Below are 72,089 nucleotides of genomic sequence, written 5' to 3'. Positions count from 1 at the left end.
AGTTCACATGTTCAAATGGTTTTTGGCTCACAGCCCATTACCATCTGACCTCCCCAGCATGTTGGTGGGCCAGACAGATATGAGCTGACTTCATCTGTGGAGACCTGGCAAACCTCGTGGAATAGATCTCCACTGCTCATAATGCATATTAATATTAAGATATTAATGCATATTAATATCAAGATTCCTCAACACCAGGGTGAAAGTCAGCAGCTCACAACAGTGAATGAGGCCAACAGAGAATGGCCACATCTGATTTTATTCATGTAAATTGGGCCTGTGTGTGACCATCAGAGTGGACACTAGCACTGTGGTGGGGGTGGAGGGCTAAATATACAGTCTAGAGAAAGGAGAGGCATGGCAGGGTACTTAAGTGGCTCCTATAAGCTGTTAAGTGGGAGAAGCTGCCTCAGTGTCTACTGTGGTTAAGAGCCTCTTATATATGGGAGAAGTGCGTCAGCAGAGCATTTCCATGCACTTCAGCTCAGGGTTGAAATAACAGAAGCAGTCAGCAACGCTGCAGCCGTCACCCGAGCAGCTACCAAGGGATGAGGGTAGAAGCTCCATGAGGCTAGCTTGAACCCAGCCTTGTTCCCAGCAAGCCTGGATGGGCAGTCCCAAGGTACAAGGTGACCGCAGGCAGCAGCGAGGAGCTGACCTAGTAATTGTGCATAGGATAAACAGCAACAACAGTGTTGCGTTAGCTGTTCCTCCCAGCCAACGGTCAGCCATGCCAAGGTCTAGTTGCAATGTCCACATTTACATCTCGGCAGGAGTTCATTCTTTGAAAACAAAACCACACCCAATTCCCCCTTCTTTGATTTTCAGGAGGAAATTTCTCAGTAAGACAGACATGAATTTTCTGAGCCGGGAGCTGGGGGAAAAACAACCAAACAAAAATTCCTCTTTTCGGTTAGCCACAGGGATTGTGCAATCGTCCCAGGGTGTTGTCAGCTGGCCCATTCCAAGGAGCTCTCTCCCAGCTCCACCTGGTGGCAAAAAGGACGTTCAGGCTGTTGCTGCGGGCACCAGACTGGGCTCCAAGGGGACAGGGATTCAGTTTCTGCTCCTGCCATTTTGCATGAGTGCCCCCAGTTCTGCATGACATTGGCTTGCCTCCTCTGGTGAGGTGGGAACAGCCCTTCACTGCAAGTAAACCTTGTCTCCTGCTCGCTCGTGTGGTGAATGTGGTGTAGTGGGGAAGTCCCAGCTGGGCAGAAGGCACTTAGCAAGAAAGCAAAGGGAGCCTTGGGCTGGCAGCCAGGCAGAGCTGACAGCTGTTTGCAGTATTTGCCTTGGGGCTGAGTCACTTCTGACTGTCGAAGATCACAAAAGACAGTCAAGAGTCTTCTCTGAGAGTGGTAAGAGCAGAGATACTTTCTAGCTTGGCATTTAGGAGGTCCAAGGCTGAACTCAATTGCCCAGACATAGGCATCTCATGTCCTTTGAGATAACCTGAAGTGTCTCACCTCTCCTGCTTTCCTTCTCACATGAAGGAATAGAAGTTGCACTGCTAACTCATGCTGGTGAAGATACCTTCAGCTCCATCAGTAAATTTGACATGACTGTAATGATAAGGAGTTATGAAAAGATAAGATACAGCTATAGACATCCCCAGATAGCACTATATTAGTCCAGGACCCTTCAAAGCCTTGACCCTTTGAATGAGTGAGATAACAAGTCTTGATCAAGATAGCTCCAGGATTTGGTCACCTCCTGGTCCAAAATACAGCTCAGGCCAGGCCTTACCACAAAGTTCTCCAGCTACAACGGTAGCTGGAACAGCAACATCATTGTCTGGTTTGGGTTTTGCTGTGTTACCTTCTGAGAGAAGGAAAGAAAAAGAAAGCAAAAAAGAGAAAGAAAGAAACCAAGAAGAAAGGAAGAAGAAAGCAGAGAAAATCCGAGTAGTTCCAGACCAAATGCAGAGTGTGCCTCCCCTAAAAGCAGGAATCAATTACAGCTTTTTTTCAAATGCTAGAAATTTGATATTTTAAAATGTGTAACAGAATATATTTCCTGAGAAAACAAAGAGAAAAGAGAATCATGAAAAAGTCTCAAAAATCATGAAAAAGTCTCAAAAATCATGAACCAGCAAAAAGTCCTGGGACTGGCTCATAGCTAATTAAGCTGCTACAGACCCAAGTATGTAATACTTTGACTTCTAACATAAAGCTGATTACATATACTGTTATTTATGGTTGCTGAAAATACTCTCGGGAAGGCTGTGTGTATCCTTTGGGGATCTTCCCCTAGCTTACAAGTAACAGGCCTGGCTTATACATGCCAGGAGCTGAGGTCACTGGTATGAGAAGCAGCAGGGTGTGAGAAGTGAAGCCTGTGTAGGAAGTTATAGGAGCTATAGAGGGCTAGTGCTGGGTTCGGAAACACTGATGAAGCTGTATAGAGACAATACAGCATAAGGAAGGGGGGAAAAAAAGGGGAGGCAAAGCCATGCTGCCAATGCTTCCAAAAAAGCTGCATCCCACTGGAATCCTACTTGATCCGTAAACCGCCCGAGTATATATTAAGCTAAAGCCATATGGAGACCAGCAAAGCAGATGTCCTAATCTAACCTCCGCCCATCGGGATCTACAGGGCAGTTCGCTCGGTGTCCTCCACCCACTCGGGCAGATCCCTTTGGGAAGGGAGAGGTGCCGATGTGAGCAGCAGCAAGGCGCTGAGGATGCAACACGAATTCTGCGTTTGGCTCCCTCCTGGGGCAGGAGACAGCATAGAGGGCATTTCCAACCCAAAAAAGGAAGGACGAGAGCCACATTGTCTCCCCTAACTCCAGAATCAGCCAATATATTTGGAAATAACCAAGGTGAAGTCAGTAATTGCTCATTAATTCCAAAGCAACTTTGACAGTGGTCATAGTAATTCCCATAATCTTTAGTTGAATTACAGCTCAGGTGGGAGACAGGCTTGACAGAGCATTTGGGGGGAGCATTTAACAAGAAGTTTACTTTTGTTACCTACTTAGATGTTACGCTTTTCATAAGGGCAGTATTTTTTCCCTCAAAGTGATTAGGACTAACTGTGTATCATAGCATCTGTTTCCTTCCATTAACGATTCTTACAACAAATGTACCAGACAGATACTTTTAAATAGTGAACTGAGAGCCCTGTGAAAAGCAAGAATGTTCCAAAATGCTTATTTGGTAAGAAAAGAATGGGGGGGGGGAGGGGGGAGGAAATTACACTTTTTAAGCCAATGAAATGTCTGATTAAAAATAAATAATTCCGAAAATATGGAACATATTTTCAGTTCTATAACTCTTGAATATTTAAATTAGAAGTTTTTTCACACAGCTGTTTGTTTTGCAATTTAAATGAGTATAATCTGATAGAACGGGCTCTGGATTTCTATCAGGATTGAACAATAAAGAAACCCCAAAATAAAACCGAAATATGGCTTCACATGTAAAGAACCTTCACCTTCTGAGAGTGCTCTAGCACATCCCATATGTCAAGTGATATCAAGTGAGTGAGATGTAGAACTGAGGTGGTGTGGGTAAGGTTGGTCTCGGTAACAGGAGCCAAGAGGTAGAATCAGGAGACTTCAGTATTATAATGATGATTTTCTCTGAGAATCCTCTTATCTGCAGATAACTATAGGTAAAACATTCCCATAAACACTTGCTTTCAGTGGAGAATTTTGGTTTCAATTCATCAAATATGCTCTGATTTCCATGGAAAAATATTGCTATTTTCATCAAATTTCCTCCCTGCCATCCCTTCCTTTGTACTTTCATGCACCGAAAATACATTTTTTTTTCCCCCACGCTAGCTTATGAGAGTCATAGCTCAAATGCCTCTTGTCCCTGCTCTGAGATGCAGACCGAGCTCCCCGGCCAATTCATCTCCCACAGTGTCCCCAGGGGGACATGCTGAACATCAGAGGAATCTGGTGTGACCAGGAGGCCAGTCTATAGGGGAGGGTGCGAATAGAAGCAATTGAACTTTGATTTTCACGAGGCATCACAGCTGCATTTTCTAATTTTAAAAATGATCCTTTTTCAGTTTGCCAACAAAAAATTGCTTTTTGCACAGATGAAAAAGAAACAAAACAAAACATATCCAATCAGCTGTAGTCACTAGCACTAGCACTTTATGCTGTTGAAATAACCCATCCCAGCTCACTTTCTGTCACCAAACCTTGCTGAAGATTCAGAAAACTTCACGTGTGCCTTTTTCTTTGCACCTTTGTAGCTTCAAGCCATGACTGAAAGTGGAAACCTTCCCTTCACCAGGTAACGCAAAGCTGCTTGGTACCACCAGCTTCTCCACAGCAAAACCCTTACACTGCAGCACTTTCAATTCACAATGCAATTGCCACAATAAAACAACAGCTGACTTCCCTGCATGGAACCAACCAGGTCTGTGCAAAACAGTAATTTGCCATCTTTCCTTTCGCTTATCCAGTATTTACAATAATTTCCATTTCACTCAGAGGCACCACTAACTATCCTTGAGGGAATCAACAGCATGAGACACCCACTGGATTTCACAGGATTGCTTGATGGAAGATTTCCACTACCTCTAATGTGGTGACCCATGAAGGAAAAGCAATTTAGGACAAGCATCTTCATGCCAAGTCCATCATGTGTCCTGTATGCAGCCTCCATGCACACTTTGCTGTGACCTGGAGATTAGGAAACAAATGATTTGACTGTCTATAAAGTAATTTCTCTTGATGGTAGATGACTAATAACATTTCAGTGCCATTACAGCTGTAGTAACTGAGATGAGCCAGCCCAGCAGGGAGAGGGAATCATGGAAGAGTCAACAAAACATGGTTTGGGCAAGATCACAATCAGCCCAAGAATTTGAGATAGGCTGCCCAGAGCATCCAAAAAAACTAAGAATGGCTTCTTCATGTTTTTTTCAAGTGTTGGCTGGTAGAAGTAAGTTTTTTTTAAAAGGGAGCAAATTCAAAGTTAATAGCCAATGCAATCCAGAAATAAACTCAGTTATAAATGTACCCCCTCCTCACTGTGTCCTTGTACAGCCAACCTGTGCTTCTGAGCTGGGTTCAAATCCCAGTGACCTGTCACAAGGAATAAAGAAAGGCTAACAGGCACAAGTGAGGTCATTCACACCCGGAGAAGGGAAAACTTGTTTTTTGTTGAGGTTTCCTTGCCTCAGGAGACAATAAACAGAATAACAAGGGAGAGGTTGCTCATGGAAAACACGATAGCAGACCAGCCTTGGTGCTTGGGATAATTTGCCAGCCTGTAAAATTAACCAAGACATCAAATCAGGTAAAGGCCACCCACTAATGCCTCAAATGTCTTCTTTATGCTTTTTTTTTTTTTTAAGCTGTGTCCAGTACTTCAATTTAAGTGCTACCTTGTTGGAAGTAACTAAGTCCATTTTTTTTTCTATCTTTAATCCTTACAAAAAGCAGTGAAATCTCAGATGCGCAGGGTCCTCTGTCCTTCTGTCTGAATCACCAAGTAGGGTTAGCTGGGAGACTTTCCCACCAGACGTTGGGGGATTCCCTAGGGCTGGAGGTCCCTCCAGTTTACACCTTAGTGCCCAACCACCTTTATTTTCTTTTTATTCCCTCAGTCCTCCCAGCAGGCTGCCCAGTTTTCCTGGGACATCGGTCACAGAAAACCTGGTCCTGCTTTAATAAGTATAATCCTTTGAGGGATCCTTCTGTGCAAGTGAGGGGGAGAAATAAGTGATAATTTATAATGAGTGCCCTTGCAATTAGCACCTTGGAAAATAACGCTGCCTGCGGAAGCTGAGAAGGCCATAAATGAAAGCATAGCCAGGTCACAAGTGTCATTCTGATGCTAAGTCTAAATTTTTATTAAAGTCAGTGGGAGCTGGAGGTGATGGAAGACAGGGATGGCATAGCTTAGAGATGTGGGGAAGGTCCCAGGCAACCAAAGCTCTGAAACTCTTCCCCCTTTGCCTTACCTGATGCAATATCAAGCTCTTTAAGGCAGGAGCTATTGGCCAGAGTGCACTTAGCAAACTGGGGCTACTATCAGAGACTTTGTATGGGTAGTTCATCAGTGAAGGAAAGGTGGAGAATGAACTGAAACACAGGATCTGGACTTGAGTTCTAATATCAGTTATGTGGATGTGGGATTTCACACTCTGATCACAGCCCATCAGGGTCTTTCTGTTGACTCCAGAAGGTTTTATATCAGTCCCTGGGTTTGGCATTTTTGCAGTGAATGCTGCCAGCCATTAAATTTATAGGATAGACAAATGTAAATATATGAGTGCAAGCACAGACACGTATACACACATGTACAAATAACCCAAAGCATGAACAGTCAATGGAGAAAGAAGCATATGAGAAATACCACTTACCCTCTCTGTTATTCTCTAGGTGTGATTCCCTCTCTATTAACTACAGGTGGAGATTATACTGCCTACATTCCTTATATAGGTACCTTGTTAGATAATTAAAGGAAGCTGTGGCTGTTCAGTCCTTGAGCCTGTTGAAGAAGCAGCAGAAGGCTACACAGGGCCTACAAATAGGGGTAAGCATGCAAATGGATTATGTCTACTTTGGTTGTCTTTTGGCATGAGGTCTTTTTCAAGGTCTGGCTATGTCTTATCCAAAAAGTATTGAGTTTTGTGAGGTTTAGTTATAGTTACACTACAGAAAGCAGTTCAAGGCTATCTGGAGGCTGATGTGCTGGAGCAGCTGTGATGGACTTGTTTCTTTCTTTAGTCCTGGTCATCCAGGAAGGCCAACCTTCCCCGAGATGTGGTTTCCCCACCAACAGAATGAGAGAACTGACCAACAAATACTCTGGGGCTTAGCGTGTGAGGATTATTTGTAGAGCACTTGAATTTCTGCATCTATTTTAGCAGGTTTAAAGAGTGGCAAGGAACATTCCTGGGCACTGGAACTTGGTTGAATACATTGTTAAAATATTAGAAAATCCCCAGCGTGCTTTTGGCTCAGGTAAAAGCACACTCCCAAGTAATTCCTGGGCATGGTTCAAGAGTTAGCATGGGCCAAGGACCATTCCCAGGAGACATTTTGCACAGAGCCATCTTGTTCTGGAAGGCAAGAGTATTTAACAGGTTGGATGTGGGCTGTTTTATGCCAGGTGGCATAAGCATAAGAGCTATGTTTAATTAACTAGTGGAGATGTAGCCAGAAAACCTAATCCACTCCCTGTATTGACACTGTGACTCTTGGAAGTAGGAGCAGAGATGACGTGGGAGAAGATGTAGACAGTGAAATGGCTCCTCTTCTTTTCCAAGCAACTGGCAGCATCTCTTCTCACTATCTCCATATCCCAGGTCCTGAGGGAAATGCTTCATTTTGCATTTGACAGCAGCTATACCCTTTATTAGGGTGGCTACAGCCCTCCAGTACTGTAGCCAACAGCACACAAGGGAGTCATATGTTTAGTATCATCTCCAGCCAGCTTCGATTCCCACTGCGAGACTGGTAATTGGCAGAAGTGGAGGAGACAGCTTCTAGCATAAGCCTGGAGAGCCAGGCTTGAAGCAAATCCATAGGAAAACACAGGAACCATGCTGCTATCCCGTCTGCTTCCCATTGCAGAAAGGCAGGATATGAACACTGAAGTGTAGCATGATTTGTGTATTTTTCCTGGCCACCAGTGGTACCCTCACATCTCAAATAGTGTTAAGGGCACTTGTAACTACCTGGTTCTAGGCCTGCTTCTCAAAATGACCAAGGCATGAGTTTGGGCAAGTCACATCTCCTTTCTAGTCCTCTTTCATCTCTCCCACTCTGTGTCTGAACTTCTATTTAGACTGAAAGAGAGTAGGCATAGCATCTGTCTCTTAAATAACTCAGTTAGGACCTCTACGACGAGATACTCAAAAGCACCTATGCAGCTTGAGCTATGTTAATGATGAAGATGAATCAATATCTGAGACCTGACTCTCCCATCTCTCTCTCATTTTATTTTTGTCCAAGTAACAGTCAGATTTTCATCTTTCATGCCTATTTAAGAGGAAGCTCTGTGTAAAATTTGTCCCTTTGTTATTTTTTCTCTCTCTTTCTCCTCATTTTTTGCTCACAAATATACATGCTCTTCTACATTCTTCTGTGCTCAGTCATTGGTTTCCTAGCTGGATTACACACACAGTTCCACACAAAACACATCCCTCAGATGTGTAGATAGAAGCTACACATCTGAGGTTCAGACAAGTCTTTGCTTCTTTCTAAGCTAAGGCATCTATATTGTTTATTGGATCTTACTTTAGTTCTCATGCTCCCCTGTTGCTCAGCACATCCACAGGTGCAGGCTGAAACCACCTTCTTTGCAAGGACCTAGCAGTGGCCCTACTGGAGAAAAGGGAGAAGGATTTTATTTTTCTGGAGGTGAAGTGTCTCATTTGATATTCCGTTTTTTTTTTTTTTAATGCCAAATTCTTACAATACGCATTCTAGCTTCACCCACTTCCTCTGCGGGAACAGCTGTCAAAACGCTGCTACATCCTAGGCTACTGCGGCTTTACGACTCACATTAGCAGCTCTTTAAGGGTCTGGCGGAGGCTGGCTGTGAGGTTTCAAGCCTGTGATTTCTCATTACCCAACTGCCAGGAAGAGTAATGCAAGGTCAGATGGGAAGCTGAAGAAGGCAGGGAGGTACACTGCAGGGTTTGACAGGAGGTAGACCAGAGGCAGCTCCATGGATCCCCCATCTCCAACCCCATCATCTCCAATCAGCTGCTCTTCTTGCTTAAAACCACCTGGGCCAAACATCAGCCAAAGTATCTGCCTGGTTCCTCAGAGCCTGGTGTTGATCATTTTTATCACAACAAGGGGCAAAGCAAAAGTGGAAGGTGCATTGGTTGTGCAGGGTTCTCACTGATTTAGTAAAGGTTTCCTTGGGTGGATGCTACAGATAATAAGCTGTGAGGAGTGCAACAGTGTGATACAAAACCAACATCAGCGTGATACTGGATAAAGATACCACCATCTCCGTTTGACGATGTGCTGATTCTATGTAAAGTACTGAGGAGCCATCTCTTAAAGGATTGGTTAAAGGCCTGGGTGTGATTGCTGTACCACAGTGGAAAATGAGATTGGAAGGTGAAATAAATGCAAGCATTTTTCATGCATGGGAAGGAGAGAAATAGATAACCAACTCTAACTTTGTGAAGCACTTTGGAGACACAAGCCAGAGTTTTCAAAGTCCTCCAGCACAACATCAAGAACACAGTAGCCCTTGTTTAATAGTCTAATGATGTACAGAAGTCGATCAAGGGTACACTGAAAGGACAGCTGTAGCTAAAGGTCTTTCCAAGCTCAGTTTTTCTGTCGCATGCCCAGTCAGCCTGTCAAGCAACCTGGGTTGGCTCTCTGCTTGTTTGAATCATCTGGACCACTCTTAGCTGCTTCAACAGGGTGCCAAACCATTGAGAAGGAGTACCTGGACACATGCATGAAAGCCATTAAGTTACTGCAGGGTAAGAAGTTATCTCCTGCCAGCTGAAGTACCATTATTGGTTATGTGCTTTTTCTTACCCCACCCCGTGAAGATGTTTTATGTTAACATAATAACTTGACCATTGAGGGAGATGACAAGGATGCCTGTGCCTGGTTGCCTGCCTCAATAGACAGTAGCCCAGTAATCTAAATAGCCTCTTACTTAATAGCCCACCACCTGCTATCTCAATAAGACCTTTTCTGCCACAGGTTTTGTCTACTCCAGGGCTATGTTTTGGGTTGGGTAGGTTGGTTGTTTTAAACACCTTGAGCAGCTAGATCTCAGGTGGCTGCTTGTTTATTTCTCAGCTTTCTCCTCATCCACATGAAAAAGCAGCATCTGTGAACCATCCCACAGCTGTGGTCCAGAGAAGCAGCATCTCATTGCATGCACCCATGTATTGGGCACCGTGTTGTTTTGCAAACCCAGATCATCCATGTTCGAGTCATTAGTAGGTTGTGAGATAAACAGCAACAGGCTCTGGTTATTTAAAGCTCAGCTGAAATGAATTTTAGGTACTAAATAGCTCCAGGGGGCCATTGTGAAGAAAAAGACATTTGATCAGGCAAGACAAGATGTAGCCTGGGATAATGACAATTTTTTTAATTGTTGTCATTCAGCCAGACTAAATTTGGCCACGTCCCCCCTATTCTGAGCTCCTGCCAGATACTTAATCAGAGTAACTTTGCAATCACTTCATGACAGTGACATTCTGCCAAGGTATCATGACTTCTTCAGCAAAGTATGATGACTAATGCAATCCCATGAAAAGCTGGTGGAGTCCATTAACGTCCTGAGTTTTTTTAACATTGTATTGCTCAAAACACTGGCACAGCAACTAGCCCAAACCAGAGCACTTTGTAACGGTCCTGAATCAGATCATACATTGCAAGCTGTTTCAGTGGGAGAGTAGAAGATCTGGGGAGGAGAGCAGGAATCTGGGGTTTTTGGCCTTGCTGTAGACAGGTCACCCCATCGTCGTGCAAAATTGGCATAGAGGCATTTCTTCAGCTCATGGCAATACTAGGAGGACAATTACGTTTAAACTTCTGAAGCACTACATTGGCTGTGATCGGAGAGCCAGCTCAAGGACCTGAGATGGACAGATCTCAGAGTTCACTTGGCAAGAGTTAATTGTTGCTAAGGCTGGGCTTGTTAAGGGCCTGATTCCCGAGCTGTTGACTCTGCTTTCTGAAGGCATAATTACTGCAGGGAGAAAAGGAGAACACCACTTTCTCCTATGAAGGTTGTGAGCATCCCTTCCCCTGAAAGCCTGGGGACTTTCAAAGGGGGGAAGACTGCAATGGGACCAAACAGATGAGGATCCCCACTACCTAAACAATTAACGGGGATCATTTCACCTCTCCCAAAGCATTCTGCCACCTCAGGCTGGAAATACCTCATCCTACTCATCTAGGCAACACATTTGCCACCCTACTAGGCTTAACAGCCTTTCGAGGCTTATATTAGCCACAGGTACAGGCTGGCTCCAGGACCAGAGGTCAGGAGTAGCGCTGAGGGAGACACAGGGGCTCCCGCAACCACTGAGCATAGACCTTTTTCAATAGATGCGAAGAAAGAGGAGCACGCTTCAAGTATAATTTAAAATACATTTATTGTTTCATTTGTTCTGGCTTTTTTTGTTATACAAAGATGTTAAATAACTTAAATACATTCTCAACAGTCACTCAGAATCAGATTTATACCTACAAGCTGTACATATGAGGTAGAGAAAAATAACTTAGGCTCCCATAAGACATTGGAAAAAAAAAAATGAAAAACAAAAGAAAAATATTAATCCTTCATGTTAGTATTCCCACCTCCCTTTAAAAGGAAATGCCATCCCAAGGGTGCAAAACAAATCCTAGACTTTACATTCAGGCCTCAAAGGTCATTGCTAGTGACTGGGGTGGGGTGGAACAAGGGAAAATTCCTGTGCTAGTTTGGTGATTGCTGTTTCAGATGGGTCCATGCCCAAGGGGAGCTGGCAGGGTTATCCACACATACCTTGATTAGTCCTGAATTCATCCCCACCTCTATTAACCTGGGTGTCTATGTCTTTATCCCCTTCTATTGGCGACACCTCCACAAGGGCCCAAAACACCTTCCAGAGGTGCCTACACTGATTGCAGACCACAGGCTCCTTATCTAAGGGGGGATGACTCCAGACCCATTGCAAATGTCCCACTATGCCAAGCATGTCAGCATCTCTCCCAACTTTCCTGAGCAACCCTGTGATGAAAGGGAGGACTGGCTGAAGGAGGAATCTCCTGTCCCTTTGGGTCACCTTGCCCAATGCTGCTGAGAAAGGTTTTGCCCATTTCTGAAAACATTCAGCAACAATTGGGAAAAATGTGTTATTCAGATGTGTCCCCTGATAGCCTGCTGAATTTTATGTGTCTGAATCATTTATGGTCTTAACTTACACCCTACTCACTCCCTGCACCTGAAGAAATGTAATTACAGGAGGCCTACCTACCACGATGCCAGAGCTAAACTGTGCTTGCAATATCCGTTTGCTTTTCCTCCCCACCCACAAATACTGGAGATTTCCCCTTTTTTTTTGTTCAGAAATATTCTGTTTCCTGGAACGTGTAAATAGCTTGGGCAAATCCAATGTTCATCGTTGAAAAATAGATCTAAAAGCTATTCAATGGTAATATCCATGGACCTCAGCTTGACTGCTTTAGCACTGACCAGATTTCCACAGGCCTGATCCTGTGCCATACTGAGCTTCCTTCAAGTTACACGGACAGTAATGGTCATAAAAGGCACTACTTCTCCTGCGGGAAAATGTTGCTCTCCAAAAGTCATCACCTTGTTAGCATCCTGAAAACCGAAAGCCAGGATGAGCTGACCATGGAAGCCAGACTCAACCCAACAGATGTGCACAGAGCTGAATAAACCAGGAACGAAGAGCTTTGCTGCACCTGTTTCATCGAGTACGGAACAGACCTAATTTTACTGCGATATCAACTGAGGAATTTTTCACAGGCACTATAATCCACCAGAAAATTACCTTAAGCAGCATCTACTCCATGAAAGTACCCTTGAGAAATCTGTCCCTTCATCTGGGTTCTCATCCAAGCCTACTACAGCCAAACTGACCTAGTTTCTCCTCATGTATTGGTTAAAATAGGGCAGCTGAAAAACGATTAACAAAGAAATTCAAGACCTGGGCTGAAGGAAGGCAGATGTGTACAAGCTGGCTAACTACAAAAAATCCTCAGAAATTATTTCACCCCTGCTCAGGTCTCCAAAAACCAACAACCCCAAAAGCTCTTTTGAAAACAGATGGTCCAGAACTCATCCCCTGCTTCCAAAGGTGAACGACAGGCTTCCTGAACCACAGCAGACCAAGTTCCCAGCTCCCCAGTTTTACACTGCCCCATTCAAACAGATAAAAATTGCTTGAGTTAGATCAAGCCTGGAATTTGGTCCTCTTCATTTAACCTTCCCATGTACCCAGATTATTTTTTTTTCCCCAACAACCTTTTTAAGAGTCATTCTTCCCAGGCCAACTGAGATCAATGGCAAATATCTAGTTATTGTAAATAGGTTTTGGATTTTCTGCATCCAGAGCCATCTCAAGACCAGGATGCACAACTAAAAAGGGTAAGCTTGAGGTTTTGGGGTAGGATTTTGTATTTTAATTACAAGCTACAGATTCTTCATAAGTCATTTTTAGTGTAAGGAATCAAAAAAAAAAAAAAAAAAACACCACCCCTTGGATTAAACACTGCTTGTTTCACCAACTGGAGTCTTTTGAGAGCTGGAAGACAATGGGAACGTAATGTTTAAACGTAATGTTTAGGACTTGTTTTGCATGCCTCCACATCCGGCGTATGAGTCAGTCACACAGAATAGAAGCTTGTTAAAAAACAGATGACGGGTGCAACAATTATTTGTGTGGGTTTTTATTTCTTTTAATAGAAAATTCTAATATAAAACAGCAAACATTTTCAGTTTGCCTTGTTTACAAAAATATTATATATATTTTTTTATATTTCTGACATAACTAAATGCACTATTCAATAAAAATATTCTTCCATCAGCTAACTTCTCTTTTAAAAAAATTAATAAAAAAGTTATATAAATAATGGTTGCACCCCCCCACCCCAAAACTGATCTCGCAAGTCTTGCTGGATCAGCTTAGGAGAACCAACACTTTGACACTTTTGGGGGGACAGGGGGTAAAAGGGGATCAGAAACCAGAGACCTCCCCTACACCCATCCATCCTTCTCCAGTTACATCTGCTGCAAAAGCCTGTTTCGCTGGGGGTAAGAAAAAGAGAAAAAATTGCTTTGCACTTTTTTTTTTTTTATATGAAATGACACCGTGAAAGATTCAGGGACTCAAATCCACTCTTGTAGTAGTTTTACAAAAACAAGCAATTTCATTGAATTGCACTGGAGATCCAATGGTGTGGTGGTAGAATTAGCCTCTCTGGAAAAATCCAGTTTCATACAGCTGGAACAAAAAGGGGTTTATAGGACACTACCCAATGTTTCACAGAGGACTTCAGGGTCTCTTGTCTAGGGTTTCCTGAACTCGCATGTGGAATAGCACAAGCAGAAGCTCCTGCTCCATGGGTTAATTCAATTCCAACACACATCTATCACCAGCAGAAAACCCAGGTCAAGCACTTGAGAGGGTTTTGAGAGGATCTGACATCTTTTCTACCAGCTGCTGCTTGTTTCATCCTACTCAAGCTCCACTGGATTTTTCCAAAATGAGGCTTCTCCCCCCATTCTTTCTTCAAAGATAAGGCAAACATCGGAAAATGCTGGAACTAAACACCCCCCACCCAAAACACACACAACGTCGTGGGAGGAAGAAGAAAAATAACCCACGTATATTTTACCACCCTAGGTCAAAAGGCCAAGAAGACAAGTTCTCCTGATTTCAGAGTGTTAGTATATTTTATACACTGCCTATACATTTAACACATGTGCCTCGCTACTATTTAGTTATTTATAATTTTTTTTTAACCACAGGAGAATAAACCTTGCTATTTACAATATATAACAGGCAAGTAATATATCCACATTAACATAAATACAATTTGTTTTTTGTGGTTTTTGGTTGTTTTTTTTTTTTTTTTAAATACTTACAGAAAGCATCCAGGCTTCAGTGCGTGAGTTATAATACACAGAAGAGCTCTTTCACTCAGTAGTTCATTCACTCTTTGCCTCTTTCTTCTAGTCAAGCTTTGACAGTCTGCCTTATTGCCCACCCATCTCTCTCTCCCCCCCACTGCCAAACACACCAAGCTACCCTACCCCATCCGACCCTGGCATTTTCTCTGCAATGATATCGATGCCAACACTGCCTTCTCTTCTGCATCTAGGGACTCATTCTCCTCTCACACCAGTGCAATGTGGAGTTACTCCAGCGAGGTCAACGGAGACAGAGACACCAGTGAAAAGAAGGAAAATGAGGCCCATGGTTTAAATATAACAATAATAATAATTAATAATAATAATAATAATAATGCACATAAATTGCAGCCCATTCTTTAATTAAGAACAAATATTTTTTTAAAAGAATGGGCCAGAAATAGTAATTCAGACCCAAAAATCGTCATGTTTTGAGCAGGTTTGGATCCGGCCTTACTTTGGAGGGGAAGAGCTATTCTAGCACACACACGAAAATGTAACAGTGAGTTCGCACATATGTGTGAGAGAGAGAGACAGAGGGAGAAAGAGAATTTAATATAATACCACATTGAAACCATAAGAAGGTCCTTCTGAAGGGCTTTACAATAAATAAATGTTCGTTCAATATTTATATATATATATTTATGTGTCAGCGTGTGTGTATATATATACACACATGCACACACTGAGAAATAGGTTTCTAGTCAGTTTATTTTTTAAACCATTAGATAAACTGCTCGTGGGTGACTTTCAAAGCGGTGCATCTCCCAGAAGCCGCGAGACCTTCCTGCAAGCTTTCTGCATCAAACGCACCAGCACGCGTTTGCCGCGGTGGAAGGGACAAACACCATGTGTGGATTCCTCCTTTTCCAGCACTACCCCAACCTCCAGAATTGTACGGCAAATAAGCAAATATCAAAAAGAGACGGTATGCTTCATTTTGCAGGACCATAGCGCTATTAACAGTAACATCCTGTCCCTCCCCATGCCCCCACCTCAAGATTTGATGCCAACGGGCCAGGCTGGACTGCAGGTATTTGTTACCAAGAAAAAAAAAAAAAAAATCTTTTCTCCTCCCAGTAGATGCACATGAAGAGCTTAAATATTAGTGGCTACTATATTTAGTAGGGGAAAAAAAAAAAATAATATTAAGAAAAAACATCTTGAAAAATAATGGTCCATCTTGGAAAACTGCTCTCTTTTTGCTTGGCTAACATCTACTACTGCTCGAAAAACTCCAGCCAGCTTTCCTCTTTTGAGAACCAAATCAATGGCTTATATAAAATTGGTGGAAATTGCTACTGCTGGACCAAATCAAAAATCGCTACCAAAAATAAAATAAAATGCCCTCTGCTCTCCAGTGTTTCCTTAGAAAGCTTCGTTGAGGCATTCACTGGCTGCTTCCAATCCAATATATGACTGAAGGATAGTGATGCATCAAGTCCTGGATTGTAAGTATCCTCTCCAAAGGAAAAACAAAATGCTGAAGGATGTCATCTATTTCACAGCGTCAGAGCGATCTACCACTGCAGTCAATTTCTGGCTTCTCTGGCCACTTGATAGTTTGTCTCTTCGTTGATTGGTTGTTCCAAATCCTATAGTTGGTTACCATTTAGCAGTTGTTTTTTTAAAATACAGTTCTCAATCTAGTGGTTAAAAAAAAAAAAAATCTTAAGGTCATAGGGTTTACATACAGCTTGTGTCATGTACCACTGCCATGGTTTAGAGTAAATGGAATGATGACCTAGTAAAAGAAAAGTCAACTCCTCCAGAGGTCTGATCCAGTCCAAAAGGGCTGCTATACAATGCAAGACAGCACTGTGTTCCAAGATGCACTGGAATTTCTCTTGTCCTACTCAGAAACACACGTCCAAATTCAGCTGGCATAAGACTGAAAAGTTCCAGTTCAGATTTCTGAAGCAGTTACCACAGGGTGAATTTGATCAACAAGAGGTGGGAAGAGGAGAGAAAAATAAATCATGCACAAAGTGAAAATAAAACAAAAGTATCTAGTGGTTTTTTAAAAAAAAAAAAAATTAAGACAGCGATAGTGCTAAAGAAACTGCATTTGAAGAAATTGTTTTAAAAAAAGAACACGTGATTGGACTGAAGGGGATAGGCACATCTGGTTTTCTACTGTCTTCCCAACCTCTTTCTTGGATATATTTCTGTCTGCAACATGGTGGACCCAACATTTTTTGAGCTGTATTTGGTGATCAAAGCATGCGGATACGGAGTTGTCGTTTAAAAGCTTACCCTCCCAGTGGGTCCCTTTGTCAGAGCCTTGGTTGCTCGATGTGCAGAAACTCCACTAGAGGAACCACCAGGGCTGTTCCTGCTTACCCTACACACCTCTCTCCAGTTTTAGAAGGGGAAATAAATGATCGCTTCCCGTACCATCGCATTCAAAGCAAAAAGATCTTCCTTTTGTATCTGCTTAGCTCTCTAAGCAGTTGGGTAAGCTTCAGGAATAAAGTAGTATAGGTTATTTATGCCAAAGAGAATATATTAGCCCAGGAGTTCACGGAGTATTGGTGAAACGATCAAGATGTTCCAAGGATGAATGATCTGTCAAACTGCGTGGACGACTAAGGTGAAGGTCAACTGGTGTCTAACCCCAGTGTGACAGGCACTTATTTCCACATAGTTGGACCTCATTAAAATTCAGTCTACAGGAAAACAAAACAAAAACAAAAACAAAACAGCAACACAACTGGGTCACCTGTACCCTACAAAGTGCTTATGTCTCAACATAGCTTTCAGATCCCAGAAGGTCAATCAAACCCTGTTTGTCTCCATATGTAGTTCTCATAGATCGCCATCGCCCGTCACCAAGGGTTGCCATCTAGCAGAAGATGCGTCAGTCTTTGCAGGTGTAAACCTCTTCTCTCTGGGTGCATTGCTTGCATTCCACGTAGCAGCACCAACGGACCTGACACTGGCACGGACGGGTGACCACCCGGCTCTGCGTATTGTGCCCTCGCCCGCAGCAGATGCTGTCACAGTTCTTGTCTTTGTAACATTTCCTTCCCGAAGTCCCAGGTGAGTATCTACTCATCATACAGAAGCTTGGGGAATCGTCAATGTAGACAAGATCCGTAGTCCTTGGGATTTGATCACTGTGACCAGGGATGGACTTCTTGGGTGGGGAGATGTCTCCTTCCCCCGTGGCCTCGTTGGTAGTGCTGCCCACTTTGAGCGATGTCTCGTACTTTTGCTTCAGCTGCTTCCCTATTTCATGGAATGGAGAGAGCTGCCTCCAGCACGTTCGGACAGTACAGGATCCAGATACGCCGTGGCATTTACAGGTTGTCTCCACTCCGGCTTTGATGACCTGCAGACACACACGGCCCCGAAAGAAAATCAGTTATGGGGGAAGAAATCAAGACACAGAGCAAAAAAAGACATTCTCTAGAAGACACTCTTGGAACACAAAGTTGATGACAATACAAAAATTATCTGTTGGAAGAGGACAAAAACCGCACACTACAGGAAATACTTGTTTTCGAAGGGTCCCAGTTTCCAGGAATATGACATTTACCTGCCAGAATATTGCTTTATTGGCTAGTTAATGATACTAGTAAGCTGTACAAAGGCTGTCTGGTGCTGGCACTCATCTACGTAGACAGAGTTCTGAAGCTGTGATGCAACTAAGAGATTAATACATATTTTAACACCTATTTATCTATTTTAATAAGAACAAGGACATAAGATGTAACAAAAGTGGAAGGAGTTGGTTTAGTGGAGAGAAGAGGGAGAGTGCTGCTGTAACACACACAAACACACAAGTGGGGTGGCACATGCCCCAGAGCATGAGTGTTGACAGTAGGAACCTTCTCCACACCACCACACACAGGATACCACCTTAAACTCACGCAGCTCCCAATTAGCAGCACAGTCTCAGTGGAAACATGGTTAAGCTATGCTGCTTCCGCCAGTAGCGACTAGGTATAGTATCCCACCCAGTTCACTTTGTGACTGAGGAAAAACCTTCATGTAGCTGAAATTATATGTAAGTCCTCGAGAACAACAGCCTGAATCGCCACCACCAAAACCATCAGCTCCAAAAGCATCCAGGTAGCTTCCTCCTCTCCAACCTGTGTTCAGGATCCTATTCTGGAGTGTGGCAGCATGACCTACCAATTTTTTTCTGCTAGCAATGAAGAAGCCTACATGTGCAGGCTTCTATAATGTATTGGCAGAACCTTCTCTAAGGTGTTCCCAGCTAGGATGGAAATGTATATTTTATTCTCTCCACAAAAAAAGCAGAGCACTTACGACCAAGGTCTTCAAACTCAAAGTGGAAAAGAAAGAGAAGACATTTAAACCTTTGGAAACTGAAGTAGATTATGTCCCCTCCACGCCAGGACTCTCATGCTAAACTTTGCGCTTGCTTATGCCTCTTGACTGCAACTATCAATGGCAAGGCTTGGTTTCAAATCCTTTCTTAATTTATTTATGTATTTATTTTATTTTAATAGTCAAACACTTGCAGTGGGTTTTGTAATGAGAAATTAGGCTCATCTCACAGATCCCTAAAGGAGGGAAATAACTTGTTCAAGATATCAGAAAGTAAATGTATATGTTTAATTTATTCCCAAAGCAAAAGAACGTCAATCTCCATATAGGAAGGTGTCCAGATCTTGCTTGGGGATAGCTTGCGTGGGAATAGCTCTCTTCAGACCACCACAAAGCATAAATACAGAAGGAAGAGCAGAGTCAGTGGAACCACAGTGTTCTCATACGAGATGGAGGGAATGGAAGGAGAAGGTTATTTTCAACAGAAAAAGCAGCGTGGGGAGGAGAAGCAGTATCAGGAAGGGAAGAGAAGAAAGCAATGAGAGAGTCAATGGTTATTCATCTTAGAGAGAGACAAAGGTGGTAAGAGCCCCCCAGGTGCCGTAAAGGACCCCATACCCATAAACTGACTGATGCTAAACAAAGGATCCTGTCCTTTTCAAATCAGACTGCGATAAAGATGCTTCATGGCACAAGAGCATATCCATCTCCTTATAAATGGCATTTGAATGTCCTCCTCCACCTTCTCCAGAGATAGGTTTGTGCTTGGGAATCCTCTGTGGGCAACATGAGAGCTGACACATTATTTGGACAGTCACAAATAACCTGCATTTTGTCCACAGATTATAAACAGATATTTATAGTTCTAGTTCTCCCTTCTCCCCCTTCCCCAAAAATAGGTTACATTTTGACTTTAAATGGGTAAGGTGTAACCACTCCTTAAAATAGCAAGTTAGAACAGAGTCTGTTTTATAGAACTGCCTCCTGTCAAGGTACTACTGAAAGTGCCCTTCCTTTGGGCATCTACGGTATCTGAAAAAGAAAAAAAAAAAAACAAAACCAAAACTCCCCCCTCTGCCCATTATGGCATCTGCCAACATTATGGCCTGATGACAGCAGAGGACTGGCTCCAGTCCATTTCCTGACCATCCGGTTCTTAATTATTTGGCTGCATGAGTCCTGCTGAGCACCATGTGCAAATGTGCAATAGGTCATGGACTCAGAATTGGGGTCTGGCCCAATCCTGATATTACAGAGACATTTTTAGAAAGACACTATGCATAATACGGCCTTCAGCAAAGCCTGGCCAATGGTCACACTTCATTCCTGCGACAGCCAAGACCTTTTCAAATGCAATCCAATAATACACAGTAGCATTCAAACAAGTGACGGGTTACAGAGAGAGATGTGTTACTGCTTTTAGTACTCAGCTGGGCCGGCTTGGTTAGGGGCTGTCACGCTTTGCATGCCAAAGTGTCTAGCCAACTCTGCAAGAAATCCCACAATGTTAGACAGGAGCGTACAGAACACATTTCAACACCGAGAAAAAGAACCCCTCACCCATACTGTCCCTCATGTAAAGTCACATTTCACTGGTTGTCCAAAAGTGAGAGCTGAGTTCATGTGAAACAAAGCTCCTATACCTGATTTCACGCCCAGACCATCAGCAAACTGGGCAAAATTGCTGAGATACTTGCAGAAGGGCTGCACACTGCAGTCATTCATCAGGTCAGACTTTTCTCAACCCTTCCACCTCCCGCCGACCCATTCGCATCGGCTCCACCTGGAAAAGGAGACGACCACCATTGTACAGGAGATGGGAAAGCAAGAAACCAACAGGAATTGGCTCGGCTGATAGACACGCTCCTGTGCACAGGCTTGGCTGGATTTAGAGCTGGTTGAACGAGGCATGGTCATGAAATGCAGGAAAGGAACCTGGACATGGAGCTGTTCTCATCAGGAGCCACCTCTCCAGAGCTCGGTGGGAGAGCTGACATTGCAGGTGCAGTATATCCAAGGCATCCACATGGGGCTGGTAGATACAGCCCAACACGTGTTGGAAATCCAGACCCTGATGGATTGGCAGTTAGCAGATGGCAGCAGACCTTCAGTCAGGAATAGGCATGTAGGTTTAGGCACCTGAATCACATCATCCAGCCAGGGTTGACCTCACTGAGGCAGACATTTGAGTTTAAATGTCTATATTCGAGAAACACTTCTAAGCTCCCATCTGACTCAGTGGAGCCAAAGCAGGCAGGGGATCCTACAGTGAAGCAGACACCTGCACATGCTCAGCTGAACAGCTCTCCAGGCGCCAACCGTCTCCACTCGCTAACAGGAGCCTAGGGACCCAGCTCACACAGAGGCACCTCAGTTTAGATATCCTAAACTATGAGCAGAACCCACCCTCTGGGAGGAATTCAGGCTCCTAAATATCAGCATCTAGCATTATTTACGCTACTGTAAAACATTGCACTTCATCACCAGCTGCCCCTTCAGGAGCATAAAGGTCTCTCAAAGGGTACTAATGCATGTATTTAGGTAGGTTAATCCTATTCTCCTTGTCTGTGTTTAAACAGTGATGAACAAAGCCCCTAATGAATCCCAGTCCTTTTTTTTCCTGACCCACTTCTAGCTCGTTAACCAGTGGCTAGGACAGCTTAGATGTCGTGCACTGGTGGACCAAAGCATAAAAGCTTTCTATTGTCCCCATTCTCATGAATGCACCAGTTCATGAAATCCAGCATGTGGATTTTCATATGGCCACTGTGCAAGTGTGGTGCATCCCAACCGTCCCATAAACCTTCTCCTTGAAGGGCCAGGAAGGGCTCAAGAATGTTATGAGGCAGCTATAGTAAAAATCCTAGAAAAATTTCTTCCCCAGCCAGCCTCCCCTGCTGCTGTCAGTCACGATGCAGCTACTCAAGGCGATGCGTGATGGAGAACTGCTGCCTACGGGCCCCTAACCACCCACGAGCCAAAATGAATCTTGGCAAAGCCCTTCTGTTTCTCGTCTCGTTCCCCAGCTTCCACAAAGACCTTCCTCCTCTTGTTGCCGGCTCCTGTCAGAGACACTTAAATCCACCTCATTCCTCCAGGAAGCAGAGCAAGATTTATCCAAGTCAGCAGGTTGCTCAGAGCAGTCTTGGAGAAACCTTTCCCAGCTGGGACAAATGGGTAAATGTCTCGATCATGCTTTCAAACCTGGAAGGACTTTCAGGATAGAATAACTTAGCTTTTATTACCAAAAAAGTCTAAGGTACAGAAGGCAGAATAAGACTTTAACACAAGCTTATCATTTCAAGAGCCATAGGCAGCTCCTGTTTTCTTTTCAAGGCACATCACACAGTTCAGAGCCTGATCTGCCTCCATCCTACGTAGACTTGAACCTCTCTTGAACGCACGTGGCATCACCACTTATTCAATAATCGTATTTCATCTACACCAAGGTAAGCAGCCACATGCATGCTTCTATCTTGTCACAGATGTGAAGCAAAATATATTACCTTAAATTCAAAGCACAAAACGTTTCATGCTCCCTATGGCCTAAACACCAGAGCTACCACACACCAGCAGAGTCTTAGTAACTCAGGAGTAGCAACACAAGTGTGCATTTGAATCCTTGTTGTGTTATATGCTGTAGAGAGCTTCTAGCATGAAAGCGAAGTTGAACAAAGACAACCAGTGGGTCAGGGATAGCATCGCATATTGAAATTACGTCTTGCCACTCTCCTCTGAACAACCACCTGGTCTTGTAGTCTCACAAACAGGAGAGCAGTTTGGGAGGAAAATAAGGCTCTTTGAGCAAATTAGTTTGTTTGACTTAGGAACACAAACTCCCATTGATCTTGCCGTGAGAACACCAAATACTGACAAAGGCACAACGAGGAAAACAATTATGATAGACCAAAACTGAACTGTCTTTATCGGTGTTTGCTGCTAAGAGGAAATTAGATAGCACTGCAGGACCGCCTGCCCAAATGGCTTTACAAGAGCTATAGGGAAAAGGGATCACAGCAGAGCATTGCTATGCAACATGTAATCCTTCCTCACAACAATGGTTTGCTACGAAGCTCAGACTAAGTGCCCCCGTAATGATCAGTCTCAGACATGCTGCAACACACAATTTCTCAGTGTTTTAGCTGAAACGCTGAGGACAGATTCCCATTCATTCCCAGCTGGGTCACGGGGCTCTGGCAGTGGTTTTCAGACAACTCTTGTCTGGGCAGCAGCAGTCCGAAGCGGACGCGCAGCCGTGGGAATTCCTCGGTTATAACTCTGCTGTCGTCATGGCTGGTCTGCGGCTCCAAGGCTTCAAACCATTCGCTATGGTTTGGGGGAGAGGAGGGAGCAGATGAACCTCCTTAGAGTCAGTCATCCAGGAAAAAGCCTGCCCTCATCTTGTCTTACTTCAGAAAGGGCTTTGGGATGCTTCTTTACAAATCAAATCTCTTCCATCCTCTATATACATATCCTCCTTCGATTTAAGTAAGCGTAGTTATTCTCTCAGCTCAACTATTAACGTTTGTTTGGACAGCAGCCACGGTCCCCATTTCTTCACACTGCCCAAATGACCAGAAGACCAGACTTGTCCCGTCACACTGGCCATTGCCATTGGTTGAATTATAAAAGTTTCAGAGATTGTTAGAAGTTTTCTTTTCTTTCTCCTTCCCTTTTTTCTTCCATCTTGTTAAAAAAAGCCCTTCTTTTGAGCCTGTTCTCAAACTGTTTTTTCAGAACAGTTTTCCCTTTCCACTACCCTTCCTTCTTTAAAAATATGAACACTCATATTTTAGTGAAATATGCATAAAATACAAACACTTAAACATAGAATAACATAACCCTACTTTCAATTGAAAACTTTAAAAGTATTTTTTTCCCCTTCAGTATTCCCAGTGCTTCACATGCTAAGAAAGCTCCACATAAACAACTAACTGCAATTACTTATGGGACACAGCAAGCAATTTTTTCCAGAGTGTTGATTTCCAGGCCTTAGAAAAACTTTGGCTTAACCAATCTCAGCCTGAAAGAAGGAGGGGAAAACCCAGAGAGCATGCTTATGCATTCCTACCTGTCATAACCTGGAGCAATTAATACTAGTGGTGGCCCTGCAAACTGATCTGCACATACAAAGTCAAGAGCTAGTCTCAGAGAGGCTGCTATTTGCTAGGTTTGATTTGTACCTCGGTAAAAGTGCGATGCTGGATTTCTCACTGCAAACCTAAAGAAACTACTTAAAGGATGCATTAAGTCTCCTCTTTTTTTTTCCACGCAGCAAGTGTATTAGTAAGCTATATGGATTTATCTCATCAAAAAGAGCAGTTTTTACACTTTTTGAGGGTGCAGAAAAACAGAGGGATTAACATTTAAGTTCGCCTGTTCGACAGACTCTGGAGTTTGACTGGAATCATGTTTGCTAGTAGGAACCGTATGAGACGGGATGGGCAGTGCTTGTAAACACTGTCTCTGCAACAGAAGACCGGGGTGCAAGTCTCTGCTTCGCTACGCCTGTGTGTGACCTTTAGTAAGTCACTTAATCTTTCTGGGTCTCAATTTCCCCTCTGTAAAAATGGAGATACAGAAATGAAGAGGGTGGTATGCTCTGATAACATGATATGTGATAGCTCGTGAAGTTCCTCAGACAGATGATAGCTGGGCAAACATCTACCTGATATGGAGAGTCCGTCTCCAGAGCAGGAGGCACGCTCAGCCCTTGAGATAGATCCCTGCCAGCACCGCCTAAGGGGAAAAGCCATTCCTTGCATGGACTTCCAAAACAAGCAAGTCAACAGCAAGGAAAAGTCCATGCACATCCCACTATCCTCTCCAGAGCATCCCATACGGTTTCACAGGTGCAGGCTTAACATGTCTCAGGAGGGATCTGGACTTGAAGCCTACAGCAACAAGGGTGACAAGGATCCTTCAGAAAGGTGCATATAATCTGCACAGACCAAAACACATGGGTTGATACCGTGCGAAAATAATTAAGGAAGCGTCACGAAAGGAACCAGTTTCAAAGGGCGATAATGCCTAAAGATATTGCCTTTCGAGGGGGGAATTTTCTTCTTCTCCATTTCTGCCCTCCCATAGTTTTGCACTAAACACTCTTGGCTTCTCAAGGAGACTGTGGTTATACCCCTGGCTTCAGGGTCCTGAAGGCAAAGGCTTGCTTGTGTTCCTCCTTCTGGAGGGATAAAGGGAAAAGGGAATGAGAACATGATAATTCTTTTTTCTTGGGTAAGAGCAGCCCCCTTTAATAGTGCCCCTTGGATCTGTAAGACATGCTTGACCAGACATACCTCTGGAAGAGGTCAGCACTCCTGGGATTAAGAAACTTAGCAACGCTCCAGAGAGGGAGATGGAAAGTCATGTTTAATGATACTTTGCTGAGAAACTGGGCAAATTTAATTAAAACATCACTTACTCAAGCCCAGTGGAACTAATTGAGTGCTCTAATATTCCAACTTTTCATTAATGGGTTACAAAAGAGGGCTGCACTTGTGTGTACAAGGGGGAAAAAAAGGGGGGAGGATATAGAGAAGAAGAGAGCTTTAGCAAGGCTGCCTGTGCTTCACTTAATATAACCAAGAAACTTCATTGCTGGCAACGGAGCTTTAATACAGTTGACTTCTCTCACCACCACCACCCCCCATCCCCTTGACACATACACACATCTCCCCCCAACACACACCCTCCCCAGCCAAGACCCCTCTGAAAGAATAGCTGAATGAGCAAGAGCAGATTTGGCAAAGGAAGGGAAATTGCTTTTTTAATAAGTGGTCTATTCAGAGCTCCTACTTTTCAATAAAGAGAAGGCTGGAGAAGTCCTGGTCTAATTACCTCATCCTCACACTAGACAAGCTTGCCCTTTCATTAGCGATTGAGGTCATATCATATAACTTTGTGAGCCATCACGGGCAGAACATGTTCAGTGATTATTTCATTGGTGGCGGCAAAATTACAGTCAGCCCATCAAGGTTGTAAAAAACACAGAAGTAAAATAATAATTAAATAAGAATGTCTACCAAGAGACACTAAAACTAGGTGGGATAGGATAATGTCACCCTCGCAGAAATACGCAGATTGTTTGTTAGTGTGACACCATGGAGAAACTGCCGTGTTGACCAGAAGGGTTGGTTGCCAAATCAGTCAATTAAGCACAGGTCCTTTTTTTGCTGGGTCTCAAGGGTCTATTTATACGTTTTGCCATGGTTGGGAGTAATTAGATGGGAAGGATTATATGTTGTTAAGAATCAGTGAGAGACCACCAAGCTTGTGCTATATCTTTAATAGATATTCCTCCACTCCCTCAGCGAACACGCACACGCACATCCATACATACACTGTAAGTACCCCAACATAGGCTGGCACTGCAGCAAGCTCCCGTAGCAAAACAAAGTACTGGAAAAGAAAGTCTTTGTCCATTCTTAGCCCAGTCCGAAGCAGTCTGTACAGCAGCAAAGGTTTCAGTTCATGCATGTATGGCTTCACTAATAGACATAAAATCTGCGGTTTGGTTAGAGGAAAAACACAGTGGGTGCCGAGCAGGAATTCAGGAGAACTGGCTTCAGTCTCCTGCTCCATCATCAGCTTGCTGCATAACCTTGCATTCAGTTTGCATCTCAGCTCCTGCTCAAAATGGCCATAATGATCTTTTTGGAACTCACAGGGACATTTAACACATTAGAGGCCGTAAGAGCATCTTAGTTATATAATGAGTGCTCCAGTTCAAAAGTGTTCAGTTCCAAAATGGCACAAATCAAGGCTATCTGCACTCCTATATTGCCTTTGATTCACACCAAATCAAATACATATGAGTTATTGCCCAAATAACCTTGGTTAGTTCAAAGTGGTTTCAGTCTGTCATAGCCACTAGGTTAGCATCTCTTGCTAGTCAATGGTTGGAAAGTCTATAAGGCAGCAGTTAGTTAATGGGCAGCTTCTTTGGAGAAAGACAAGTAGAGGAAACGTGCTGAGTTTCCTATTTAACCCACTGCCTTCAACAAGGAAAATATCAATAAATTCAGCAAGGGAACCTAGTACTGCCTGCTGAGCAACTCATCCTCCACCACTGCTGCACTGGCAGTGGGACCAGGAGCAAAGAAGCAGATTGAACCTGATATTAATCTACACGCAGGGGTGAGCAATGTCAGAGACAATCCATCAACCATACCAAGAAGTTCAATGCTCAGGCTTCAGATTTCAATAATTTGAAATCTTAAGCAAGCTTTGCAAGTTTTGATCTTGCAATTACAAAGCCAGCCTGGGTCCTCATCTCCAACTCAAACATCTCTCATCATCTTCTTACTGACACCATATTGTGCCAATGGTTTAGATCCACTATATAGTATCCTGACTATATAGACATATGTTCTCCTGATCATGAACCACCATCCTTCTAAAAGCTTCCTTCTCAACGTGCACTTTGCTTGTTCTCTGCCTGGCTTCATGGCGATGTTGTGAATCTGGTGGGCTGCTGGGCTTGCCTTTCAACCAGGCTAAGGTACAATTATTCTAGGAGCATAAACAGAGAAGTCATTTCAACCGCTGCTGCAAATAGGCAAGGAAAGCTGTCAGACAGCAATACCAACTCGACAGACACGGCGTGGGTGGACAAAAATAGGAACACCGGATCACTGACCTGCAGCAAAGGTCTTTGACTTGGATTGCCATGAGGGCTCTCAGTGTCTGGACAACCGTCACAACTGTTACTCAGCTGTTTAGCTGCAGATATTACACTAGTGCTTAGAAATCACTGCCAATGACCAGAGCCTGGCCGTGCCAAGTAAAGTGGAGGCAAAGGATGCAAGAGAGCCCTGACATCTCCTTTTCTCCTGGGAACTAACTTACAGTGGGAACAGGACAAGAAAGAGCAGGCAGAAAGGGGAGATCCACTCCCTCCAGCTCATCCTTGGAGTTCGTTTAGCTCAAAGTCACATAGACAGTGTAGAGCAGAGATGACAAGTAAGGACATCTAACCTAAATCCAAGACTGAGTCTCAGCCATATGGACATCCTGACTACAGCTACTGGGGTGGAGAGCACTGGGAGTTGGGTCAAGTCCCTTGGCCAAGTTTTTTAGCCCCACCACTTCTGGAGAGGAGATATTCATGGAGTTACAAGAACATGTAAACGGTACTAAAGCCACAGACCTTGTAGGTTTTGACAAGACTGTATTATAAGACTCTGGAAAGGGAGGAGAGCAGGGACACCTCACAGCAATCTCCAGCATGAAATCACAGCCTCCATGGACCACCTTCTCCATTTTCAGTCCCAACTCCTACACAGCCAACTCCAAAGTGTTGGGACAGGCCTTTGGGAACAACCGACCACAAGGATTAAAACAAATTTCATCACCCTGCAAAGCCTGTTTCACACACCAAAGAGCTGCAACAGGAGTTCAGAGGCACTGAGCCTTTTAATCCAGAGGCAGAAAAGCTGTCAGCCAAAGCCAGACACCAGCTAAATCCAGGATATTTCTAATCCTGATCTCAGCGCTGTCTAGGAGCATCTGGTGGTGGGGAGAGGGGGAGACGTTTTGCTGGCCAGCACTCACCAGTGGCATTCTCCGATGCCTCAACTCTGTCACGAGGAATGACATTTTATGCATACGCACAGGAACAACTGAGCTGGGGTGGCGATTCCTAGAATGCACAACTGGCTGGGCTGCATTTGCCTGGGAAACTGGAGACCCAGGTCCCCCATCCCAGCCCCAACCCTCCATCCAATCACATGGACAATAACAAGGCTTGAAGGCTATTTATAACCTTACAGTATGTCCCCCTTCGAGGTTGGCGCAATGAAACACTGATCCTAAGCACCTGTGCTGGCCAATCCGAGGGATTTTTGTGTTCGAGCAACTCTAGGCTAGGTATAGCCAAGCAGATTACGGGAGAAGGTGTAAAGCTCCTTCCTTTCCCCTTCTCTTGCTGGGATGACCCAGCAATTGCAGACACTTTGTCCTTTACATCAGTCCTATAGGGAGGCCTCCATGCAGGAGGGTAAAGCCTCATGGGAGGAACATGGGGTAAAGAGCAGAAAGCCTTGCAGCTGAGAGGATAAGGATGGGAAAAGAAAAAAGAAAAAAAAAAAAAAAGGAGGGACTACACACCCCAGCACTGTCAGCTGCAAACCCAGCAGCTCTAGGCAGGGTGGAAGGCTGCCACAAAATAAGGCTGAAGGGACTTTTAGGACTGAGGTCAGTCAGAGAGGAATATCTTCACCCTGGTTCCCTGCCAGGTGTTTGTCCAGCCAGTTTTAAAGAAACCTGTCATGGAGATGCTACACTGTCCATGCTCCACTGAACTACTGCAAGAAAAGCATCCCTCAACGTGTCTTGCAGCAGCGTAAATCCCTTCCTGCTTGTCCTACCTCATGTAAGCCTGGAGAACCTGCCTTTCCATCCCTTTGCAGTGTAAGGCCCTCTCCTCCCTGTGGAAAGCTAGCAATCTGTCCCCCCAGCTCATGTTTTCTAGACCTGGACAGTCCTGATTCTTTCCCTCTGGTTTCCCTCCAATGGTTTTGCACAGCTCTTGAAGCACAATGACAAAAACAGGGCATAGTCCCATAATTGAGACTTCACCCCTCCAGCAGAAGGATCACTCCATGTGTTTTGCATCCAACACTCCTGTTTCCACACCCACATGCGATACCTTATTGCCCCCAAACCCCACAATGGCTTGAACCTCCACCCCGAGCAGTCTGCAACGCACCTTCATGCCCACGAGGTTATTGTGGAAGTCCACCCTGGCTCGCAGGTCCTTGTTGGGCTTCCTCCCCAAGAACTCCTTGACGAACTTGTTGCTGTATTTCAGGTTGTCGCCGCAGCCACCCCACTGCCAAGCCTCGCGGTTCTCCAGGTCGGGGGCCTCGTCGCAGGTGCAACGCTCCATCCGCCCCGCGCTGCACGCCTTGGCCATGGCGTGCGTCAGCCCCGCAGAGGAGATAGCGTACAAGAAGGCTGTCTCCTTAAAACCTGCAGGAGAGAGGAGGCGGCTTTAATTGCAGCTGGAGCAAGGATGAAAAGAAAAAAAATCGAGACAAAACCTATTGTGAGAAGAGTTTGAGCAACGTCAAATCATGCCAAGCTCTACGTGCATCACTGATGGTGGAGAGGACACAGTGGAGAGCAAGGAATGATGGATAGAAGTGGCATGAGCCAGGATTCAAGAATGCAAATGAAATCTGGCCAGCTCTGGCTGTCACTCTGCAGACAGTCTCTAAAACAGAAAGAGGTGAGCAAGAGCTGGACAGGCCATGGAGGTATCATCACCGTGGTACAGCAATGCTGCTGCCAAGGGGACACCACATAGCAGGAACCCAGCATAGACTTCCAGTCTGATTACTGGGGTAGAAGTCATGAGGGCTCCTTGTTCTTCTCTCTACCCCAGAAAAAAAATCACTGGGTCCTACTCCAGTCCAACACAATTGTTAAGAAAAGGCACCTGAGGGCTGGGAAGCACAGAGTAGCCAGCCTGTCGCCCAACGCGGCACCTCACTCAAATGCCTCAAAATGCAGTTTACACCTCAAACCTGTTATGCACAACCCTTTTTTATACCTCCATGCTCACCTGCAGGGATGCAACAGCATCCGCTCCCCCCAATAGGTAAACTGAGGCCCAGAGAGACCCATGATTTTGATCTAAATGATAAAAGCCAGAAATAAAAAGCAAACATGCCAGTATTTATAGCTCCTCATTCTCCAGCTATGGAAGCCATGAACAACTGCATATTTGAGATGCAATTCCAGAACAGGTTTGGATCCGACTCAAGAAATCCCCCACATAAAAATAACACAAGTGGATTGTGACAGTAGTGGATATATCTGTAAGCTGGTGTGTCAACCAAGGACATGCAGAGACACTGCCAGGTCATTTTTGGAACTGTTCGTTGAGAGGTTCATGGTAGTCCAAGCAAGCTCATGGGGCGCTGCCCTGGCCCATCCCCAGAGCCTGTCTTCCCAAAGCACTCCCAGGTGGACGATACTGAACTCCAGCAGAAGACTGACAAAAATCCAGTCCAGAAGACTGAGATTTGGTCCTCCCAAGGGGGTGGGCAGATTGTGGTTGGAATTGTCCTACCATTCTACTGCTCACCTGGAAAAGAAGAGCAGGAACCTTTCGCTCACTGGAAGGAAGGTTAAAATAAAAAAGGGTCAACTCCACACTCGCTGAGGACACCGTAAAGAGTGGTCAGGGTTGAGAAACCAAATTTGGGGATTTTCCCTCTGTTTTCTCCCTGAAGTTAGACCATGTCCTCTGGCACCCCAGAAACATCTTCAGCATTGCAAACTCTCACATTGGGAGTGGTGGGAGAATTTTTTACTTAACTCACTGCACAAAAAACTCATGGGTATGCAGACCACTGAACTCCTCTGGGTAGAAGCAGCTTTCATATCTTTTGTAGGCTAGTTCAGCTTTTTCTACACCCTAGGTCAGACTGCCCACATGCCTGTCAGAGGGATGCCACCGCTAGAGAGAGATGATCCCAAGCCTCCATGCTCCTGGGTTGTAGAATTAGCCTCTTGCCACCGCTACTACTTGTGCTATGAAATGGAGAGGTACCGGTGTGCTAACAGAAGGTCCTCGATGGAATACGGGCATGCAAACCCTCCTCTGAGAGTCTGAGACACTGCAATTAGCAACAAACAGCCTGGATGTGGTCCAGTTTAGTAGATAGCCCAGATCTACAACCTGCTTGAAAGCCTCTTGATTTAAAGCACTGAATTCAGAGTGGTTGTGAAATCTCAGCAGAAAGTCAGTGCCATGCAAACACAATGCGTACCACGTTTGACAGAAAGCCAAGAGGAATGGTTTATCTGCCAGGTTCTCCCCCTCCATCAATCTCCCCATCAACTGCAGCTCTACTCCTCCCATTTCTCCATCCCTGAAAGCCTCACAAATTCCCGGTGCCCATCAGCACAGGTATCATCTCATCCGCAGGCAGCTCAGGCAGCTTCCAAGCAAGTCCATGTGACATTTGGCTCTGGCCAGATTTAAAGCCATCTCCGCCATGCACTATTTGATTGCACCAAGATATTTTGTAACAAGATAATGAGCTTTAAATCAATGCAGGCATTCTAACCCCCAGTGCACCGACAGCCTGCCGTCCGCGGCTATCCAGTTTCAGCCATTTCCAAAATTGTTCGCGAGTATCCAAAGAGGATAACAAGTCCCTTAAACAATCCCCCGTTATTTTAAGAAACAGGCTGTATCAGTCCAGGCTGCAAACCAGCAGCCGGGCTGTTCTGGTGATCAAGTGTAAAAATGAAGAGAGAAACTTCTTAAGCAAAATGTGGAGGTTTTTTGCCTTTTTTTTTTTTCTTCCCCTCTCCTTAAAAAGCTGCAATGGTCCTGGGGGAGAGGAAGCAAGCCCACAACGACGTATTTGAATAGCTGTCTCTTAGAGGGTGATACATGTGCCCCTTTGCCCTGGGGTATCACTTGCTGCAATGCTGAACCAGGAACCAGCAGCTCCCGGAGAGGAGGAGAAAGATTTACAGGGCAGTGTGTTATGCTGCAGGAACAACATCTGAAGGATTTACAGCATCGGTGGAGAGCAGAGATGTTGCAGGGGCATAAAACATGGAAGAATGAGACAGCAGGCAGAGCCTTGCAACCCTCAGAGCTACCATTTATTACACAGGGTCCTGACAAGGTTGGGGCGGGGGGCGGGGGGGAGCGGTGGGTTCTCGATGGTGTTTTAAGGCAGCTCAACTTTAGGCTGCTTTGAAATACCCACGGGGGCAGGCACATCTGAAGGAACAAGCTGTGGCCTCCAGGTGTCAGCATGAGAAAGTGCTTGGCTTTCCCAAGGCACCACTAATCCAGGGACTCCTCTGGCATGCGGGGATATTTTTAAACGTCTTGCAGCTCTGGCTGGACCTCTTGGGTTTCATAAGGACTTTCCTTGTTTCCACCGCAGTCGGTGACAGTGCATTAGTTAAGCCCAAGCGCTTCTGAATTACTCCTTCTTGCTAATTAGCGAGGGAGGGCACTTTGCAAACCTCTGCTCTTATCTTTGAGCATATCGGACCCTGGGTTTCTAGGTCCAGCTCCATCACTGAGTGTGGGACTTTCTGGAAGTCACTAAAGCCCTCGAGACCCATGCAAGCTATCTGTAAAATGGTCCTGCTGCATCAATAGCTTCAGTCCAGAAATAAGAACTGGATTTTACTAGAAGGGTGCAGGAAACTGGACTATATGAGGTAGCACAAGGAAAGGAGATAAAAATACCACCTGCTCCTTGAATACTCCTCCTCAGCCTCTGGTCGTCTCCACCTGAGCTGCTGGGAAGGGGTGTGGGAACCACCCACCGGTCACATCCAGGGGGCTTTTCCCTGGGTAGAGCAGCATCAGGACCCACAAACATTTGCAGGTTTTGCCCTGCACTACGATAAGGCTTCCCTTGCCCCCACTAACAGGACAGCACAAAACAGTCCATTTTGCCTTATTTCCCCCAAAAAGGCATTTTCTCAATTTCTTTCCTGAAAGGTTGACATAATAAATAGGAAAAAAAAAAAAAATAAAAAAAAAAAGAAGGGACAGTTTTGGGAACTTCAACACCTTCCCCTCCATAACAGCTCAACTTCCAGCAGAAGTGAGGAGCAACCGTAGTTACTGGCTGCAGACACATGCATGAACATCTCGAGCCTTCAAGGAGAGGAGCCATGGCCAGCAATGGGAGGCGGACAGGGGTTACTTCGCTAGTACAAGCACAAAAAAGCCACATAGCACATCCTTTGCCTGCTGTGCACATTCATGGAGGGCTGAACCTGGCTTTGTCTTTACCTTCTACAAACTCTTTTTGGACCTCTGGGGACGTGGTGACACACCACTGGCAAAGGATGCACCAGGATGACCACTCTGCAAGATGCCAGGGAAGCCGATGGGTGCAGGGGGTGCCAGCACCCCTGACTAGGACCCCCCACTCCGCTCACCTCTCTTTAGCAAGCTGGCCCGGTAGCGACCCTCGAGGGTGCAGTTCCAGCGCTCAAAGCGAAACTGATACTGGCACTCCAGCGCGCTCATGCTGATGGCCTCCATCAGGGTCTCGGCCACACCAGGGTCCCGCCGGCACATCCTGCGCTGCTTCTTCTCCAGCTTCAGGCGGTCACAGACTTTGTAGTGGGCTTTGACGGCAGCTTCCTCCATTTCTGAGGTCAGAGGGAGGATGGTCAGGGGTTCGTTCCCCGTCAGCCTGCAGAGGAACAGAGGAACAGGGGGGCACAGTGGTGAGGACAGAGAAATACAGCCCATGGTAGATATGGGGGCTATGGTGGGATTGGGCTCACCCCAGCTGAGCACCCATATGGACTTGCCGATGCCTGGGCAAGGAGTGATTTTACAGCAAGGCTCTCTGCAGTGTGTGTGCAAGGTGGGAGCAAGAGAAGGGCAAGAAGCAATATTTGGATTTATGTTCTCTACCAGCTCTCACAGAGCTTGTTTGGACATAAGGCCTTGGCAATCACCACCACAGGACTGTGTTGAAAACTGAAATAGGGAAGAAATAATTGAAGATACCTAACTAGCAAAAATACAAGAGCACTACAGTCACTCTCCTGGGCATAAAAAAAAAAATACATCATTTTAGCACATCAAGCAGAGCCAGAACCAGCTTGGGAAGTGATAGAGATTTGTCCCACCAGATCCCAAGAGACACACCGAGAAAGCACGTACAGCCACCCTGCCCTCAGCAGAAGAGATCCTTACATAAAACCTAGCGAGCCACAGCCTGAGGCTTGACAGCAGGATACGCTTCGCAGGCGATACTGCCAAAAGCTTTTACAAGGGAGAACAAGCTCAAAACCTAAAAAATGACCTGAAGAAATACGTGTCTCATTGCCTTCTCCCCTCCCCTGCCTTCTCCAAGCACAAGGTCCTTGACTCGTACAATGTGCAACAAAAGAAGCCAGCGTACTGTTCCCGGTGTCAAGTGACGAGCTGCTGGAAAAGGACCAGGCTGGCATCGGCCCCGGGGAGCAGAGAGGCTGCAGGAACATCTGCTGGGCTCATGAGCGGTTTGTTGGCCGGGCTGCCCGCACCCCACTCTCCTGGCTCTGCCCTTTTCCGGCCAGGTGCCAGTCCACGCAGTCAATGGGAATCACTATGTAGGGTTTTGAGGGATCTGAAGACACATTTCCCCAGCCAAAAAGGAAGAATTGCTTAAAGCCAGAATTGAAAACATGCTGGAACATTGCAGTCCTGCACAGGCGAGGATGGGGATGGGTCACAGGCTCAGACATCCCCATCAGTGCAGGACCACCGAGGTAAATAGGGTGGTGGGCACAGGAGGGGAGCACATGTTCACCCCCTTCGCTGAATGCGGATGGATCCTGGAAACCCTTTAAAACCCCTCCTGTCCTACAGGAACGGTGGATTGTTGTTTCTTTTTTTAATGAGGATTTCTCTCTAATCAGTGGGATACATTATGCCAGAAGCACAGTCCCAGAGAGCAAGCAGAGAGGATGCTTTAACTCCCAAACGTCCTTGCGCAATGGGCACAAAATCCTGACCTGAGCCACAGCCAGCAACATCCCATACAGATCCAGTCATTACTGATGATTTAACGAGGTGAGAAAAAAATTGCTGGGTTTGGTTGGGTTTTGTTGGGTTTTTTTTTTTTTTAGAGGAACAGATATGGGCAGGGAAATGTTCTCCTTCCATTACTTTCAAAAGTATTAGGATTTCAAGAAAAAAGAAACTGCAATGAAGTCAGTGACTTGTGGGAAACATGGAAACTAGTGCAACCAGTGTAAATTTCAAAAAACTAGTTTTTTCCACAAATTCTGCTCCCCCAAAATGATGAAAACGTCCTAAAAGCCAAATAGCAATCTCCATCTGAAGGACTGACAATGTTAACCCTTACATATTTGCTCTGAACTGGGACAGAGTGTGGGCTTAGGCTTGACTGCTCCCCAAGGAGACGGGACATCACCCAGCCCTGGTGCCTCGTTAATCGAAGCTCTGAGCAGGCTTGTTCCTGAGAAAGGTGGCTTGGTCTGAGCTTCACAGTAGTGAAGAAAATCTCCAGGACATTCGTTCCTGGCCTTCATCAATACTTCTGCTCTGCTGGTTCATTCCTGCAAGCTTTCACAGTTGGTGCAAGAGATATCCTCAGCTGGCAAAGGAGAGAGAGGGAGGCGTAAAAGCATTTTCTACAGCTCCCCCTCCCCAATTTACCTTTCTGACTTAGCAGGTACTGTTCAGCTAAATGTTCTGGAAAACGTAAGCTCCAAGTATCATGTAGCAGATGGCTATCGCAGTGAGGAGGGATACAGGAATTGATCCTACAGCCAAGATCATGGAGCAATTAGCGATTTTGAACCCCTTCCCCACCCTCCCCCTTAAGTGCTTGGCTTTGAGATACTTCAAGAGTAGTTGCTGATAGCACAGCCCAATTGCATGTATCTCCAAAGTGGGTCCCAGTAAGAGTCACCTAAATAAAAATGCAATAAAGAGCCAGGGATAGGGAGAAGGTAGAAAACAGGATTCATGGAGCTGCACAAAGCCAAAGGACAGGCTTCCAGCAGCCACTTAGAACTAGTGGATGGAAAGTCCTGGGAAACAACAGAAAATTGAAGCATTAAGTGGACCAATTGTCAGCAATGTCCATTTTCACTGCTCTGTACAAAAGGCTTAGGTAGAAGTTCACCAGCTCTGATATTGTGACACGTGGGTAACAGCCATGGTGAGCTGAGAAAGCTGGGCCACCATGTAGACACCCACTTCACCCCTTCCTGAGAAAACAACCCAAAAGACAAGACACCAGCACGATGTTCTTATAGGGAAGGCAGAAGAACAGCTTCTCCCACCTCCTGTTTCTTGACCCAGCTCACCCATTAGAGAAAAGGGGACATGAAAATCCAAACTGGTGAAAAACAAATCATGCCATGCGCACGCTGAACAGAGACACGTCCATCGCTGCCTGGCTTATTGCACAGACTAATTTCACTGGCTTTCAAGCTGGTCTGAATCAGAGCGAAGCAAGTGAATTAGGCAAGCACCTCCAGAACAAGACAAGGAGTAAATTTAGGGGAAAGGGGCTTTTCCTAGCAAACAAGCAATGAAGCTCTTCCAAGTGAAGACCTCCATGAGCGAAAGCAGCGCACGTGCCCACACACATCGGTTTTCCCTCCCCAGCGCTGGATGTGTGCCCATTTCAGCAGGGGGGGGACCGACGCAGCAGCCTTAGCTCTGCACACACGTTCCAGCAGCCCCGAGAAGACGGGTGAGGTGGCACTTTTCAGAGCGTGGCATCAATAATAAACAAGCACAGGCAGAGCCAGGGAGAGCCGGTGCCCCCACCTGAAATGCCTTGGAGCTGCCGCTGCATGGAACCTTTATAATCCTATAAAGCCCTTTTATGCAACCTAGGCTGAGTGAGGTCCCGTAAGGCAACGGTGTCAGAGTCGGATGCTTTCTCAGCTCCTCACAAAGACCGAGCTGTTCCTTCCAAGGAAATTTTTCGGGATAGGGGAGAAGGGGGGGTGTTTTTTATTTTATACACACCCGATCCACAACTGTTACAATTAAACCGCCAGCCAGCACTCTGTGCAATTGTATTATTTTGGATCGAGGGGGCTGAGTGTGAGATGAAGGTGTGTTTGTCCACTAGGAACCTGAAGAGAGACCAAACAGGGCATTGCACGCAACCCAGGAAGCTTTAACTCTCTGGAAATTAACTCTGGCCTCTATGAGAGCAATATGAATCTAAAATCAAGAAACTGTTTCTGCTTCAGACTTTGACCTAATCTTCTGTGCACCTTGCCTGCCTTCTGCTCAGAGTGGCACACTTGCACTGTCCAGACCTCAGGAAGGACCTGCTTGCTCAGTGCCATACCCACCCAGCTGAGAGGAACCTTTGCAACATCATTTGCACTATTCTCCTTCCAGTTCAATCTATCACTGGTTTGAAGCCAGGAAACCAGAAGCTTTATTATCAACAGCTGTAAATAACAAGACCTATCCGGTTTGCACATACACTACTGGTGGCATTCGGCTGCCTGGGTTGTGAACTTCATGTCAAACATTGCTAATTGCTTTGCTGTCCTGGAGTTCAGACTCCAATCACCCAGGCTTGGAGGAAATCCCAAACACAGCCCCTGCCACAGCACAACTCGTGCCGATAGCTGCGTAGCCAAGTTTTATCTGTAGCACCATGGAATTATTGCCCTTCCAGAGAGGCAATTCAAGATGGGTCCTGCTTTCAGCTCATCTCAGAACTCAAGAGTTTTTATTGCCTCGTCAGCTCGCTCTTTCATCAGTGTCCATGTATTTTCCCTTGTTTAACTGGGGATTTTCCTGATGAGAACTTCAGGGGGACGAGACAGAAACAAGGCGCCTGCATACACCCATGAGTGCACTCTCAGTTTTGACGTGCTCAAGAGTTGCTTTGCAAGTGCCGCCAGAGACGCGAGCCAAGGTGAGCTGCTTTCCTGCAAGGAAACGCCTCTGCTATACCCGCCTGGAATGACAGACCTGCTGAAATATTGCATTCCTATCCCAGCGCTTCCTTCTCTGTCGGAAGATTTATCTTTGGTACATCTGTACGATGACCAAATTGATTCTATTTTCACTTTTTTCATGAATGTCTTTCCTGCAGTATTGCTACTCTTTCAACCCTTTTTCTTCTCTTTCCACCACTTCTTTCCTTTCTTTTAATAATTAAAAAAAGTTTCTGAGAAGTTGACAGCTTGAACACTAACCTTCTTCATCGCAATACATAAATTAATGACTCCACAACTCAAGGAGTCAGACGGAGTTATGCTGGACACCAGGTCTATATTATTATTTTTTGCATCCAACAACCTTCAGTTGCCCCCTCTCTCTCCCACCATCATGCTCCCACACTGTGAAGAAGCTTTTCTAAATTGATTTACCATTGTCCCACCACCCCCCAAAGGCTAATTGCTATTTGAAGTATAAGAAGCCAGAAGTCCAAGAAAACTCTGTGAATTCCATGGGGAGTGATGAAGACTTCATATTTGGAGCAAGAGTTGGCCATTGAAGAATCAACTATCTCATTCTGCACTGTGTTGTTTGGTTTTCTTTAAGTGTTCCCAGGTCCAAATGCCACCATTGTACTCACACTAACTCAACATCCTTTGGAGGAAACCATCTGAAGAGCGCTCACCAACCTCAGTTCTGCTCTTCCCAGAGCTGTCAGAAGCATTGGTGGACCCCCAAATCATTTGGGATCAGAGAAGGCTTTCTCCTCTTTGCTACTAAATAATTAGTTTTCTATTTTCTTTCTACCCCTCAAAGTCAGAACTCAGTATTTTTGCTCCAAGACACATTACTCACCCCAGCATTCAGGCATTCATGTCTATTGCTGCCTTGCTTAGACCACAAAATCCAAAGCCACACATGTTGGTTTCAAAATTCTCTGCCATTCTCTGAGCTACAAAGCCAAAGTTTTCCTACTTTGGCTAATACATATGCAAAAAAGAATCCCATATCCCCTTAAGTCCTTACAGAAAAATAACGCAAGGTATTCTCCAAACCTCAGCAAGGATTTCTTGGCTTCCACAATATCCTGCCATCTCAGCAAGTGTTAAGTCCCTTCATGAAGATTGCTCTGTTAGAGTTATTCACTTCTAGCTCAACCCTTCCGCGGTGTAATTTTTCCACCGATCTACTGTGACATTGTGGGGGTCAAAGAAGGTGACAGGAGGACAAGCGTTTCTCCCAGCCTGAGAAAACGCAGACCATCCAGGGCTTTACAGGACAGAGCTAAACAGCCTACACTCCACCTAGAAATCAAAAAGAGCTTTTGCTAAAACTCCATCTATCCTAGCACTTTGCAAGGCTTCCTCCCCTTGTCATCATCCACGGCCCACTGCCTCTTATGCACGTGCTAGTTCTGTTCCTTCAAGGTCTTTCCCAACCAACTCTCTGCTTTGTGGGTCACCTCTCCTTTTTGCTCTCCATGTCATTCTCCACAGACAATGGTGTCTTACTGTTGAAGACCAATAAACAAAGCAAAAAAAACATTTGGAAACTCAAGTAACAAATCCAGCTATTCTCATCACAAGTCTATCCCAATTGCTATTTTGATCCTTATCTTCTTCTCAATAGCATGGTACACACTCCCAGAGCTTTTGTTTAGGTAGCAACCCCTCAAATGTGGTCTTCCTCGTTAGTCAGTAGTGCCCAAATCTCAGCTGCAGCTTCTACTTGCAAAGAAACAAGTAACAGCCCCCATCATGGAGACAACATTACACACTTCCACCAACACATGCTATGGGCAATAGGGCCTTGCAACCTCACTGCACGCAGGTGGAAAGCGGCCATACCCTACGCTCATGCTCCAACAGACAGCGTGTGTTTCACAGAGGGAAATGCTTTCAAGTCCTTGGTCCTGCTTCCGAGTGGTGGGAATTAAGAGGATAGAGAGGAGAAAAGCTCCAGCATGGGGGAAATTTCCAACCCAATAGATCCCACTTACCAGGGAAGGAAGCATCAGTCTCCATCAGACGCCTGATGAAGTATGCTCAAACAGACTTTTTTTCTATTTTTTTTTTTTCTTTTTAGGAGACAAGAAGGTGTAGATTCTTGTAGGCATCAGTCATTCAAATTTTCTTCAATTACTTCTCCACCTGGATAGATCTACACACTGGTTTCTTCTGGGCTCTCCTCCTCTGAGCATCTTGGGCAAGAGGATAGAGGAGTGGGCATGTGAGGATCCTGCTACACATACCTGCCAGGCTCTCGGGTCCTAGCAAGAGTTACTTCCAGCATCCAGCAAAAAGAGGAACAACAGCTGCTTCTGGAAGAAAGAATTTCCTGGTGCAAATCTCCAGCTCTTCCCTTTCCAACACTGCTCTCCCGAATGCTTCTAACTCTGACAGCAGCCACCCTGATCCCAAATCATTAAGCTCTTTTCAGGCCCAGATGTTACCCCAGAGATAATTTATGTCCGAGTTTCCCATTTTAGCCTTAGCTAAAAGTTCACACAGAAGCCGGAGGACTTCTCCCAGGCTGCTGAACGCAGCGGTCCAAGCAAGTGAAATCCTCCCCAGGCCAGCTGTCCTGCCCTGAGAAGAAAGCTGGACCCCAACACCCTTACAAAGGAGTTGTCACATCAGTTCAGGAGGGATTTTTCTGTGAATGGGGCAAGACACGGATGGTTGCCTCCCAGATACAGAATGGTTGCTGCATGTATAAATAAGCTTCCATGCAATTTCCTGCCAAAACATGCCCTCAACTTCTCCTGTACAACTTACCAAAAAAAAAAAAAGTTTGGCACATAGTACGTGAGGGCAAAATTTAGCAACTGAAGGAAAAATACTTCGGTGAATGAGCAGGGAATACGTGACTCAGTTCAGATGTGGAGGGCTGGAGATGTTCTCGTTATGGTGCATTCCTGTGTAGGACCTATGGGACCAAGGTACCGTGAGGAACAGCTATTTTTGCACTGTGGCAACCAGAAGCACCACAAGCAAATACTTCAAGTTGCTGCAGCGTTTCCCACCCATGCAAGGCAGAAGACCTGCACAGGTTACGAATTACAGCTAATAGCACTCCACTGAAGTATGGAAGCATTGCCTTCCCTTCTGCCTCCCTTCCCCCAGTGAGGAGGGCACAAGCAATCCCAGAGAAACCCCACAGCAGAGGAAGGAATCAAACTTGGATCTTTCAGCCCTTGGTGGTGTGCCTGAACCATAAGGCTGAACTACCTCTCCTCCTTTCCCCCCCAATCTCCTTACAACAAACCTTATTCAGGAAGTTTCCAGTCCACCAGATCAAAAGACATTTTTATTTTAGGCAAATACCTGAGTGGCAGCATTAATATTCACCAGCATGGAAATGATACAAGGAGAGGGCACACATCAGGACCAGCTCTACAAGCGTTTGCAATACTCCCTTGCGATTACCGTGGCTTGCGCTGAACAGTTCCCAGCACCAAAACACCTTTAGAAAACACCGCTGGGTTTTTGAGGAGGGGATCTTCAGTTTTTACAACTCAATGACTATTAGCTGCCCTTGGCTGGGAGGTCCCAGGTAGCTTGGCCCCAAGAGCTGCCAGCAACCTAATTCCTCTGGAACAACCCATTTTTTCCGTAAGTGAGTAGAGGTGGAGAAAGGAGGCGGGGAGAAGAGGAGGAGAAGGCTGTTTCCTCTCCCCTTCATCCTCTCAAGAATGAAACAGCAATCAGCAAGATTTACGAAGGATTTTCAACCCAACTTAAAACCGGCTGGTGAACCGCGGTGCCAGTGGAATGCACAGGTCAGGCAGCAATAGGGGCTTTCGCTCCCGATTTAAGACAGCATTAGCTTTGCCCTTGGAAGCCTGTGCCAGGAATTACCCCCCCACCGGTGTCCCCCACCCCGGCTGGACAGCTCCCGGACCCCCGCCCTGCGATCTACTGTTGCTCCTTATCCCAGCCACTGCTTTTTTTTTTTTTCCCCCAGCTTAACATCATTTCTTTTGGCGTAGGTCCCACTAGACCGTAGGCAACGTGTAGCTGTGAGTTTTGGTGCAGGGAAGCAGTAAGTGGGAAGCAATGCAATGGAGAAGATGAAGAAATAAGCTCAGAGAAAAAAAAAAAGAAAAGGCTTGTTTTAACCTGTTTAGCTCACCATCATGTGGGGGGAGGAAAAGAGGTTTTCAGAATATTTTCCATGACAAATTAGTGAGAGATGCGCACACACAACATATCTGTGCCCTATAGTAACACCTCCTTGCAGCAGGAAGACAAAACTACCGTAAGATGGGGGGGGGTTGTTTGATTGTTGTGGGTTTTTTGTTTGTTTGGGGTTTTTTTGTGGGTTGGCGTGGGTTTTTGTTTTGGTTTTTTGAGGGGAGAAGGTGGTGTGGGGTTTTTTTGTTTGGGGTTTTTGGGGGGTTTTTTTTGGTTTTTTGTTTTCTGTTTGTTTTGTTGTTTTTTTTTTTTTTTTTTAATACTGATGGAAATCCTGCCATCCCAGGATCTCAGATCCCTGCTGCAGTAAAAAACAACTCAGCTCCATCCCTGACATGGGGTTAGAATAGTTCATTTTAATCTAGAATTGGGCCTGAGAGCTCTCCATGACATAGAAAACAAGGGACATCTCTAGATCACACTTACAGAAAATACACATAACCATCCCTCCCCCCTGCCTTGCTTTTGAATTGTTTCTGGTGGGGTTGAGGACCAGGAGAAGACCACAGATGTAATGGATCACACAAGGGAATGCAGCAAAAGACAACAGACCAGAGGAAACAGGCCAGGTGCTCAATGGCACGATTTTCTTGAAACAAAGAGTTGAGCCATGTGCAAACTCTGTTACATCTGCTCCTACCATAAAGCCCAAAGTCCTCTGTGATATAAACCTGAAGCAAGAGTTTTGGGTTTTTGCTCCAAGAAAAGGAAATCCAACCTCATGGTCTTTTTTGGTAGCTTCCTTTCTCCGTGGAGAGTTGCTCATAGCAAAGGATATTTAGCATTTGAAATCTAAACAAAGAGAACCAAAAAACCCCATGGATGTTTGTTCGTTGTGCTTTTTGCACTGCTGCTGCTTTGTATTTATTCCAGCAGGTTTACAAGGAAGGCATCAGAAAGCATCACACATGGGGTAAGGGCACTCCTTCACAAGGGCAGTTCCAGTTCCCAAAACTCCTCCTATCCATCCTTCTGGCTTCTCTACGGCTCAAACTGCTGACATGAAGCCTAACCAAGCCCTGCAGATCTGCCCAGGGTTGGGGGCTCCACAGGGAGCACTTTGCTCAGGGCGATGAAAGGATCAGACCTGCTGACTCAGGCCAGGAGCAGCATTAAAAGAATAGCAATAAATGCTAAACATTCCGAGAATGGAGCCTGTTTTCCAAACAGCGCATCATTAAACTGCAAGGCTCATTGCCACCAGATGTTGTGAAGCCCAGAAATAGGAATAGATTCCAAAAGGGATTAGACAAATTCAGGAAAGGGAGGTTCACCCAGGTGGGTGAGGGCTTGAACGCAGCCTCTGGCTCAGGAAGCCTCTAAACCACTGACTGCCAGGAGCGAGGAGGACACACCAGGAGACACATCACTTGTCCCACTTCTCCTTGGCTTCCCCAGATGTCCACGTCTGGCTGAAGAAGCCTTTGGTTCAGCCCCATATGGCAGTTATGTTCTCAGCACCGAGACAAGCGCCTGTAAGATGCACTGCAGGACCTTGCTTCGGCTGCAGCATTTAACCCACCCGCACTCTCCGACCCTTCGGATGACAGCAAGAACCGACCCAATGGTGTCAAGCACACACCACACACTAACACTTTGCAACACCGGGTTGATGGATTCATACAGCCGGTGCACCCTGCTCTTTCCTTGGAGAGGCTATTGCTGCCACGCTCACTTTCGGCAATCCCACCTCCGCGGTCCCAGCAGCAATCCTGCCACGTCCCCAGCCAGCCTCCCACCCACGGCAGCCCTCAGCGCGCCGGGACGTGGGCATGCCTCGCACGGCTCCAGCGACAGCGCGGCCAGCCATGTGTTAGTGTCAGTCTCTCCCACCCGCCCCTGCCAGGGAACGCATCTGACTTTGTAATGAATCGCCCATTTGTCTCCCTTACACCTCAGCCAGCCCTTTTGTTATGCCTTTATCTCCCAAATTTAACAGCTCTGCAGCACACATCATACAGCAGGACTTGGCCTCTTCCTTTCCCCCCTCCACCAGCCTTTCTGTCGGATAAATCGTGCTGTCCCTCCCGAACACTGCCCTGTCTGTTCTCGGCAGATGCTGCAGTTACATAGCTGCCCTTGCCCAGACCACAGAGATTGGCAGCCAGGGAAGAAACTCCTTGGAGCCAACGCAGCAGCTTCCCTCACTGCCTGGAGATATCCCTATGCACACACACATGCTCAAGTAGCAGAGCAACTAAAGAGAAAATAAAGGTTACTCTCCAGACAACACAAATCTCAGAAGCTGGAGGGGTTGAAATTGAACCTTCGAGGGAAGCAGAGTGAATGCAAAGAGCTGCTCGCGTTCATTGGGACAGAAAAACAACTGGAGAATGAGCTGCTTCCTCCTTCCCCAGCCCTCGTTTTTATATTCAGGACCTGGAGGTCCCAGCTGGAAGCAGAGACTGGCTCCTAATCAACTTCTGGACAAATGACAACAACTAGAAACAAGCGTGCAGATTCAGGCAGAAGGGGGTTTTCACCTCCACCCAAAACATTTTACCCAGCCCCTATTTTATATCGCACGGAGGTCAGCTCGTGGAGTATTTAGATGGTTGGGCGGTTTGACACATCATCTGATCTATTTTGGGAGCAGTTTACGGTTCTGCAATTCCTCCCCTGCACAACAGCGATAGCTTTTCCACTCTAATGTCATATTATCCTCGTGGCAGGTTTAAAAACTAAACAGGTGAAAAAACAAACTTTCTGGGCACTGGAGAGAGCAGGATGCATGAGAGATTATGGTGATGGGTTTATCCTCATTCTGAGCCCGAACAGAATTAACTGTGAACATAGAGGCTGGTTCCTTACAAAATTCAACAGGAGGATACTCAAAGGCTCTTGCATAAAGGTCATCCCATGACAAAAGGTGTCTCATGAATGTCTTTCTGAAGGAGCTTTGCAGTCCTGAGGTTTTACAAGCCTCAAATGAAACTTTAGCAGTCAGATCTCCAGCTAAGCAAACTAGCTCTGGCCAAGGTTTCAAACTCACCAGATAAGGATAAACCACCAGTGCAGGAGACAACGTTCTCACTGGTGTACCCTAGAACAGGTTCCCATGAAGCCAACCAACATCACAAACCTTACTGTGTTCTGCTCCAGGTGCAAGGGCATTGCATGGTCCTTCCCCCACTGCCATCCCTTGAACAACATTGCTCTCTTTCCCTTGATCTCCCTCAGCACCCCAAAACACCACTCCTTCACACCACAATTTATCTCAGCAAGAGGAAGAGGGAAAGAACAAACAATGTGAACATCTGCCATCAATCTCCCGATGTCCATTCACCACCATCAGGAAAGGCCCAGGTCCCACACCATTATAGGAACGATGCAACCGTTCCCCAAAGGATTGAATCCATGCACAATTTTGTGGGAGGGAAGCCGATGCTGTAACAGTGGTTAATCACAGGTGATGAATAAATCGATATTGATAGCCATGATGTCTTTAACAGACCTGTGCTGCTGGCAGGACCCTCACTTACCCTTTGAAGGTGACTGGACTACAGAATATTGGCAAGGACCTCAGCCAGACCTACCTTTGCCAACACTTCAAGTGAATACCCTCAGAATACTTAGTGACTTTGGCATATACAACTTTTTTGTGATACAATATAGTGTTTATACAAGCAAAAAGTCATGTTAACCGAAGTACTATAGCCCAGGGAGACCCAAAGCTTTATTCTGAGTGCTGCTTAGCAGACAGGACTGCATATCATCCATTTTCAAAGCAATGCACTTGTGCTCAGTAATTAAAAAAAAAAAATCCTTTATGCATTGTATTAAAAAGGTATGTGGGGCACACTCAACCAACCAGTATTAAAGAAAGCATTCCCTTCCTGTATTGATCATCCATCCATCCAACTAAGTTGCATTAAAAAGGCAGGGGGGAGGACAACAAGCCAAGTGTTATACATAGCAAATTCTGATTAGATTATGAAACTTTAAGATGGTCTTAACAAGTGGACAGTGTTCATTTTACATAATTAGCTTGTAACTTATAAATGCCTTCCATAGTGCCAATGGCAGATTTTCACCACCTAAAATAACCTAAAGCTGTTGGATTCAAGAACTCCTGCCATCCCAATTTAGATCAACCAAAATACAGAAACCACGAGGTGGTTTCATTACACCAAGATTAAGAATTGAATCGGCTCTTGTGTGCCTGGATGTTGGAAGGGGTAAAAGATTATGGAGGGCAAAGACATATTATGTCACACTGCACCTCGCCAGCCCAATCCTTACCAAATGTGAGAGCTGTTCTTCACAACATTTTGACAGATTTCAAGTTACTTTGAGGGGGATAGAGCCTCGCTTTAAGACTGGACATAAAGATGCAGCATTGTGGGATGCCGTGGTTGTATCCATATTCATTTAGCAGAGAACGGTTGCCCAGCTCTGTGAGACATATGCTTCATGAAACTGGGACTGTTTCATCTGGATTCCAACAAGCTCAGAGCAGGCCTCAAGTTACAATCACTGCCTGTAAAATATGACCTCGGAAGTAGCAAACCAGGTGAGGAAGCCATTTGATTTTCAAGTTGCTCATGGTTGACAAGAAGTCCCAACAAATGCAGAGCTACACAATGTTATTCCTATGCCAATCCCTACACCGCTCTTTCCCTGTGCCTGCAGACATCTAAAGGGAAAAATATTTTCAATTTTAAGTAAAAAGTGCAAAAAAACATGCTAGAAAGCATCTTGAGGAAAAATTGTGTCTGGGAAGAGAATCCACAGGCTTAGAGTTACCCCAAACATCATCAACCAATTTGTGCAAGTTCCCGTTTTCAAAACCACCCACCAACAGCTAGCAAAGCAAGCAAAGCAGGAAGACAGCCCTTAAATCATTGCTTACCCAAAAATGCCTTGGAGGTAAGCTATGAGCTCTGTGGGTGCATACTACATGATGCCCTATCTCCGTCTACCAAATAGCATTGAGAGATATATAAAAATGCCACGTTGTAACACCGAGTGTGCCATTTCAATACGCCATATAATGGCCATTTCCAAGGATTGAAGGGGAAGATGGTGGCCATGTATTTAATGCAGCATACAGCCCCAAAGAACTCGAAGAAAAAGGAAAATACTTCCCATTTCCCTTTGTCTGAATAGTTTTACTCCTTAGACCCCAGAAATGTCATTGGGTCCACTCTCCTCAACAAATCTACAGTGCAGGATTTGAATCTTTTCCTTTAGAAAGACTATCAAGTTACAGCTGAATGAATGGAACGGCATGAGGTTTCAGCTGACTGTGAGAAACCATAGTGAGGTCAGAAGCTCCAACCGAAAGATGTCCCATTAATCTACACATTTGGGAAAAACCAACAGGGAAGAACAAAAACCAACCAGTGCACTTTCTGCACTCACTCTACAAGAATGACCCAGGTTGATACTCTGTCTTACAAAATAAATTGTTTGTGTGGTCTGAAAATACATGATCCATCTCCCAGTCCAGGGCTGGATGATCAGTTTTTCCCAGATTCACAAAGGCATTTAGCTGACATCTCATTTGAAGTAATTATGATCTATATCCCTAAACTCCTCTAGAATTCAGAATGCTTTAGAGTCCATAGGTGAAACAGAGATGAAGAAGAGATTTGAAAGTTTTGTATCTAAATTATTCCTTGTGAACTCCTTTGAGAACTAGAAGTGGAAGAAGTGAAAAGAACAAAATTGTTATATACAAATGACTTGCAATTCAGCCACTCAAGGGCCAGGAAACATCAGCATAATTATGTGTATGCATTAGGAAATCAATTCTATCTAAAAGGGTTATGCGACCACATTCTGCAAAGGAGCACTGCATGAGATAGATATTCTTTTCCAAATTCCCATCTTGTCTTCATTCCCTCAGGACAACTAGGTGAAAAGGAGGCAGGGGACCACGGGAAGAGCAAACTATGATCTTATGAGTATCATGAGAATTAAAATCTGTTCTAGCAGGGCCACGATAGAAGACAAATTCAGTCAAACAGCTTTTACAGTTGTTCACAAGTCATTAGCATGCCTCATTTTCCAGGTACTGAGTCTTTGGGTTTCCCTAGTAATAACAACTAAACATGGGATGACCTATAATAATTCTAAGTGCTCAGAAGTAATGACAAGAAAGTTGACTTTCAGCATCAGAAGGGATGCTGTAGATAAGTGGACTCTTGATAGCTTTCTCTTTGAGCTCTGTGTCTCAGACAGCATCTTAAAAACACCCATGAGGAACCAAATGTGTTTTCCATCAAGTACAGAACCTGGATAATGTGTTCTAAATAAGCCCTGGGGCCATGTGGTTAATGAGAACAGAAAAAAAAGAAATATTTAGTAATTGCCCATTCATTGAAAGAGGCAAGGATTTTGCAGAACAAAACTTGCATGCAGTCATGAAACAAAATTCCATTGCAGTGTGCATGCACAAAGGAGATGATTTAAGTTACTCATACAGCTTACCTCTGAAGTTTCCCAAATTAAGCTGTGAAGTCTTACATTAGCTGTAACTGTGTATTAAAAGGTATCTCCAGATGCTTTAGGTGCTAGCATTAAATCACACTGCTTCTGGATTCATTTGCAGATGCACTTCAGCAGTTATGCTCAGTTTTCACATGCATTTGCCAGAAACTGTGTTCGTGCTACAAGGGACGAGCAAATTCCAGGGACTCCAGCCTATACCTGGGGGGGTACATACATCAGGGAAATCCTGAGGCACGTATAAACAATCAGATGTATCAACAATCAGATAATAAATCTATTTGTGACAATACTTTAGTGCAGGTGGAATTTGTCTGACATGGAAATACTACCAACAGGAAAAGAAAAATGAAAAAAACACATTGAGCATATTCTGTAAACTTTGCTCTCAGTCTTCATGAACAACTTGTACCTTCCTTTTCAGTTTAGTCCCGCATATCCTAACATGATCAGTAATAAAGAACACTGAGAACCCCCTCCCTGGACTACTCCATCAACAGATGCTCATTAGAGCTACTCACAACAAGAGCAGCTCCAGCCTGAAATGAAGTTTCCATCTGTCTTCAAAACACGTGTGGGCTTGCTTTACAATTCCCACATCCCACTTCTTTCAGTGGGTCTGGAGACTGAGTCATTGTCCCCAGGATGACACAGGGACAACTACATGGAACCTATCAGAATTAGAGCCAATAAGCTAAAAAAAAAACAAAACACCACAAACAAAAACAAAACGAGAAAGGCCTAACTTAATTTCCAAGTGTCACAAAGGTGCTCAGCTATACAGTGAAATCTCAAAAACTATTAACAGTGATACTGGAGCAAGAGTACAGGCTTATGTTTCCAAGAAAAGAAACAACTTGCCTATAAATAACCAGCAGGTTTTCTGCTTATACACGTGAGAAGCAGGACCAGAGCTGTCCACTCAATGCTAAATAACATGCAGAAGACAAAAGTCAGGGCAAAAGAAGTTGAAAGCTGGCTGAACCACCACCTGCACCCCGCTTGCACTCTGATTTAGAATGAGTTATGTTTTCCCTTGAATCCTGTGGCAAAGCATATTTGAAAGGAGGGGTATGAATACAAGTTAAAGGGAAATAATTAGGAGATCCAAGGAAGTTTTAAGTTTAAACAGATACATAAGCCAAGATGAGATATCTCTTTGGCCTATTCTACGAACATGAACTAGAGTTCCCAGCGCTTTAAGCAAATCACTGCAGAACAGCGTTGCTGAAGCGGCAGCTGAAACCCTATAGCACTGCGACAAAACTTGGCTACGTCCTTCTTTCTTAGGTTTTACGTCCTTCCCTGGTAGACGGTATCACATTCCCCTTCCCCTTTCTTCATCTGCACTTGAGACTTTCCAGTTGGCCCCACATCAAGAAAACTGTCCCACCCCCAGCCTTGGTCTCTCAACCCTGCAAGCGCGTGTGCCTTCTGCCAAGCCTTTCACCGACCTCCCCGGCTCCCTCCAGCCCTCCCTGAGGTTACGGAGACATCCAGCATCCCCTGACCTGCATCCCCAAGGAATGTTAACCCACAAGTCTCACACCTCACTTCCTTGAAACCCCGCGAGCATGGGTTAGCATGGGTTACACTTGCAATTCTGCAGGCTGAACCACAGGAACAAGAGTGGCAGGATCTCGTTTGCTTTGCCAGCTTTCTCTCCACCACGATCCCCAGAGTGACATTTATTTTCTTGGTGGTGGAGAAAGGAATCCCTCTAGTTTACCCCTCTCCAGCCCCAAAATAGCAGTGGTTGAAAGTGCCCCAACAGCATATAACTTGTATACGCAGCTGGAGCAATAAGCAATACTGAAAATAAAATCAGGGAAAGACATTTTATTTTATAGGAAAGGAACAACTGGGAGCCATTCACTTTTTTTTGTCGTTGTTGTTACAGGCTGACTAACAGGTCTCAGGGTAGAAGAGAGCAAGAACAACCCATCCTAGCACACAACTATTGCTATTACTTATCATCAAAACCACTATTTGTGTAAGCTTATACCGATTCATTTCTTCCACCCTTTGTCAAAAGGTTTAAGTACTCAAGACTAGTTTCCCATGCTCATGATTTCCCACCCAGCTTTCTGCCAAAGGATATCCATGTTGATTGTCTTGACATTTCAATAACAAACTCTAATCTATTCTGGAGCTGTCAAGAAGCAAAGTCAACTTTATCAAAGCAAATGGCAGCTTCAGGGAGGAAAGTTAGGCCCAAATAATGCAAAGATGAGAGGAAACCTTTCTACCGGAGCTCTGTAACATGATTTCTTTGTGAATCAAAAGCATTCTTCACACTGGAATTTTCCTCCAAGTTAAAGAGGGCTTGCAACTAATTAAAAAAGCCCTCCAAGTTTCCAAAGTATTTCAAGTGATAAAACCACAGCTACAGCCTGAAAATAAATCATAACAGTAATATGCGCACACTTGAGAGAAAAAAAAAAAACAGATATAAACCTACACTGGAAAAATCTTACACTTAGTGCAGCCAAAATGCCAGTTGATACATGTCACATTTGGGCGCTCTAGGCAACGCTATCACAATGGCTAATACAGGCAGGCAGAGCTCCAAGATGAATGTCCAAAGCCCAAGAGGACACACAGATGCTCCCTGGAGCCTTAGAGAACAGTGATGGCATCTCAGGCCTTTTGCTGAAGCTTTCACACGCGTTTAGCATCTTGAGCAGCAGAGCAAGTCGAAGCAAGGTTACGACCTTTCAGACGCTGTTACCGGCTAATCCTTCTTGAAGAAGGGCCTCGGAAAACATTTAGATTGAAGTATCCGTGAGATTAAGATGTTTATCCATCTTGTATTTTGCACATTTGTGATTTCAGTGTCTCCTGGCTGCAAGAGCTCAGGAGGACCAAGGGCCAAGAAAGAAAGAGAACAACGCAGGCAAAGGGAAAGGATAGCAACACTAACAAATGCTTTGTATGTTTGCTAGAAACCTGTCATCAGTCTGCAAATAAAAGAGTAAAATAAAATTAGGGGAGATTTTTCCCAGATGGAAATACCTTGTGCGGCTGAGTTGACAGATCTATTGGGCATAACAAGAATTAAGAGCATAATGTGAGACATGCTCCCTGCTAAGACTTTGCAGGTGTTTATATCTGGCTTCAGCCAGGAGAAGTGCCATGAACCCCTTAAGATCACCCCAGCCTATCAACAGCCCAAAGCCAACTCAGCACAAATGCTAAGAAGGAGGTCAATTAAATCGTGCTGTGGCTGGAGATACTGCGCTAGCAACTGCACGAAGAGACGAGGCTCTTCCCTTCTCCCAGCCCAAACTGGAAGGGAGTTTGGCAGCAGAGTTCCCATGGGGAAACCTCATGGAGGCACTCAAATCCCTGGAGGATAATGCTGACCCTTTCCAAACACAGCTCACAGCATGGGAATGGAGGTCTCCAAAGCAGCTTTGGCCATGTACCACAGAAAAACATGCTTTACGTGACTGCAAAGTGGAGAAGAGTTTAGATAATAAAACAGCAAGTAGGATGAAGACACAGCAGAAAGACAAGAGGGATCCTCACAATGCACATGGAGCACAGAAGACAGGGGTTTATGGCAAGATGACAAGTAAAAGCCTTTGCAACTCGGTTTGACACCTTCATCCTAGAATAACTATCATTTGCAGAGTGCACGTAACACAGCTCGCAAACTCCAGGCTTAGGAAGCTCACACCAGACATCTTTGGTCACAGATGATGATACTTCACTTTGCTCCACCACAGCAAAGCCACACCAAGCTATAACTGTGCTACGGAGTCATGCCTTTGAGTAGGATGCTGCCCGGCAGGAGTTGCATGAGGGTAGGGGACAAGTTATCCAGTGATTCTTTGAAGTTTCTGGGCTAAATACCTATTGTGGCTCATTTAGGATGTTGGGGGGCTGGTCTTGGGCAAGGATGGTCCCTGACAGTTTTATATTCCTACACGTTTGGTCACGTCAAATGGGCAAGTTGATCAATGGAGGGAGAGAATTTCAGGACACCACTGGACACCCCCCAGGCAAGTCTTTACAGTATCCCCAAAATAGTCTTCATTGGTTTCATACTGAAGGCCCCAGAGCTTGTGAGGCAGGTTTAATTTTAGAGTACACTCATCGGATTTGCTTATATAATTTTCTTGATTTGGAAGGCTTTTTATTTTCCTTAGTGAGAAAAGCTGTCCAAATTTATCACGTTAAGCAGGGGGCTGCTTGCCCATAAGAATCTTAAAATACATTGGCTGCGATTTTCCTTTTAAAATTTGCATATCACAATTAGGGCAATATGGAATTAGAGCAGCTTTAAAAAGCGAGGTGGGAAAGAAACCATTAAAAAGGACAAATCCTTACCAAATTATACTGGCATCTAAATGCAATGGCCTACAGGGTGTTCAGAGGCTGCTGAAAACAGGGCAGCAAGAGATCAAGAAATAGTTCCAGTCTGAACCCATTAAGCTGGATGTATAAAAATCCCACAACATGGATTTTTATTGATTTTAAGAGTTTTCAGTGATTTTAAGAGCACACCATCATTCTGTTAAAGGTACATTTATGAGTACCAGAGAAGGTGTTGGCCTCATCATCTAACTGGACAAGAGCTTAGTCTGCAAAGAAATCTCTCCTTTGGGTACCCTGTAAACCAGTCCTCGTGGCCACGGAGACAGGACTTGGTAGCAGCCTGGATACTACTCTAGATTTAGTTCTGTTCCGCTCCTCCACCCAGCCCTCCTCCTAGTCATCACTTGAATTCTTGCTGTAATCAACTTCTGAGGTTTGTACTTACCAACCCGAAATCACAAAAAACCCTAAACCCCTTACACCAATATCTCACTTGATCCATTACTCCCAATTTTGACACTGCTTAGTTCATTTTTGTAGATGGAAGTCAGGCATCTTCTACAGCAGATACTTTGCAGCCCTATGGACAAGTTGCAGGAGTAGAAAGAAGGGGTTAATTTATGCAGCCTGAAAACAAAGCAAGGAAACCCTACGAATGCCACAGGCCAGCATCCCTCAGACTGCAAGGTCACAGGAGGGAGAATTCTGTTCAGATGTTGCCAGATTTCTTCCACCTACTGAAAACCCATTTTAAGGGCCACTCCAGCAGGTCCTTTACCATTCTGCCCAATAGTTATAGCAACGCATAATGGGAAAAGTCACATCTCAAGCAGAATCATTTCATTTGGGTCCAAAATGCAGCTCACAGGTCTTGCATTTAGGTTTCCAGCACTTCTGACTACTTACAAGAGTAGCCCTGGAGCTCCCTGCCACTACCCTGGGAAGCCCCAAGGCTTGGAAAGCCCCACTCTGGGTTGCTCTTTGATGTGAGCAATTCCCATTTCACAAAGGCAGCTTGTCAGCCTCCCTCCTTTAGAGGATGGTTACAAACTCAATCAAATGCCAGCTGCCTTCAATCACTGAAGTCTGAGGTCTTTTGGCCACAAGCTTTGAGTAAGGCTGACACCCCCAAGATAGAGGCAGGAGACTAATTAGCTAAAGCAGATCCTCGCCTCCAACTTGCTGTACAGAGGGATGGCAATTGCTCAGGGGAGCTGGCCTCTCTTCTATTGGGATACCTTCTCTCCCAGCACCTGCAATCCTATTTGTTGTCTTCTACTGAAAAGCCTACTTCATACAAGCATGGCCTCAGCAGAGAGGCCTTCAAAGAGCTATCCGGGAAAGGTTCCCCAGGCTTGTCCAGGCATCCCTAGGAAAGGAGGAGGTTTTGCAGATGGCAGTTTGGCAGGATGTATTCCTCTTCATAGACCATGAGGTTGAAAGCATCATCCCCAAGTAAAAATTTGCACCTAGGTGAAACATCTCCTTCCAGTAAGATCTTGGTGTTTTCTCGGGAGTGAAGTTACAAGTTTGCTGCTTACACAAGAAGTGATGTGTGCTCAGTACTCGTATTCTTTTCAGGACTGTCCAGAGCAATAGCCCACAGAAAGTCTTAAGAGATGCTAAAGATGAGGTTAATGGCCTCATGTCTTAAAGGAGGAAACACCAACAAATCATGGTGCTAAATTCATGAAGGCTTGCCACCAAAACCCCGCAAGACAGAGGTCTTGGCTCAGGTAATTAAAAACCTAAGGATACAATAAATTTATAGAACTGTTTTTTCCCCCTCATACTGGTAGAGAATACTCTCAGTATTTTTGAGGGTATTCTTCGAGCAAGAATAAGAGGGGAAAAAACCCTCCCAGGACCTGGTCACTGATTTACATTACTGCTCCAGGAAACTTAGCCAGAGAAACCAGATTTAATGCATAACTACATCAGCCAACATCCATGTTGTCATTGTTTGTGCCCACCTCATAACTAAGCCTGAAGGAGGCCAGGGGCTGAAGAGCAACATGGTGATGTTCTTCAGCCATGCACAAGCTGCTACAGAGGGGAAGGAGGAGTTCCTTACTGGTAAGAAAATAAGCTGAAAAGAGCCTATGGTTCAGACAGAGAAATTTCCATCACCTGTTAGATGAAAACCTTCATTGCTACGAAGCAAAGCCCTGATGAAAGCAGCCGGGCTCACAGCAGAGCATCTTTCACGGAGCATTTGAAAGGTTGGTGTGGCAAAGTGTCTGCCAGGGATTGTTCAGACACTTGCAAACAGGCGCCTTTCCAGATCCATTTTATAATCTAGCTGTGGTGGGCTGCTGTGCCCTTCCACCTCTGCTCCCCAAAACAAAACCCAACGGACCCCGAACATCTCCAAACACCTGGTTAGAAAGGGACCGCTGGCAGCTTCGGGCATGCCTCTCCTCCACCATCCCCATGGCCGTAAGCGAGGTGCAGGCTTTGCACAGTGGCACAGTGGGTCCTTTGAGGGATTTCAGAGCTGCAGCATCAAAGCACAGAGCGGTCTCACAGCCCCGGCACAGCAGGGCAGCAGCATCCACGTCCTATTTGTGTGCAACGCCTGTTCCCTTCTCCACAGCCTGCCGGGCACAGGGGACTTTTCATGAGAATCGTGAAAAACCCGAACTAAAAAAATGAAAGGTTGTTTCCCCCCCCCCAAAAAAAAAAAAAACTCATATAGCAGCTGCCAGCTGCTCCTGTGACCACCCAAAGTGCTCACCTATTTCTTAAGTGATGCTAAACTAAGTAGAGGAGCTGAAATATCATGAGCAGGGGGAGACGCAAGGAGGGGAGAGTGAAGTTAGAGGGCTATTAGCAAAATAAACCTTCGCTCTGGCAGGCTGAAGAAGCAGTGCCAAGAGCGAAGTCGGCACTCATTTCAGTCCTTGGGTTTAACCCTTCCTTTCCTCGACCATCGTCCCTATGAAAGATGGCAAAGGTGTGCCAAATAGCCATTCCCTCCCCAGTCTGCTGGCAGCCACTCAGCAGGGATTAAATCTGAGCCCAGAGCAGCAAAACAGGGGTCTCAGGTGAAGCCCAAGGGATCAGGATGGTATTAAATCAGTTAATGGACTGCAGGGATACAGGCAAGGGGATGGAGAGCCTCATCTGCAGAGGGGTCAGTGCTACCACCTCTCCCCTTTGGAAAGCAGAGCCAAAATACACGAAGGATAAAGATGTTGCGATAATTTTTCCCCCTTGCTCAGAGAGCTTCCCCTCATTTGGTGCTGCAGGATTCCCCTCTTCTCCCCAATATACACATCATCTGACTCTTAAAACACAGAAGAAAACCCTTGTCCTGCCCAACTCTCTCCAAAGCATGAGTTGTCCTGCCCGCTTGCCCAGGGCGTCACAGATGTAATGGCTATTTTTCACTCAAGCTTCAGGGAAATCGAGGCCAATCTCTTTCACAACCACAGCTCATCTTTAACTGGAGAGTTAAATTACTGAGCTAAGAGGATGAGTGCACTGTTGGTGAAATACTGCCATCTTATCCAGCAAGTTAAGGACAGCAGAGAAAAACTGATGTGTGAGTCACTGCCCTGCATTTTTAAGTGAAAAAGCAAAGAGCGTGGTTTAACAAATTAAAAAAAGCAAGAAGTGGAAAAGAAAAAAGAGCAAAAAAAACTAAAAGAGAACAAAACACCTCTAAAACACCCTGGCTGGGCAATTTTAAGCACTGAATCAGCAGATGCAGGAGCTCTTCACAGGAGGTGGTTCACACAGTAGCCTAGGTAATGTGTTTGCAGCTTTGTATCTGAGAGCTGCCTATATTAGTCATCTGTAAGGGGACACTTCAGCAATGCTAACTGGAATGAACTGAGCACAGGAATGCAGAGTGAGGTGGTTAAACCACATCAATTTTGAAGGAGTGCCTCCACACAAGGCTCTAAAGTGCCCTTAATTCAGTTTAGCCTGATTTGCATTGAAATCAAGTATGTTAAAGTGAATTAAGGCTCTTTAATCCCCAAGGAGAGTGTTTCCACCAGGGCCAGTTAAGAGTAATTGAACTAATCCACTTTAAAAGTCAGTTCAGATTAGTTGTGCTAAGTGGCTGTGCAGATGAGGCCTGGGAGCACAGGGACTGTCCCTAGCATGCAATAATCACATCAATCTGCCTCTGGGGCTGCTCTGGGAGGACAGCTACAGCAGGGCTATTTTGCTATCCAAAGGCTGGGAGTGGTCCAAGACACTCAAATAAGAACACTAATAGAAATGTCTACTTGTGCTTGACAGGTGCCATCTGGTTGCAACTGAAGGCATTTTCCACATGTATTTTCTGTACATACCATATAGGCTGGGTATGGCCAAGGGAGGAAGCTGTTTTTTTTTTTTTTAATGGGCAGCTCAGGGACCAGGTTGCTGGTCCAAAAAAATGCTGGCAGCATCTCTCATTCAAGCCATGCTTGAAGCTCACATCCCCTCACTGCAATATTGCAGGTCTCCACTGTCCCTGTCCCAGAGATGTCAGGAGATGTACTGTGGGCTCGGTGGAGGACTGAAGGGACCACCTCCCCCATGCACTAATGGCTGGGGGTGGTTGGTTTCCCCATTTACTGCTATCGCACCCACCCCACTTCTGCAAGCTCCCAGGATGTTACCCACTTCCCACTGGTTTCTACACCAGCTTTTCAACTGGACGCAACTTTTTAGAGCAAAATCAGTTCAGCCCCACACACTTCCCACAGAAATAGGGAAGGAAAAGCTAAGAAGGGGCAACAGAAATCAAAGTGAGGGCTAACAACCACCCCAAACCCCATCCTGCCCCGATTTCTACTGCAGGTCCCCCCCCAGACCAGGCAGCAGCACAGAGCAGGCTCAGCCCAGGTTTTGCCTTTCTAGGAAAGCACCGAACCCCTCTGTTTCATCCAAGCCAGTTCTTCCCCAGCTAAGAATAATCCCCCCAGCTGCTGTTTGATTTACACATTACCATGGACGCACAGTGTTTTTTATCTGGTAGATATACAGGGGGAGAGGGAGCAAGTCTGCGTGTGTTCGTTCTAGTTAATGTTTCCTGTGCGGTTCAGGCCGTTATGCCTACAGGTATGTTTATTCCACTACTTTAGCAAACCAGCAGACTTTTTAATGGAACTGTTGATATTTTTCCTGGCTGATCCTCCTGGAGAGGCGAGGCAGCGTACAAATGAAGTTCATTCCTAGCTCCAGCCTGAAGCTACTCTTCTCCTCCTGGGACCGCAGGGAATTGAAGGTTTCCATTGCACTGGTCAGATTTCTTCCTTCTCCAGCCTTCAAGTTTTAGATACATAAACAGAGGCGCTCGGGCAGCTGACAGTAGCAGGAGCAATGCGTGGCTGGTGCTTTATGCAAGGGCAGCAGCTGCACTGAAAATCCAGCCGTGCATCTCCCAGCAAGGCTCTGGAAAAGGATAGCGGGCGCAACACTGCACCCTTAAAATGAAGGCTCAACTACGCAGCTTGTTTTGAAGTCAGATCTTGCAGGCTGAAGCTAAGGGTTTCCTGCTTGTTAGCGTTTCAGAGGTCACTAAGCCATCAGGAGATCCCCCATACATTTGTCTTTAAAGCCCCTTTATTGTTGCAACAGGAGCAGTAACTTCAATCCCAGAGGGTTCTGCTTCATCAGGCACCTATAGAAGACACTTTCAGACCTGGTCTATATTCTAAGATCCCTCGGGGGTCCTGAGAAGAGACAAGGGGTGTGCACCAAGTCCCTGACTCAGCTCACAGCCTGCTCCCCCTGAAAACAGCCCTGTTTTACAAGCTGAAGTACCCTGAGGTTGATGCATGTGCCCAAAGCCACGCAGATGCCTGGCAATCTCTCTGCTCCCTTCACCCCCATGGAGCAATGAGGCAAAACTTACCCCTGGCCTCTGAACACATCCAGACAGATCAGACACCAGCTCTAGAGCCTCTTCAATTGAAAGCACTTGAAAGGAGTGCTCCAAGGATCACTGGTAACAGAGTAAACAGCCCCACGCAAGCAAGAGCATCTGTTTGAACAAGGTTACCCAACTGCCCCCGGCCCTGGGCTGCTGATCTGTCCAACAGCAACTGAAGCACAGCATCCCTGCGAGCAGCTCCCCAGCCTCGTACCGCACTCAATGCTGGAGCAGTCTGGGAGCAAACGGGGTCACCATCCACCTCCACACCATGAGGTACTCCCCTGCCTACAGCCTGGTCTGCAAGGGAGAGCATCCAACCCCCGCCAGCTGCTAGGGGACATGCTAAAAATATGGCCAGTGTCACCACGTAACAGGGTTATCAAGCCTGGTGCAGTCCCAAACTCCAATGAGTCAGAAAAGACCAAGCCTTCAAGCTCACCTCCCCCCTCCCAGTGCCAGCTCCAGCTCTCAGATTTTCCATGAGCCTTGCAGCAGCCCAAGCAAGTCCCTCAAGGGATGTGGTGCTGAGGGAGGATGCCCTTCTCTTGCTCTGGTACCTTCCACGAGGCAATATCTGGGACAGCCCACTGGGAACCTGGTCCATGCACTGGGGAAGACTGGGACCACAAGCTCCCCAGAGACAACCTGCAGTTAGTTTTAAGACATCTCCACTACAGCAAGTGAGATTTGTTTCTGCATGGCTGTTGATCCCTCCGCAAGCTCAGGAGACAAACGCAGGATTATGCCACTCCCCTCCAAACGCTATCTCTTTGGCCGAGCATCTGTCCTGCACCTTGCAGAGACAGGTCTCTGCCTATAAACACATTTTCATCAGCTGCAAAAACCAGAATGGAGATTATGGCTTCCATTAGGCAAAACAAAGAATAGCCATGTAACACTGACTACAGGGTCTGCTCAAAGCCTTGTTTAGTCCAGTTCACACTCTCCCAAGAGCAGCTCTTCAGCTTCAGTCCTCTCTTCAAACTCATGCTAAGCCTCTGGATTTCCAGAGTCAACATGGGACAAGCCAGAAGATAGAAATAGTCACCAGGGATGCAACACAGCCGTGCTAATGAGCCAAAGGAAGTGTTGGATCTTTGGTTAGACCCTGTAATTCAGCTCAAGTGGCTGTTTCACCTCTGGCCTGTCAGATCAACTTGCTAACCACAGACTGGGAAATAGCTCCCTGCTAGCTCCCAGCAGGAGATTTCTCTTTGGCAGAGGCTGAAAACATCCCTACCCCCCCTCACCTTTGATTACTGAGAGGCCCAAAGATGCAGAAAGCTATGCTATAAGTTTGCCAGGTATTTCAAGATCTCACCTTACACTGGAAGAGGATTAGGGCTAGAAAAGAATTTCGTCAAGATTAAGCAAAACAAGTCAGTTCTTTTAAATAAAGTATCAGTTCTGGTGAATTGTCCCCAGAGGGGTTTGGGCTGCAGGGTAGGGTTTCTTGTCAGAGGAGATGGGCAGCCCTGGAGAGCTGTAGCACAGCAGGGCTTGCAGCAGAGCAGTGAGCTGAACTGAGCTGGGCAAGCTCCACTGAAGTCATTGACTGCTCTGGGAGAGGTCCCAGTAGCCAACACCAATGGAGCCAGCCCAAAAGGATTTGCCCAAATTGGATCCTCATCCTAAGTGCAATCACACTCAGCTGGTTCCCAGGTACCCAGTCCCACCAGCTGCCCTGGCTCCCAGCTGAATACCCCACCCTGAGCTGAGCTTGGCTCCCAGACACTCTGATGTCATAGCACATGTCATTCACACCATAACTCTCACCTGCGCAAGACCAAAGCTGGTTCCATACAATGGAGAAGCTCAGCTCTACAAGCAGTGCCACTGCAAGAGGCAGGGCCATGTAGTGCTGTGACATGCCCCAGGTCAGTGGGGTACAGATGCTCCCAGACCTGAGGGGGGACACTAGAAGTCTCCTTTGAGACTGCTGAAGGAGGTATCCAGGTGGGTATCCAGGTATCCTCAGACCTGGGTGGGTTGGCATACTTCTGTTAGAGAGCAGTAGGATGTAAAGAAGCTGGGAGGCACCAAAATACCTTCCCAGGCTAAACTCAAGTGGAAGCACATTTTCTTTGCACGCCTGAGTATTTTGCCATGCTTTGTCTGATGTTCCCTCACCCACACTCCCCAGTGCTGAAAGGCACTGCCTTAAAAGAGGCTCTGCACCCATAGGAGACAGGACTGACTGGTTTTTCATGGGAATCAGGAGACACTGAAGTCAAAGCAAGATTTGGAGGAAGCAAGCCATCTGGGAAAGGATCTGGCAGACCTCCTGCAGGCAAGACACCTGCAGGCAGAGTGAGGAACTTCGGTGTCAAGACCAAGCAGGGTAGATCCACACCAAAAGCAGTAGTCAGCAACCAGGGAGAGGTCTTAGCACTGATTCAAAGTGAGGCATTGTATTGGTCACCAGGGTAAAATGAAGCCCCTATAAGCTCAGCTTCAGGCACAGCCAAGGAGCACCATGAAGATTGAACATCCAGAAGATTGAAGAATTCACCTTGGCAACTTCAGAGAGCAAGGTGTTCGCTAACAGTAATCCTAGAAGATGGAGCTGGAAAGCCCCACAAGAGGTCCTCTGCAACATGCAGAATCAGCTTCACCTACAATCTTCAGTTGCAATCTCTAACAAAAGTGCAGTTATGCCCCCCAGGGCTGCCTGGCTTTGTTTTGTTCCAATACCAAGCATGAGATCACCAATCTTTAAAGAAAAAAAACAATGAACCCACAGAGAAGACATTACGATGAGGATATTTAAAGGTCTGAGCTCACCATAGTAGTGAAAGCCAGTCAATACACCCAACTCAGCAGGGGTTCACACCGCAAGATTGACACTGGGAATTAGCTGTAGGCAGATCACGAGGAGTAGGGCATAGCAACGCCTCTGTGCAGTTTCTTTTAAGCAATCAGGTGGGGAAGTCTACAAAGATCACAGCAAGCAAGTCATGAGAGCAACCCACCAGGCTGTGCATGCCAGAGCTCAGCAGATGGGCACCCCTCTGACATGAGCGCTTGGCGATCCCGCAGCCCCCCACCAACAGCCCCTCCAGCCAAGTCTACGGAGGGGTCAGCTAGCACCAGTGCACTCCTGCGCACACTGTAGCAACACACAGCACGCTCCCACATGCAGAGCTGGGGAAGCCGTCACATACAGCTGATTGACGACAGCAGGGAACATAAATAAGGCACTTTGTGGAGCTGGAATTTAAGGGGTAATAGCTTGCTCTGACTGGAAGTTAGAACATGTATTCTTGAAGACATGGCTGAGCCTACCTCGGTAGATGCTCATCTGGCAGTGCTGATGCTTTTGGAGCAGAGTCATGACCAGCTCCTTTTGGGAAGAAGTTAAGAGGTGCTTAAGATAGAGAAGCAGGAAACCCAGTGTCAAGCCATGGGCTCTGCGCATCAAAGTAATTCACCTTGGCAGCCTGTCTCACCTACCTGTAGGTTACACATGAAGGCATCACCCAGGGGTCAGACTCAAGACACACGCTTGTGCATCTCAAAGGAAGCTGTTAATTTTGCTGGACTCTAACAATGGAGAAAAAAATTAATCAGACCAAGAGCAGATGGAAGCCAATTCTTTTGCTCATCAGCTGACCTCTTCCAAAAGGACTTGGTCTTGAAAGCAAGAGTTGTTCGACCATACTTGCTTTGGGAGGCTGCTCAACAGTGTTGTTTCAGAGAAGTTCAACAGCGGACCAAGGTTCTGGCTAAACTTCTGCCCGTTCCTCCCAGGACTGCCTTAGCCAGACAGGGCCATTTGACAGGTTTTTAAGCAAAGCTCAGATATTCCTATGGGCATCTCAGTACTTCATTCACATCTAGGGGAAATCACACGTTGCTCCACAGCACAAGAAGCTACCTCCTACTATGCACAGAAAATGGCCAATTATGCTATTTCAGTCTCTGGAAGACTCAGAACAGTTTTTCCAAGAAAGGAAACTTTTGCTACAATTGTGAAACTTGTCCATCCAGCGCACAGCAAATGCAGAAGTCAGAGCAAGCTAGTTTTTCCCCCAAAGTGCATAAGCATCTGGCTATCCAATTAATGCTATTTTAACGAGCTAGGCCAAATGAATGCGCTCACAAAATTCATGCCAACTCCCATACAGCATGACATCCCATCAACATGAACTGCACGCTCCATGCTACCTTCCAAGCCAGCACAGACTCAGCATTAATGTCAGATACTGTTGAGTTTGCATGTTCTACAGTGGACGTATAGAAGAGCTGTTTTGCTCTGTGTTCTTTCCAAAGGAAGAGTTCAAGTTTTTTTAACCTGTCATTTCCCCTTCCCCCAAAAGAAATCCTTCAGCAACTGAATTAACAAAATACTCCCCACACCGTATAGAAGAATGATTTAAGGTCACAAGCAGACTGGAAGACCACATAGCACATGCAGGAGCTGCTTGATCCATTTGAAATAGAGTTCTCTGCAACAGCTAAGGGGAAAAAGGCAGAATAGATTTTTCTATCAGCTAGAGCAAATCCTGTAACTGCTATGTTTATCCATGTAGTCAAAATACTCCCTGTTCCACTTAGCACAGTGCAAACATGCATTACAATAAAATGTAAAGCTTACTGAGCCGATAAACTTCATAAGTGTGTTTTATGACAGTATCTCAAGAGATAAGACTCATTAGCACTTACAGCCACGATCTGAGGGAACCTTAAAAAGCATGGTTAAAAACAGGAGAAGAGGAAAAATTTGCAACTAGATGTCAAAAAAACAGCTTTCTACCCAGCATCATAATTTCTAGCTCCCACTCAACTTGACCTGAGCTGGCTCCCCAGCTCTGGGTCCAGTAAGTCAGGAAAACATATCCTACCTGTCCTGCCTGCAGCCAGACCGTGTGCTGGTCCAGGACCTGCAGCACCAGTCTCCCTGCAGCCACATTCTGCAGGAGGAGCAGTAGCCTCCCATCAGCATTTAACAGTGCAAGCAACAGGCCCTCTGCTTGAGGGCTGCTCAGATTGAGAAAGCAATTGCATTAACATGCTACAAGCCACTAGAGAGCTTTTTTGGCTGCAGAGGGAAAGGCTGCTTCGTTATGGAGGGAAGCCAGAGGCTCAGCATGTTTGCAGTCTGGAAAGCCAGGTACATGAGACTTCTTGGATTGCTTCAATACACACCCTCAGAGAAGCACGGGGAAGCTGGCAGGTTGCTACCTGGACAGTCAGGGGGGGTAAAGCAGCTTGTGTCTAACCTAGGCTTTTAGTATGAACTAAGCAAGTGCCACCCCACCCAAGGGTGCTTGCTCCAGGAGGTAGCTGTAGCTGCATGGTTAGGCAGAGGGAGCCTTTACATCCAGCAGATCAAGACAGGTTTAATGCATTGAGTCCTCTCCTCTCAAATGCCTCAGGCAGCAAATATTATGGCAAGAGCTGTCCCATTTGTACTCTGCAGAACTCAAGTGACCAGAGAACCCAAGCCCTGAAGTTGCCACATTGCTCCAGGTAACTAGAACAGAGGATCGATACGGAGCTTCTGGCAGCAGAAGTCCTTACACCTCTGGTAGCCTGACCTAGGAGACCATGTTCAAGCAAGTCTGCCCCATGGGGATATTCAATGTAGTATCTCCTCAGCAGTCTCCAAAAAAGCTTCAAAATCCCTATTCAACCTAAGTCCCTCTTCCTAGAAAGCAGCTATGCACAGAGACATAAGAGGGAGACAGGGCAGGCAAATCTGGCCTTCAGTTCTTATGAGCTGAGCTTTCTAGGTCCCACCACCCCTGTGCAGCTCTACATCAGAAACTGCCTCATGCAGTGGAAGCACTGGTGATGCTCGCTGTTTCTGTACCTGCTCTGGCTACTGAGACTCCTCCAAGAATACAGATAGTTTAGTTCAGCAGTGTCCTCTGGCTTGGCTTTTCCACCAAAAAAAAAGTCTCAAGGATCCTTTAAATATCAGTGTTTCACCAAGGAAGACACCAGGAATAAAAACAGTCAGCATCTCCCTAAATGAAGGGAATGGAATGGAGCATCCCTGGGACAGGCACATCTTCTCCAGGAGGCAATTACACCAAGTCTGCAAGCACGGTGGATTAAGTAGACAGAAAAATGAAGAAAGCAGCAGAGACCGACAAAACCCAGTCCGGTCAGAAAGATTCAAACTAAGGAGCACCACATCAGCTTCTCCATGCAGTCTTCCAGACCTTCCACTTAACCCTCCCCCTTCCCAGTCCCACAGCCTAATTCAATTACCTACCACTGAATAAGCCTTAAGGCAATTCTCATTACCCTGCGATAAAGCACAAGGCCTTTAATTATTAAACACTCATGGGCTTTTTGTGTTCGGGTTGTGGGGCTGGACTCCCTTTTATTGTTGTTAGCAGCTTCCAGAAAGCAAGTTAATCATTGACCAGGCCTTTCACCAGGAGACCAGAGTCCTATAGATTCCTGGTCTCTAGTTCTGCATCACCAGTCACACTAAAAAAGTCACTGGCCTCCTCCTGCTTTGCCAAGTATCACTTAATATTCACCTAACGAGCCATCTTCTCCCCCTAGGGAGTCATCTGTAGCACTGGTGACCCCTGCCAATAAAACAAGCAGTATTTGTGAGCATTGCGTGCAGTCACTGTATCCATTAACAAGTTGAGTTCAGATAGAGATGGCCCCGATGTCTTTCCAAGTAAGGGAAACTGAGGCACAAGGTAGTGGTTCCCAAGGCTCAAGCAACATGGTCAATCCAGTACATGAGTCCAAGACATACTAATCCATGTCTGAATAAAGTTTTGCTCCATCCTCTGAGCACACTGCAGATAGAGGAAGCTTTCAGGTACCTCCCAAAGTAATTTGGGACAGATCTGGGTCCCAAGGAGTGAAGATGCAGGTCTGGTGGACCTTAGCTGCGTGCACAGTTATTTTTCCAAATGCTCCTGGGTTTGTCACCACCCTTATGGCACTTCATCAATTCCAGTGCTGCCTTTAAGCATCTACAAAAGCAAATGCTTCTTCTGGGCATGGGGCTCCCCTTCGCAAAGGAATGGAGGTTAAACACTGCTTTCAATTGACCCAGAGAGGTCAACTTTGGGAGAGACGCCAGTCAGGACTCCGAGAGATCAGTCTCTATGTCACAATTCACCCAGCTCAAAAGGAGCAGGAAAAAAAAAAACACCAGCCAGGCACACCCTTCCTGTTCCAAGGAAACCCAGAAATCCAGCACCTTAAAAACCAGCATCACCATCTAGAAAAAGCAGACCACCACAGGGTGGGATGGCAAAGCCACCCTCCCAGCCCCGGGAGCTGCCTCCTTACGCTCCAGCTGTGTTTGCCTGCGTGCCGCATTCCTCCCTCGCCACCCGAGTCCAGGTTTTGTTTTTTTGGGTTGTGCTGAGAACCAGCTGCTCCATCTCACACACGCCAGAGACGACCGGCGCGTCTGGAAAGCCAACACGCTGTGGCCTGGCTACGCAACAGCTTCCCGAGAAGTTCACACGCCTTCGGCCGAAGCTGCAAACGCAAGCGTGTGGCCCCACACTACCATCAAGTGACAGGTACAGAAATTCTTGATATGCAACAGCCATGTTAGCACCTAGCATATCCCGCAGGCTGGAAAAAAAAACAGGCAGGAAAGCCTGCCAGCACCAGTGGGCTTGCTTTTCTTGGAGATGACATTCAAGCTGATGCCACACACTTGTAGCGACAGAGTTCAGAAACTCAGGCTAACTCTCAGCCCCCTTAAGAGCCCACCCCATCGGGGTGGTCACAACCCCTGAATACCCCTTCAAGCCCAGTATCTTTTCTAAGTCATTTTAGCAGAATCACACCCTGAAGTGCAGGGCACCGTAATATTTCTACCCCAGCAGCACCTAAAGCATAGCAGGGTACCTATTCTGCACCTGCCAATAAGAGCAAATTATATTGCGCTTCCCACACCAGAAAACCCCACCATGCAGTAAGGAACCTGCCCTCACTAGCAATGTGTTGGTAAATTAGGGCAAGCTATGCTTCCCCTCCCTCCCTCTCCCCCACGCAAGCATTTAAGGGTTCCTGTTGCCTGCGTGCAGTGTACAGATCAGTTACATTTATGAAGAACATTGCAATCTGTCAATATAAACACTATGTAAGCATGAGCCACTTGTAACATTACTACTGTCCTGACAAGTGTTTGCAGAGGGGGCAGAACTGCTCGGCTCCTTCTGCTGCTGGAGGAAAGCAGAGCAAACTCCGAGCTGCAGAAACCAAGACTTCTTCCAACAAGAAAAAAAGGAGGGGAGGCATCAAAACTAAGTCAGACTGTAAATCAGAACACCCAGAAAGAAATAGAAGGGGTTTGATTTATGGCCTGGACAGGTTGCAACCTCAGAGCCACAGACCAGGCAGCTCCTACAGGCTGGTTTGCCATCCCGCTAGCACCAGGGCACAGCAAGACTGAAGTTAATCAGCCTGCCTGTCACCCCAGCATGGCTAATCTTGTCATCTGCCACTCCCAAAGCCCAGTAGTGCAAGACTCAACACAATTCCCAGATGCCGCTATGGCATTTCCACCACCCCCTAACCACATTTGAGAGAGGAAGGGGAGGTACCCACACCCAAACCTTGTAAAGCACAAGAAAAGCAGAGAGGGGAGGATAGTGAGATGCAATGCTTTCTCAGGGATCCCGGCAGTCTGGGGCTACTCCAAGCTACCCCCATCAGCCAGCTGTAATATGGTGCAAATTAGTTTTCAGACAGCCCGGGTGCAGAGGAGATGGCTGAACATAAAAGCAGGTTCACTTCTAGAACAGCCAGTGCATCTCAACAAACCAGTCTCAGCTAACGCTTATCTCAAGGCAATGCTTCCCCCTCTGGTATAGGCTCAGCCAGTAACAGTCTCCCATACATACTCCTACCCGAAAATGCACCCTTCAGCAGCGGGCATCCTGATGAGCAACTAAGCCTACCACAAGCCATCAGGTCCTGCTCAGTTTTGCAGGCATGCTCTTTCTAGCATCAAAAAGTCTCCTGTCAGACAAGGCTTAGGAGCTGTAGCACCACCACATCCCTGAAGTCAGCTTCTTTCAGCTGCTTTCCAGTAACCAGCGCTAACAGACCCCTCCTGAGTAGGTGCCCACAGGGACTCAGCTCTGCTCACTGCTACACGTCAGCATCACTTCAGGTCCTGCCTTTGCTGTGTACCAGCTCCAGGTCAAGCTGGCACCTGCTTCTCTCCTGCACCAGGGAGGAGGTCAGCAACACCCGGGGAGCAGCGCTGAGGCTGCCAGCATAACCCTAGGCAAGGGACAAGCCTGTCCCTCCCTTCACCCCAGACAGTGAACTCTTACCTTCAGCACATGTCCTAACCAGGCAGCTTGGGGATGGAGCAAGACAGTAGCAAGGGCCCCATCTGCACCAACTGCTTTATCTCACATACACCAAGCTCTACTTCCAGAGGGCGTTTATCATTTTTGGCTGCTTGTGCAACCCTCTAAGACACTAGAGCCAGACATACAGAGAAGCAGCAGCCTCCAACCATGGCCTTCCCACCCCAGCATCCCCTCCCACCCGCTAGCTGCCCCTGTGGGGCAGACACAGACATAACTACATGCTGACACAATCTTGTTATCATGTAACCAATGCCCGATTTCTGTCCCCGTGCACTAATTCCCCGCCAGGCCACACATTTGGAGACGCTGAATTCTTTCCCTGAAATAAGACATCGGGGATGGGATGGAAGGGATCATCCACAGCTGTCCCTATCCCCCACCAGACTGTGGGACGGAGCAGCTAAGCTGCAGCTACAGCGTGACATCTGTTTAACACAGCCGCCTGCTGCGCTCTGTGCCCCACCGCCTCCTCCGACGGGGATGTTAGCACCTAGAGCAGAGGGTCTAGCAGGCCACCAAAAGGTGTCGTGGTGGCTTTGATGATACCTTGGACTGGGAAGGAGTGTCCCTTCCCTTACCTAGAAAGGGTGTTGCATTAACTGAGCCCACTTCGTTTCAGCTCAGCCCCTGAGCAAAGGGTGATGCAGCCAGGCTTTTAGAAAAGATTTATATTAGAATACAGATGTGCTTCCTCACCTGGAGCAGTTCCTTCATGCATGTGGCTACCTTCCTAGGCATAGCAAGAAGGGCTCATGCCAGCCTTCACGGGGCACTTGCAGACCCACCAAGAGCTCTGCAGGAGCATACAGCTTTTACCAGGTAGGATTTCTTTCCTTATCAATATATAGAAGCCCGCAGCAAGAAGGGCTCAGCTATTCCACACACACTTGTTAGATCACATATCACTGGGGATTAGCGGGGACCCTAGACCTCAGCACTGACTATTCCCCTATGTCCCCAGCAGCTCAGCAAGCACAATCTCTGCTTTAGGCCTCTTGGAAGAACAAAGAAGAGATTAGTAGCAGATGCTGCTCCTTTGCTGTGGCTCTAACCAGAGAGCAGGACACTTTGCATAAGCAAACTTCACTGCGCACCGCAGCAGCCCTGGAGAGCTTGGAGTGCACATCTGGCTGGGTGCACATGTGGCAGCATCTCCTCTTCCCTCTTTATTGCCAGAGAGGGAGTCTCAAATCAGAAACAGCAGCCGTACTGAGACAGAGGGAATAACCCAAAGTGGTCAGGACAGACCTAGCAGCACACTTCCCTTGGCTCAACATGTTCACTCTAAAGTTAAAATCTACACCGGCCACACGAGGCCAGAAGAGAAATCCCAGAAGCAAGCGACTGGAATGAGTTACCTGCCACACTACAGCAGATACCAGCACCGTGTGGATTAACAGGAGAGTTACAGCCAAACTCCTTACAAGCCCTGTCAGTCCCTAAGGCACAGTACAACTGCACAGTGCCGGTGGTCTTCGGCAGACACATAATCTAACGGGCTCGGTATAGCCCTCTGTGTGCTGCTAGGGGAGAAGAGGGCTTTTCCTAAAACCCTATGCACACAGGACAGGCTGTTTCCTCATAAAACCAGCCCCAGAAGCAGGAAGTTAAATGGTTCTTGAGTTGGAAACAGAAGATGTAAGTAGCACTGTTTGGAAAACTTTGCCAGACCACAAGCAATTGACAAGCCTCAACACCAGGATTTGTTTTACTGGAAAGAGGGGGGGGGGGGGGGGGAACTTCAAGTCCGCTAAAAGATTCTCCAGGGCCGGTCCAGTGGCTCCTACCAGCGGTCACATCCCAAAAAAGAAGCAAAAACCATCACTCTTGAGTAAACTTGCACTGAAACCTCTTAATCAGGTGCTCGCATCCCACTCCCCTCGCAAGCCGACCCCATTTTGGGCGAAGTCTTTTTTTTAAGAAAAAAGACAGGAGGCAGCTACACTGACACCCCAAAAAGCAAAGGGGGTGTCAGGGTGGGAAAGCCCGCAGACCCTTCGCTGCGGGATGAAGCCTCACGACGTGGCTGCGGTTGCGGGGGGCCTTTAAAAAGAGGGAGTGAGCGGGTTTACTTGGGTCCTCCAGCTCAGTCCCCCCCAAGGAAGGGGATAAGGGGGACGAGGGGGTCGGGGGGAGGGAGCGGGATCCACCTGCGCGGCGCGGAGCGGGCGCGGACCGGGCCGGTAGCGCCCCCTGCCGGTTGCGCCCCTGCACCGCGCACAGGTGAGCGCCTCGGGATGCGGCGGCTCCGCACCGCTCCGCACCTCTCCGCGCTCAGCCCGGAGGGGATCCTCACCTCTGTTGGGAATAAGCTTTGCACCGGCCCAGGCTGGTGACAGCAGCACGCACCCCCCAAAAAAAAAGCCAACAACACCGCCGGGGTGATGTCGGGACCCGCTGGTGCTGAAGCACACGCTTAAATTGCGGGAAAAAAGAGGGTTTTGGGGGGCTGTCCCATGCTGGAGGAGGTTACAGCACGCACCTGGAGCCGAGCTCCCCGGACACCCCGCTACGGGTCCCGCCGCCCACCCCATCGGGGAAGGGCAGAACAAGACGCTCCCTCGCCCGCAGAGTTTCTGCCTGCGGCCCCCGGGGAAAAGCACGGCAGCTCCCGACAGGCTGCAACCTGCAGCTCGCGGAGAGCCCGGCCGTGCCGAGGGGATTAGGGTCGCCCAGATCCGAGCGGCGGAACGGGGGAGAGGCACGGACACGGGGCTGTCCCTCCCCGGAGCGGCTGTCAGCGCCGGCGGAGGGGATGCCCGCACCCGCCGGCGGGGGTGAAGGAAGGAGGCTGCCGGCAGCATCCCCACCTCGAGCGGGACGGGGAAGGTGCAAAAACCTCTTTTGCAAAACAAATAACTAAAATAAAATAGAAAAGGCGGAGCGGGGTGGGGGTTGCGCTGAGCACCTACCCGAAGTAGGCGGCGGAGGGCCGCGGGGCGCAGGCGAGCAGCCCTAGGAGCGCGCAGGAGGAGAGCCATCCCAGCAGGACGTGTCCATCCAGCATCTTGCAGCGGCGCCGGCGCTGCTCATCTCGTTCCCCCGCCGCGCCCGCTGCGGTCCCGCCGCCCGTCCCGCTTCTTATAGCGCGGCCGGCGGCGAGCGCCCGGCCGGCGGAGGGGCGGGGCAGGGGCGGGGCCGGCGCGGAGGGGTGGGGCTGCGGCGGAGGGGCGGGGCGGGAGGCGGTGGGGACACGCCCCAGGGAGGCGGGCACCGCGGGGAAGGCGGAGAGAGCGGGGCGGGACGGGACCGGGAGGGGTGTGCAGGGGATGGGTGTCCCCGGCCCGGGTGTCCTGGGACTGGGTGTCCCGGGGCTGGGTGTGACACGGCCAGGCAGGAAAGGGCTGGATGTGCAAGGGCTGGATGTACCAGGGATGGGCAGTTGTGCAAGGACCAGATGTGCAAGGGGTGGATATGCCACATCTGGACAGCTGTGCAAGGGCTGGGCAGTCATGCAAGGGTTGGGTGTACAAGGGCTGGACGTGGGAGGGACAGGCAGCTGTGCTAAGGTTGGGCAGTTGAGCAAGGGCTGGGTGTGCAAGGGCTGGGTGTGCCAGG

General features: G+C 46.5%; 1 protein-coding gene across 1 annotated transcript; it reads right to left on the bottom strand.

Annotated features, from left to right (window-relative positions):
* Window positions 1–15,281: 15,281 nt before the first annotated feature.
* Window positions 15,282–71,538, bottom strand: WNT9A (Wnt family member 9A). Its single transcript, XM_075144361.1, has 4 exons — window positions 71,444–71,538; window positions 33,849–34,108; window positions 29,623–29,885; window positions 15,282–17,946 (listed from the first exon to the last, which is right to left on the bottom strand). The coding sequence occupies exons 1-4, from the start codon at window positions 71,536–71,538 to the stop codon at window positions 17,473–17,475; spliced, it is 1,092 nt and encodes a 363-aa protein (XP_075000462.1). The 3' UTR covers window positions 15,282–17,472.
* Window positions 71,539–72,089: the final 551 nt, after the last annotated feature.

The sequence above is a fragment of the Calonectris borealis genome, chromosome 2 (assembly GCF_964195595.1).
Source record: "Calonectris borealis chromosome 2, bCalBor7.hap1.2, whole genome shotgun sequence".
NCBI classification, from domain to species: domain Eukaryota; kingdom Metazoa; phylum Chordata; class Aves; order Procellariiformes; family Procellariidae; genus Calonectris; species Calonectris borealis.
The sequence above is the reverse complement of the archived record's forward strand: the minus strand, read 5'-3'. Positions and strand labels throughout refer to the sequence as shown.

What these genes read in the sequence shown, in the direction of transcription:
- WNT9A (XM_075144361.1), bottom strand. Translation starts at nt 71,538, where the DNA reads ATGCTGGATGGACACGTCCTGCTGGGATGGCTCTCCTCCTGCGCGCTC. An exon ending in CCCTCCGCCGCCTACTTCGG is followed by an intron (nt 34,109 to 71,443) that starts GTAGGTGCTCAG and finishes GTTCCTCTGCAG; the next exon opens with GCTGACGGGGAACGAACCCC. An exon ending in ATAACCTCGTGGGCATGAAG is followed by an intron (nt 17,947 to 29,622) that starts GTGCGTTGCAGA and finishes GTGTGTCTGCAG; the next exon opens with GTCATCAAAGCCGGAGTGGA.